Here is a 72,089-nt window from a genome sequence, read left to right as displayed (position 1 = left end):
GCGTTCCTGGTGAAATTAACACTGTCGCGAGCTCTGCCACTCCCACTGTCTTCAGCGAACACTCTGGACTCTGCATGTGCTGCTTCAAACAGTCTAGCAACATTAAGAGCTCTGTCCATAGTTAAATCTTCCTCCTGCAATAATTTGTCCCTTAGCCTCTTCATTGCACACTTTTCCACGATTTGATCCCTCAGCATGTCATTTTCCAGTGTTCCAAATTCACATGACTTCGTCAATTCCCTCAATGAGTTAACAAAGGCATCAATAGGCTCCTCCGTGCCTTGAGCTCGCTGCCTAAACTTGTGTCGTTCCAACACCACGTTCCGCCGTGGCGTGAAATATCTGTCAAGAGCAGCAACTGCTTCAGTATATGTACCTTTGGGTCCCGGGAGGTTGGCAAAGATCCTCTGAGTCGGTGCTCCAATGCAATGTAGTAGTGTAGCTCTCCTGACGGCATCATCAGCTCCATCATTGCCGCAGCCGCTGGCTATTTCAAAGATAGTGTACGAGTCCTTCCATAACTTGTATTCTGTGTACAGATCCGATGCTTCCAAGTTCAACGGAGGCGGCGGCGATAGCTGAACATAAGCGGACGCCATAATTCCTTTTTATCCTCGTCGCCAATGTAGTGTCGGTCAATGAAGATACAGTTCTTTGAAGATAGTTACTTTATTAAATCAACAGGTTGGTTTCAGTCCATCTTACAGCTCCCGGCTTTTTACCGGTCCTCCTCTCTCTACTTCCTGCTTCCCCATCTCACACCTCAACTCTCGCGATACATCCCACTCCACTACACATTGGAAGGCAACAGTGCCATGCTATTGTTTACCTCCCTATAAAACCCTGACTTTAGCCCAAATCTTTTATGTGAAACTGATGATTGAAGCGCAAATTCCAGACACAATTTGCTGCCTGGATGTTGTTTCCAGCATGTACAGTATTGGTAGCTTCCTATCCTATCCTTCCTGTCTTCCCTGTTTATGTATAGCCAATCCCCGCCACCCATCTCATGATCATTCCACAGTTCAGATGTATGATAAAGCAACGAAGTATGCAATTCTGTTTCTCCATGACACTGGGCAGTGTCTTATTGGTGCATATACTGCCTCCAAGGTGTCATTATTCTCAATAGTATAGTTCTTCAACAGTTCTCAATTAACTAGGTCATTATAGCTTGTAATAAATCAGATAATGGTTTCCTTCTTGGCTGTGGAAATTGCGAAACGCCAGTTGTTTTGACTCTCAGCCAATATATCTGTTAAGACTAATTGTTTGCCAATTTTGACAAATTCATATTTCAGGCCCCAGGCTATTACTGTAACATGTTTACATCTATTTAGTATGCAGCCATGGTCCTTGCTCATGGGGAAATAGAAATAAGATTGTCATTGCTGGAGGTAGCAGAAGTTCTACTGAGCTTAATTTATCAGCTCTTGGTCTGTCTGTTCAGGCTATCATGCACACTGCATGAATACAGAATGAAGCCTGCCATATTAGACTGATATGAGACATGTGTGCCCAAGTGCATGCATGCACTTATATTGTCAAGTTGCTTAAAAAAATCTTCATCCTTATATAATAACCAGTAAGACGCCTAAGGGCCTAAGGGTCTCGTTGACGGCAGACTGTTGGGCGAGTGCTGGTGCTTTGGCATGGGGCCCCGTGGGGGGTCAGATCAACATGGAATGAATTCTGTACTGGCCATATAAGGGCTTGACTGGCTTGACTTCAGTGTACAGGGTTTGATAAGGTCAGAACAGGTCAGCTCCATATATGGAGATATCCTCAGGGTTTGATGAGGTCAGTGTCCTGATCTTCATATATTGAGATCCAGGTGATGATAGTCACGCTCCACGTATGGAAATCCATGTGTTTTTCAACTTGGTTCATTTGAAAGTCTGAGTAGAGTCGCGGCAACCACAGTAGTTAATAGTTATCATGAGACTGTCACAATATGGTCATATATTGACATTCCCATATATGCGCTTAATATTGATCACATTAGGGATTTCCATATATGCGCATACCAGGGATTGTATAAGGGCATACGCTGGGAATGTCCATGTATGGACTTTTTTTTCCATTCACGTTTTAGGCCTATATGGATTTTATCACGTTTTCGGGCTGGGTGGGTAGGGCGTAAAATCTAATTAGTAAGGCCAGGCGGGGCCTCGGGCCACCCCAGTTAAGGCCCAGGTAGAGCCAGAACTTAATTTCCGGCCCTGTTGAGAGCTCTATTATTCACTGTCACTACTAGCCACTGGTCGGATTTCCATTACTGTGGTGTCCACTTGCTCATTATCGTTGTATGTCTCCAGTTTGACATCTGACCTCACTGATTCCATAAGGATATATCTGACCTGTTGTGACATCACAATAATGACTCACTGGCCAATATCTCTACTGCTGGGGCAGACCGGCGTGTGCACGCATCCACCTGGGTGATGGCAGACTGTTGGGCGAGTGCACAATGAAAAACAGGTATGGACAGGGTTCATGGCCATGGCCAGGGTTCATAGCCATATACAGTGTGTCTTGGAGACCGTAGAGGCGTAGACGTGACATCATAATATCACAATATGTGACCAAATATGGTGACATTCCTGGGCTTAATATTGATGACAGGGGGGGCATTTCCATGTATTGGGATTTTGAGTGACTCCATCTTTAACATACTGTATGTTAGTTAGAGGCCATTGTTTAAATGGCTAATGCCAACTTGCATTGCACGCTCGCACGCTCGCATGCACGCACGCACACACACACACACACACACACACACACACACACACACACACACACACACACACACACACACACACACACACACACACACACACACTCATAAATAAATCTCCATAATATTTGCATGCTCTGCTGATAGCTGAAGGTCATGAGGGCAGTGAACACTATATGCGCTATCTCAGAATACACGCCCCTGCCCTGTTCACCACAGTGCACGCACCTCATAGGTTCTGCTGCATAATTTAAGGTGAAACTAATTACTTTAAAACAAACTCACAGGAGGTTACCATTCAAATCATTTAAGGACTCTTAATGAGTTTCTAGGCATGCATTACAAAGCTATTTATCAGGTCGAGGAAACTTTGGCTCGGCAGCACTGCTTTGTTAGTGTCACCACTGATTTATGATGTCTTGCCCTCCTTTATCCGGCTGAGAGGAAAAGTTAAAAAGCATGCAGTGTTGAGGGGAGCGTATCTTGAGATACCAAGGACAAATGGCAGAATACACCTGAATATACAAATATTTTTGTAAACCGTTCAGTGCTTATATTAGATTAACATGTGACTGGAAATGTGGTTCTAGGCGCAGGCGCAGGTGTAAAGTGTGCACTGGGTTTGATTCCCGCTGGGGGCGTGTTCTCTCCTCCGCTGGGTAAACTATCCAACTCAATCAACTTACGCCCATCCGACAGGAGTTTTCATGCAATACAAGGACCAGTTTGGGAGCGTCTTAGCGAAGGGTAAATTGACACTGGGTAAAAAAAAAAGGGTTGAAAAATCGTGGGTTGAAAAAAGATAATGTGCGTGTCGGACCAATGCACCGTCAGACAAATGACAACCGCACCCTGCCGGGTTTGACCCCCTTTGCCTTTAGAGCTGCCTTTATCCTTTGTGGCATACATTTAACAAGATGCTCAATTGGTACCAAGGAGCCAAAAGTGTGTCAAGAATATATATATTACACCACCACAACCACCAGCTTGAGCCATTGATGCAAGGCAGGGTTGATCCATACATTCTTTCACCTTGTAGACACCAAATTCTGACCCTATCACCCGAATATCGCAGCAGACATCGAGACCTATCAGACTAAGCAATGTTTTTTCCAATGTTCCATTCTGATCAACCAAATTGTAGCCTCAGTGTGCTGTTCTTGGCCCACGTTCCTCTGTTTCAAAGAGGCTCTCCTCAGTTGTAATGAGTGGTTATTCCAGTTACTGTTGTCTTTCTATCAGCTTGTACCAGTCTGCCGATTCTCATCTGACCTCTGGCATCAACAAGGCATATAAATAACAAACAAAACCTGTGTGCAACGATCAATACATCATGTCATTCCTCTGAGCTGTATACTGAGCAGGGTTAGGTAAACAACAGCCAGGGGCAGCCATTCATTGAATGCTGATACATTATGAGATATTGTACAGTGTCAAACATATATGGACATTCCCCCAAGTACTGCCTGCCAGTGTTGCCAGGTCTGCTTATTATAAGCAACTTTGGGCTTGTTTTCCTATAAAGTCACTTGTAAATATTCATAGTTGCGGGTTGCTTATTTGTTTGGCTTGTTTCTGAAGTGTAGCTTATTTGGGCTTGCGAGTTGAGATTGAGACTATGGTACTGTCATGCACTAGGGGAGGCATTGCAAAAACAGGGAGTCCACACAAGAGTATAAACATTTTTAACATATACTTATTTTATTAAGTTAAAGTAATTAAAGAATGGTAAATTATCAGGGGTGAGATGTGAAGAGATAGTAGGTGAATATTTGGAAGAAATGTGCAACCATTATGTGACAATATATGCTCACAATTCAAGTATCCAAGTATCCAATATGCTAATTCTCCTTGCTCCTTGCCAGTGATAGTGGAAAAAAGACCTGCAACGAAGGAGGAAAGAGAGCAGCACTTGGCCATGTCTCCTTCCCTGTAGGAACCACATGTCCTTTGGGTCACCTTAGTTAATTTGAAAGCCTTATAGTCTTCAAAGGCACTTGCCTAACACTTGAGGTGGGCAGTAGTGTGAGAAATTACAGGGCTTCAATTAGTTTCTACCCCTTTTGCCTCTGAACCGTGACACCCAGAAAGAATCGATAACCTCTCAGTTATGGTGGCGAGTTCGCTAATGAGATGCATGAGAACACTCTCTGTGGCAGGCAGGCTCGCTCTCAGACACATATTAAAACATTCTCTAATCAACCAATGAAGGTTGTCAGGGGTTTTTGAAGGTTAGTTGCTTGGATATGTCAAAGGGCTATGTGTGTGACTGTGTATGTGCGTGTGTTTGCATGCGTGTGTTTGCATGCGTGTGTCTGTCTGTCTCTGGGTTGAATGAACATGCATGCAACAAAGACATGAAGGAGATCTAATACTCTAATGTTCCTGAACATTTATGTACGATGCAAATTTGTTTGTTGTCTCCACCAGCCGAAGGCTTGGGGAGAGTATGTTTTGCACTCTGTCCGTCCGTGTGTCTGTCCGTGTGTTTGTCCATCTGTCCGTCTGTTACCAGCTAATCTCCGGCGCCGTTAATCCGGTCGATGCCAAACTTTGCACACACACTCCCTGGATGCCAACGACAAACCTCTGCCCCCACATTTCCACCATGAGGCAGCTTTTCACATTTTTTACCTATACCGATCTGCGTGAAACATTGCATGCACACTCCCTAGAGGCCAAGGACAAACCTTTGACCTGCATTTTCCACATCTGCCTTTCATAGCACCACCAGGAGGCCGACTTTTGTAAAACTTTTTTTTTATATTACTCCTCCAGATTCTGTCCAAAAATCATGCAAATCGTTACACAGTATCTCTATAGTCATGTGCTCAAGACGGCTAACATTGGCTTTCAAAGTTTGCACGATTGGCCCGTTTTGAACAAAAAGCCTCAAATCATGAACGCAGCATGCAATTTACGTGAGAACTTTCACATACTTTCCGACTAGGCTGAGGAATATATCCCACCCTTTTCACATTGGCCTATTATCGCGCCACCAGGAGGCCACAACCTGACCTGGCCTAGTGGAGACCTGTGCCCCGAGGGGCACTTTTTCTAGTTAGTCCTTTGTTTTGTTTTGTTCTTTTGGTAATTTCTCCCCTTGTTAGTCCCTTTTAGGTAGACCTACATTTCCTCACAGACTTGTCTCTGTAATTTCTGTCCCTCTGAGTGGTAAACATTATTCTGTTGCATGTATGTTATCACAACTATAGTAAATGTAAAGAAATATGGGGAGGGGGGATGACAGCAATCCTGAAATCCAGAAAGCCTTGAAATCTGCCTAGACATCTATACATTAGAGAGAGAAAGACCTGAGCATTGCTGTCACAGAAGCAAGGCCTGAATGATCGGGTAACCACAGAATAAAATCAGCTACACCACTCACAACCGCTGATGACGGCGTGGCTGACTTTAAACATTGAGATATAACCTATTGTATCTGTGTTTGCAGAAACGTACAGCTGCAGCATGTCTTATAGCGACTGGCTGTTTAAAAAAATAAAAATTGAATGCTGATTTATTATAATTTCATTTCAACGCTAACCTCTAGTGAGTACAGTAATTGAAGCGTACAGTATTAGGGATGGAGCTTGAAACCCGATACCCGGAAAAACATGATAACAAGCTTATTGATGCCCTGTAACAATAAGCTTTAGTTTGGGCTTATCAAGCCTGTTATCGAGCGTAGTGGCCCATGACGTCATATTTAAACAATCAAGGCTCTTGTCTTGATTAAGTACCCTATTGACCTGAATATAAGACTATGTTCATGGCAATATCCTAAACAAAATGTGGTCGTATTATAAGCGGAGACTCTTTGACATTCAATGTTACAACGTGTACGTGTGTCTCCTGAGATGGGTTAACCAGTATGTCCACAGGGGTGCTGAGAAGGCGGACCGTGGGGCCTTGGGGCCTGGGCCGTGGCTCAGCGGTCCAGGCACCTTGGCTGGCAGTCCAAGTCTGGCAGTGTGCTGCGGGTTCGACTCCCGATCCCGACGGCCCCCCGGCCATAGCCCAAATGCCCCCAAATGTGATGAGGTCAGCACATTTGGGTACATGTTGGGCAAGTGGCTATAATGGCCTAATTTAGCCCAATAATTTTCGTGCAAAACTAATACTTGGAATATATTCACAATCATGAAAACCCTCTAGTTTGACACATTACATGCTTCTTAAAGCATAAATAGTTTTAAATGGTAGCCTACTCCAACTTTCAACCCCTGAATTTACCATGATCCAAAATGTACATAATTCTCAATTTTTAATATGTTATTTGGATGACCCTAAGGATCATTAAAACAATTACTATTGCAATTTATTTTGGTCCATGCCCCCTTTTTTTTTAACTTAGATTGACTGCCCCCCCCCCCCCCCCCATCCAGGCAGTATACAGTCAACTATAGTTTCCATGGTTTTGTGTGATTAACATGATAACATTTCACGACTCCAGGCAGCTGGAGCCCTCCTGATGTTTTAATTGAGTTTGCCTGCTGCAAACCCAGCAGGATGAAAGACTTATGAGAAATAATCCATATAATGACCACTTAAGCAGTCCAGAGAAGCCTCATGTGTGACGCCGCGACACATTAGCCAGCCAATGCATCCATCCATATACGTATCAGTGGTGTACTCACATGTTTTACTTAAGTCCGGAATTAAACATTTTCTTGAGTAAAAGTACAGTAACGGCATCAAAATTAACTTAAAGTACGAAATGTAGAAAGTACTCATTATGCATTTAAAGTTTTCAAAATGTATAATCATCCTTTGAAAATAGCAGCTATTTTACCAGTAAGACCTCACCCTAGAGGGCATCCACGTGGGTGACAGCAGACTGCTGGGCGAACGCTGGTGCTTTGGCATGGGGGGTCAGATCAACATATATGGAGCGTGTCTTGAGCGTGCAGTTCGGAGACACTTTCACGTGTCGCTGTGTTAACCGCAGGGACCTCAGCCACCGCTGTAAAGGTCTCATGTGCAGCCTGCCAAGGCGTATCAGGGAAATGGTGAAGAGAGGAGAGTCCGCACACAGGTTTGCTCCAAGGTGTCTCCTCTCTTCACTGTACTTACCTTAGTCCAGCACCAGACAGGAACTGGATGTGCTCTAGCCACCTACCTACTAGGTATCAGGGAAATGGTCAAGGCCATGAGGCCAGCCATCCGTAGGTAGGCCTACGTTCCGAACAGGAGTGTGCCGTTGACTCTGTCCGGACTCAGTTTACGCCTTGTAGGCGAGACATGAAAGACATGATGCCTATGCATGCATCTTGAAATGATGCAGGTCTCGGAGGTCCAGGATAGGACAGAGCCCTAAAAGTACAAGCGTAGGCTGAACCGCCTCGCCGGCAGGACCTGAGGCAGAACCCAACCATCGTGGTGGAGCCTACTTAAAAATGTACTTGAAGTAGTCCTAAAAAGTTAAGTAAAAGTAATCATTATGCAGAATGTTCCATTCCACGTTCTCAAATGTCTAAAAAAAATCTTTTGAATGGATCCGAGATGCAGTGTAGTAGAAGTAAAAGTATTGGAAATTACCTCTAAATGTTACTTAAATTCAGTACTTGAGTAAATGTACTTACTTTCCACCACTGAGTATACAGTATAATAAGTTTGTCTATAAAGAGCTGTCAAACAGAGTATGACGGGATGTCATTCAGACCCATACGTTGTCAATCAGAAAACGAGAGTGAAGGTGGGCTTCTGTCAGCACTGGGGAATGGAACAGTGATGAATAGGTATGGTTATAGAAGGAGGGAGGACTCTGTCAATAAAGTGCCAGCAGTGTGCCATATCTTATTAATAGTAGTTTCAGACACACGTGCACACCGCACACACACATATTGTGCAATATATGCACAATCTCTCGATATAGAATATAAAGGATCGTAAAACGGGAAAATGGCAGTGATCTAATTTACGAAAAATAGTATTTATTCGGTTAAATTATTTTATGAATGAATAATGAATGGATTCATGCGATGAACACTGAAGAAGGAGCAATCAAAAAGGTCCGCTTTTCCTTATTAACAGCTTTATTATTAATATTATTATTATTATTATTATTATCATTATTAACCTTTATTTAACCAGTAAAAAACACATTGAGCCTGAAATCTCTTTTACAAGTGTGAACTGGCCAAGAGAAGAGGCACAATTACATTGGTTACCCATAGAGGCCAGAGCCGATTTCAAGGTGCACGCGCCTCCTGACTTTTAAAGCCCTAAATGGACTCCACCATACATGTCCAGCTTAATACAAACATACATCCCCCCTTGACCTCTACGCTCCCAAGATGCTGGAAAACTCACAGTCACATACCACAATAAAACAACAGTTGGGGGCAGAGCATTCAAACATCGTGCCCCCTGTCTCTGGAATGCTCGTTAGAGATGCCAACTCACTAGACATTTTTAAATCTAGACTCAAAACCCATCTTTTTTCCCTGCACTATGGTTCCCCCTAGTTCACTGAAATCATTCACCTTGCTCTATATTAATGGATCTTCTGAATGCATTTTTTACACCCATTTGTGATAATCTATAGCTGTGTCCTATCGCATGATACTGTACGTATGTCAGCCATGTATTATGCTTTACCTCTTTGCTATTGTGTTTTTATTGCTGTTTTTTTGCTGTGTTATTGTTGTGAAGTGCACAGAGACCCCTTGGGGTGATGTTGCACTATATAAAAAAAGAAAAATTTCTAATAAACTAAAAAGCAAGAGAACCAACATTTGCTATACGTCAAAGCAGGAGCACTGTTTGGGAAGTCTGCCCATGGCAATCCTTTTAAAGCTCACTAAAGGAATCACATGCAGAAGCCAGTTTGAGTCTGGTTTGTAGGTCATTCCAACACCAGGGTCCAAAAAAAGCAAGGCTTTTTTTCCCCAGCCTCATATTTTATTGGGGGCACGACATAGCACAGCCAAGCGTTTGATCTGAGGTTGAGAGAGTTTTGGAAAAGTTCAAATTTAGAACAAATGTAAAGTGGATTAAACATAAGAAGTTACGGTCACTGCCGATGTTTATAGTTACCTTTTAAGCGTCAAAGCGTCGTAATTCTACCTCCTTATGATAAAAATCCGGCTGAAAATAGTCACATCGTTTCTTAGTGAGTCGACACATAAGCCACTTCCGCGATCCCATCAACAACAAAGAGCCTACCTATAGCCAGCCTAGCTAGATTGTCCCCTCGTTCACTTTGCATTGGACTCTGCAGTTTCCCAGAAGCCCTTGCAAGCCAGTTATAGTTCGATTTCCGGTTATGTCATCAGAACGTGTCAACCTCGTCACGATGTCCGGGACAAAGCCGGATTTTCATAAAAGTCATTGAAAAACGGCGAATTAAACATATAAAACAAATAGTAGGTTTAGCAGGGAAAGACAATGGAATAAGTGGGTTATGCAGTGAAGCTGTTAACCACTTGGATTATTATATCGTTGCTGTTGCGGTGGAAACCTCATATGTCCTAAACCTAAACTGTTACTTTTAAGAATTTAAATTAAAAAAATAGCAGATCTACAAGCTCATAATGCATCTGCTATTTTTTGCTACTTTTGTGTAACACTGTTGAAAAAGAGGGAAGTCTGGAGCACTCTGGTAGAGCTAATGCCCCCGTGACCCAACTACGGATAAGCGGTTGAAGATGGATGGACAGTCAAACTAGGAGTGAAACTAGAGGACAATGCATTCTAAGACCAATCGAAATGTGTATGCAAATACTCAGAGTAAACTCGGGTAAAGTAACCGAAAAAACAAGCATACTTTTTGCCTAATAAATGTAACCATTTAATGACTTTAAATCAACTATCTGTTGGAGTGAAAACCTTCTTCAACATTCGAACGGTGTTAATATGAAGAAGAAAAAAAAGTTTGTTTTCCCTTTTTCTGGCTTTTCATTCAAGCCAAGTTGAGGACCATTTTGTCAGCCTGAGTCACATATCATGGTAATTTGAAGGTCTTCTCTTCCACACTGTGAACCTTATCGCTTTGAGTTTGTGTTCATCAATCTCAGTGGTTTTCAACCCTTTTCATATCAAGGGCCATTATTTATACTGCATTTGAGCCACATACCACCATTTGATGAGATTTTGCAGAACTAAAGTTGGTACCATAGAATTGCATTTGACAGGCTAATCAACAAACGTTGATCAAAATTATTATTTCACATTCTCTAATTGTGTAGACTTCTTGTAAATTAACATAAGTAATGCAGATGTTTAACAATAATTGAACTCTTGACAGTGTAAAATGAAACCAAATGGACCAACTCTCCATTTAGCTGGGGATCACCTGGACCACTGGTGGTCCCCGGACCACTGGTTGAGAACCACTGATCTATCTGTATCTTGGCTACAGGCAAAGAATTAACTCTTGTATTTAATTATACAGAAATAAATGCTGTGTGTTAATTGGACAAGGGCATGATGGAGCTGCACAGTGTCACCACAACTATAGAAAAACCTTTAGTTCTAATCTGAATGACTGTAAAAAACACCACCCCCGCACCAACATCCATAGTATGCAAAACCTTGGCTGATTATGAATCATTTTTCTGTTCCTGAGATGTGAGCAATTATGTAATGTTGATGGTTGATTTGTAGTTTGACATTTACATGTACTGTATATTGACTTCATTTGACACCATGATGTCACTGATGGCAAAGGACTTGATTTAATTTCCCACATTATGCTTTCCACCTCCACCTCCGTTACTGAGATACATGACCTTAATGGTGAACTTGACGAATGCAGCCAGCCTCTGAACAGAATGTAATATATCAACAGGGATCATTGGGCTTACCAGGTGGCATATAGTGAAATGACACTGCAATGTAGTACAACGTACTACACACAATGCACTTACACAGAGTGCAAGCATGCACATACTGTATTACTGTACACACAATCACACATTTACACACAAGCCATTGGTCAAGCTGGATCCTGTTCACATACCTGATTGCATAGTTGCAGCATCATATTTGAGTGATCATTCACAAATCCCTCTGGAAGGGTGGGATGACATATAGCATGTCATGGATTGCATGATGAATATACCCTATAGATACAGAACAGAAACTGGAGTTGATTTTAAACACAGATAAGACAAAGGTCATGCTATTCTCCAGGGCTAGTGAGCTTTCCACAACATATCCCTATAGGGCTACACCTTGCAGGGAGAAGCGATAGCATTTAGTCTCTACCTAATACCTATACATACTGTATCTGGCTTTTCTAAATCAGATTGACCATTAGTTATGTTTTAAACTCTGCATCTCAAGCTTAGTCTCAAAACTCATTGCAAGCCAGGTGTCATCAGACCTCTTACCTCGGCTTGACTGATGATTTGTTGTACATGCATGCTTTGTCACTTAAATCTGCATAGTGCCTTAAGGCCTATTCATACTCCAGTTTTAGGTGATAAGGTGACCACCGAAAACTACAACATGACATCACAGTGCAGTGGTAAAACTACAACTTGACATGACGGTGCTGTGGTAAAACTGTAGTATGAATAGGCAAAGGATGACTTTGCCCATTTTCAACCTATCTTCATATAAATTGTCCTCACTAATACTCATGACATTATGGTCCCATTTTTGTCTACTCATTCTGTGTCTCAGAGGAGGGCTGTCGACAGTTCAGAAACCCACATACCAGTGACATCATCGATGGGGGGGATCCAAGTTACTGTACGTTCTATTCCTGGAAGGTTAGCATGTAATATAAAGCCACTGTTCTGGCTTCCATCATAATGTCATCAGCATTGATGAGGAGGACCAATTATATGAAGATAGGTTGAAAATGGGCAAAGTCGTCCTTTCTGAACTGATCTCTTATGAAGCTTTCGTCAAACTTCTGAAGGACTTGGAGCTTGAAAGTGTATAGAAGCTGCCATTGTTTTTAGCATCAGTATATTTGTGCCAGCCAAACCCTGTTATGAAAATCTACAATATTCACGTCTAAACAAGCAGATTGCTGAGGGGGAAGAAAGACAGCGTGCTTATTTTGTAACCTCTCAGATGGCAATCATGCTATTTGCTCACACAGCTCCAGAGCAGAGAGGAAGAATGGAATGAAATAGTGTAAAAGATTAAAAGATTGTTTGTATGGAATCTACACTACATCCCCTTTTCCTCAGTGTAGAAGATGTAAGGGATGGAAAGAAAACAGAGGGGGAGAATCAGCCATGCGTAGAATTGCTTCTTCAAAGGCAGAGCACCTCTTACATCTGAATAGCAAATGAAATGGACACATTTATACATACAGATGATGCTTAAGATCCACCTATTTGCTGGCTCTCATACTCAATGATGGACCATGCGGTAGCCTTAATGTATTTATTGTGTGTGTGCGTGTGCGTGCATGCGTGTGTGTGTGTGTGTGTGTGTGTGTTTGTGTGTGCAAGTGTGCGTGCGTTATTTCATAATGTTCCCTGATCTTTGGTCATTAAAAGCTTTACGTTGGACTGTTCTGCCTCTGACCTGCAATTGTGTTCTGTATACCTTCTATAAATCACATCCATGACACATGCACGCACGCACGCAAACATGCACGCAAACATGCACTCATGCACTCATGCACGCACGCACGCACGCATGCACGTACGTGTGCATGCACGACGACTGTATATGTAAAGGAGCTCTGCCTCTTGCATACTTTGTTCTGTCTATCAGTCCTGGTCAGAAGGACAGCAGAAGGACGTTGAGCACCAAATCCATTCAGTGGGAGATTGGTAATCAAAGCTTTAACATGAGAGGTCTGAGAGTCCAGGACTCTTAAGAGGTTTGTGTCAATACGGTTTCACTCCCTACACTGGCAAAATGTACAGAGGCCCAGAAAGGTATCTATGCAGAGGGATTTTAGCAGAAAATATAATAATAATAAGAAGAAGAAGAAGAAGAAGATTAATAATAATTGAAAATGAAATGTATCACAGATTTTCTAAATTCAGCACTTAAGTTAACTTAAAGGGAGGACATATAAATTGCTCTCTTGTCCAGATAGAATCCAAACATGCAATTGTAAAGCCAAATGCACAAAGATTTTGTATTATCCCACAAAAGTTGTGCAAATACTGTATCATACACAGGCCATATTTGCTACTTGGTTGCATAATCAAAAAGTATATTGAAAACCCTTAAAGACGGTTTTGTGCACACTGATGTGAACAACAGTGAATCATATCTTCGGGGCATCTGTTCTTGCTTTTTACCTGTTTGATTGTTGATCTTGAGGAATTTTGGTAATAGTTAGGTCTTGACCTTGACCATAAATGTGACCTTGACACCCTGCCATGCAACTAGTCTCACGTAGCCAGACAACTATTCCACAATCTCCGAATGCTATAGAGTCTGGAACTACACCTCCCAAAATCCGACCAAGGAAGCTGCCATTTCGGTTCACGGAAATATATTTTAAAATACCTTTTTTTTGCTCAGATGATTTTATTTGCGCAGCTGTAAAAACTAAACAGAAGTGGGAAGGAGGTTTCACTTCTGCTTTATTGCTTGCTCGTGATCAGGGCTTCCGTTGTCCAGACTGGGGCTTGATTTTTGGGGGGTGCATGAATAAGACAGACATTAAAAATCTATAGTCTTGGCTGCCACACGATGTCATCATATCTGAAAGACAGATGTTGGGGGCCCTCAAAAAGACAGCCAAACATAGTGAGAGTCCAGACAGGCCAGACCTTTTTTAATCCTTTGTGTCTGCAAATTAATGAAAAGACGAATACGTTGGAAAAACTAAATAGGCCTGTACATTCATAAACAAATACACAGTAATACAAAAGATGTTCCCGAAGAGTAGGCCCCTACCTCTGAGTGGTTAAAAAAAAAAAAAAAAATCAAGTGCCAGAAGGGCAGATAATCTTATTGTACATGCCTACTCTCTGCACAAAATCTAATTACTGGCATGACAAAAGCATCTTTCCATGGAAGAAGAATGGAGACAGCCAATACATTCACATGGTCTTTTTGTACAGTATACAGAAGTTAATTAAGGGTCAGATTGGGGGCAGACTCATCCAGCCTCTTTCTCCAGCTCCATTATCTGGTCTGTATTCAATTGGAACAATGACAGAAATGCTTCATGCCGAATTGAGGTTACAAAAAATGTATGCATGCACAGCTGCTGTAAGGTGAACTTACCAGTTCACGATCATGCCAGTGGTCTAGCATGTTTAGCCCATTTACTAAGATGAGATGGGCAGTATTTACATGAAATATGTATTTACATTACTTTTTAGTACCTTATAATGTATTGCATTTGACAGGCCTGCATTGTTTTGAAACAACTTGTAAGAATATAGTAAAAAGAATAGTAAATTAAACTAGAAAAGTCACAATTTGTGTGGTTGCCGCAATGGCTTATATAGGCCCCTCCGGCAAATTTTGCCAGCCAATTACACGGAGGGGACTGCAACAACTGCAACAACCGGTTACATTTTTTGCATTCGCGGTGCCCCCTATGGATACCAGTAAGATGCGCAAACGCGGGAAGCGAACGCAGCTGAGACCCTGCAGATCATGTCTGTCTGTCTGTCTGTGTGTCTGTCCTGCTGTTACTGTATATGTGGACCTGGCCCCTTTTGTGCCCATATTATGATTCCTGTTCACTGGACCCAGAACAAATATTTGTTTGAGAAAGTTCTCACACGTATATTTCTTCTGCAAAAATTTGTGATGAAGTGATGTTTTAAGATCAGCACTGGACTCATCAAAGTTTGTTTGGAAACTTTATACATTGTGAGATACTTGAATGTGTCCTTATATTATCACTTTACCCAAATACAGCTCAACGTATACTTATATTATCATCACTTTACCCAATGTGTTCTTATATTATCACCACTTTACCCAAATAGAGCTATAGTCCATGGTCTCAGAGGGCATACTATACTTTTTCATGATTTTGGAGGATTTGAAAAAAAAGGCAAAAAATAATGGAAAAGCGAAATGCTATAGTCCATGGTCTCGGAGAGCATACTATAGCATGTCGTTTTTCCCAATTTGAAATATTAAAGGCTTTCCGTGAAGAAGAAAAACGAAAATCACTCCAAGACCATGGGCTATATATAGCCCATCATCTCGGAGTGATTTACGTCTTTTTTTTAAATCATCAAAAATGATGAAAAACGGCATGCTATAGTATGCCGTCCGATATGGGCTATAGCCCATCGTCTCGGAGTGATTTAAGTCTTTTTTTCAAATCCTCAAAAATGATGAAAAACGGCGTGCTATAGTATGCCGTACGATATGGGCTATAGCCCATGGTCCAAAATGATAAAACGGCATACTATAGCACGCCGTTTTTCATCATTTTTGAGGATTTGAAAAAAAATGAAAAAAATGAAAAAAACGATGGGTTATAGCCCATGTTTTTTGAAATTTTGAAACAACCAAAAGTGTCAAATAATGGTTAGAAGCTATTTTTCAACAGCCAAAAGTGTCAAATAATGGTTATTAGCTGTTTTTCAACAACCAAAAGTGTCAAATAATGTTTAGAGAAAGTTTAAAAAATCAATGCAAATATATTACTTTACTGTTGAAATGTAAAATTTACATTTTCAACCAAAGGACATGTAAATGACAACACGTAAAAATTTCAAAAAACATGGGCTAAAACCCATAAAAACGGCGTGCTATAGTATGCCGTCCGATATGGGCTATAGCCCATCGTCTCGGAGTGATTTAAGTCTTTTTTTCGAATCCTCAAAAATGATGAAAAACGGCGTGCTATAGTATGCCGTACGATATGGGCTATAGCCCATGGTCCAAAATGATAAAACGGCATACTATAGCACGCCGTTTTTCATCATTTTTGAGGATTTGAAAAAAAATTAAAAAAATGAAAAAAACGATGGGTTATAGCCCATGTTTTTTGAAATTTTGAAACAACCAAAAGTGTCAAATAATGGTTAGAAGCTATTTTTCAACAACCAAAAGTGTCAAATAATGGTTAGAGAAAGTTTAAAAAATCAATGCAAATATATTACTTTACTGTTGAAATGTAAAATTTACATTTCAACCAAAGGACCTGTAAATGACAACACAAAAACTAAGGCACTGGTGTCGTACTTCTGGTTTACCGGAATGGGGTGCAACTCCCTGCAGTGCCCTGCTCAATTTGTTGTATTTACATGGTTCATTGGTCCATGGTCTCAGAGGTCATCGCTATATTCAAAAAAAATCAAAAAACGATGTTCTATAACCCATCGTTTTTCCGCAACCGTAGTCTGAAAACCCACCTTTTCAGACTCCATCATGGCCCATAGCACTTACCCCATCCCCTTAGATAGCAATTCTGTAGACTTAGATAGCATTTGATACAGACTTATAGCATGCTATGTAGACAGCATAAGTGCATTGTATGTGCTATTGTCATAGCACGTCATAGTACATATGTATAGCATAGTAGTATAGATGTATAGCTTATATGTATAGTTTCATTATAGATATTCCACTGTTACTTTCTTAGCTTACGCATGTTTCATGATAAATGTTTTTATGTGATGTATTCCCATGCTTTTGTTCTTGCTTAATGTAAGTCGCTCTGGATTAAGAGCGTCTGCTAAATGCCTAAATTGTAAATTGTAAATTGTATGCATGACGTTTTTTTTTAATCATTTTTGAGGATTTGAAAAAAAGACGAAAATCACTCCGAGGCCTTCATGGGCTGAAGGAAACTGACCCCATGTTTTGTGTATTGTGTATATTTTATTTGAATTATTTACATATATCTTGCAAGCATGACTGGGATGACCCCCATTGTAAATCCTCAAATGTTAAAGCACTATAATATTTCTAAATCTATGGAACATTTCAGAGATTCGTTTTCAGGCAAACATGCAGTCCACCGTAAGATGAACATATTTCTATAGGTGTATGTATGTATAGGACTAGTAGCGTGCCGAAGTTTTTGCTATTGCCATTGGCAAAATATATGCATTGGGCGTTTAAGTTAAAATGCTCAAAAACTACAAATCATTTCAAAGTAAAAGGTGACAATTTATTAAAATAATTATGAATGAATAAATAAAATAAAAATGCATTAAACATAAAATTGCTATAAAGAACAATCACATGTATCATTAATTTGCTGTATGTCCAAACCATTCTAGATCTGTCTGTCTGTCTGTCTGTCTGTCTGTCTGTCTATTTATCTATTCATGTATACTTCCTATACTTGTTTTACTTCCTATACTTTACAACAGAGTAGGCTATGTTTATATATCTCTTCTTTCAGGGTTCTTTAATCAATAAACCGTTTATAATTTATATTCATTGTCGTGTATTGGTTACTGAAGTCACATGACCAGGAAGCAAGCAGGTAACGACAGGTAACATAAATGTATAGGGACACCAAAGGTGATGTAACAGGATGTTATGATTGAGACCGGCAAGTCGACAGGAGCGGTCATGATAATAAAGAAACCAGAAAGACAATCTTATGTATATGATTCAATTCAGTATGGATATAAGAACACAACATTCATGATGTTAATTTAATTTAATATAACACGTTTGTGAGTGCATGCAGGCTGCCTACTTCCACTCGCCGGTGTGTGTGTGTGTGTGTGTGTGTGTGTGCGTGCTGCTTGTAAATCCACACACAGCTGCAGCGGATGAGATGAGTCCATTCACTCTGACGGAACCAACCAACCAATGACCGATGGACTTTCCAATGACGTGTTTCAACAGATCCGGATACTCTAGGTTTAAAATGGACGCATGCGGTGCAGTGGCAGTGTGTTTGGGGCGTAGCTGCTGCAAGGTAAGGTTTTTATCCACCATTAACTCTATTGTGTAAACATTAGAGTTGTTAGAAGGACTGTTGGTTGTTTATTGTGACACTAAATGGACAACATTATGAGCAATTAGTTGATCCTTTTTGAGAAGCAAACAAGCTAAACTAAACCAGTGGGAAGTTAATCACTACATTTTATTGAAGTTGGGCTACTGTGGAAAATATGTTGTAGGCTACTTTTATACTACACTACAATTATTTGGAAACTTTTAATTACTAGTTACTTTGTCGATTTGGATTATTAAAATAAACAGCCTAGCTACATTGCAGTTATTTACCACTATGGCTACAACCACATTTTGAAATTTGAAAGTAGCTTATCTACAAGCTCACAATGCATTGTGATGCAATGCATTGTGAGATTGTAGATCTGCTATTTTCAGATTTGTTTTCTTTTAAACATTTGAAATGGGACATATCTGCATAATGAGCTACATTTGGCATTTTGTTAGTGCATTTTGATGCCATACCCTTTTACTTTAGTACATCATGGTAACACAAGTTGTAACTGTGGCTCAGACACATTCATAAGGGCCACTTCACCCCTTTTGCAGCCAGATCTTATTTGAATGATTTTTGAGACAAACACTTTCCTGGGGTTTTTATGTGTTTTTAGTTATTTTAGTATTTCAAAGTGTCTATGGACTCCATGATGTCATGGACACCGAGCTCACTTCCTTCCTGAACTACAATTCCCACAATGCTTTGGTCCACTGCTCCTCCTTGTGGATAGGGGAGGGCTGTCTTGCTGAGACAACAGTCCAGGAAGTCTCTTTGAAATACTAAAATATCTAAACGCATAAAAACCCCAGGAAAGTGTTTTTTGTCTCCCAAACATCATTAAAATAAGATCTGGTTGCAAAAGAAAAATGCAAGAATTTCCTAAAGACTTATTTTCTACAATGTATAAAATCTGGATAAAGAGTAATGTTGGTGTGTTTGTGTCTTACAGGTTGATCATGTGACCTTGGTGTCATGCGGTGACCTTGGCTGCAGTCATCAGGAGATGGCTGGTATTGGTAATAGAGTGTCTACTCGGCTGGGCTGAAACGAATAACGGTGTCAACGAACGCTCCCTGAGATTACGAGGCGTACGGTGCTCGGGACGTATTGTGCCATACAACCTACGCGGCTCTATTAATACCGGCCATCTTCAACCGAGCGACGGAAGGCCCCACATGGTATGTACCTGGATTACATGTGGCTGTAGTAGAAACTAGGGCTGTCTTCATAAAATAAATGGTTGCACAAGGCAGATTATAGCTCTAGACTGTGTGTAATAAAGGTGACACAGCCCTGTCAGTGACTTTTATGACTTCCAAAATGTCATCCTGTAGGCCGACAACTAATTTTCTTTCCCCCTGCCATTTCAGAAAGTGAAGCTGACTGGAGGTGTGAACTCTATGCTGTTGCCACTGCTGGGTGAACTCTATGCTGTTGCCACTGCTGGCTGCTGTTAGCAGTGAAGGTTAGTTAACCGTCTGATTCCTGCTGCTTGTTTAAGTGGGCTACATGCTACCATACCGTAGGTTGTCTTTCGCGCCATGTATAGTTTCACTTAATTTGTGTGTATAATGCCAGTCCACATCACCGTTATGTGATGTTTGTTGAGGCATGTGATTTATTTATCGTTTAACATCATTTACGGGTAAAGTCTGTCCACATCCACATCACATATGTATGTTCTCTTGTGTCTCCTTTTTCTTCTCTATTCTTTGGATTTAATAAAGTTATTTATTTTTTGTTGTCATAGTTTTTAATCGCATTTTGCTTTATTTAGGTTATTTCTTCTTGCCTATCTATTGCCCTAGTGCTTCACTAGTGTTTTATGTGTGTACAAATGTGATGTGGAGGCATGTTATTTATGTCTTGCGTCATTATGGTAGCATGTAGCCCCTTAACACTGTGTTTACAGCTTACTATGCTGTAGGTCTGTGCAAACTAACAAGAGGAAGCAAATGATGGCCGCTGTGTCATTTGTTTCCTTGGTTGGTGTGTGTATTTTGTTTAGTGCTGATATTGAAGGTAAGTGAGCGTAGTTTATTATCCTTGACTGTTGGGCAGAAACCTTGTATCGCCATAGTTCAATCTTTAGTAAATAAATTTCCTTACTTGGTCATGCTACAGTGTCACACACAAGTAGCAAATGGCCAATCTCACGAGGCAAATGCATTATTAAATATTTAACATTATGTAGTATTCTGTTTTTCTAATATATTGAACCAGTGAAGTATCAGCAAGAGCTTGTGACTAAATAATAACATTGGAACACAGATTATTATATTAATAATATTGGATCACAGTAGTTTTTTAGTCCAGAAAAGTAACTGTTTTGGATGTACAAGGTTTCTACCCAACCTTCATCTTTTCTCTCTTCTATTCTTTGCTTTAATAAAGTTATTTTTTTGTGGTCAGAGTTTTTAATCGCATTTTGCTTTATTGTATTGTAATTTCTAATTTCTTTCTTTCCTATCTATGACACTAGTTCTTCACTAGTGTATTGTGTGAGTCGGGTCATGTCTCGTGTACAGTTTCTCACTTGAAGCTGTTTCATGTAATTTACCAGTAAAGCGTCAACACGTCAGTTCACATCAGATATGAACACAGGCCGATATGTGATGTGCATTCATGTGTTTTTTAAAGGTGATATTTCACAGCAATTGCGGATAGCTTGTTATTCACGTCTGTTGGCATTGCGCCATACGAATTGTGTTTATTGCTGTTGTATGTTGTGTACTAATGTTCGTAGTATTGCTGACAAATACTGGGGCGCAAAGAATGCTGCTACCTCGTATAATTTATGTCAATCGTCCACAAATGGCATAAATTGTACATTTTGCCCCATGTTTCCTACATGGGACAACTAGATAGACAAACTTGTGCCACGGAAACTTAAGGCCAACTGCTTGGGCAGAGACCAAGAAAATCTATTTTGTTCATGTTCATAAAGTGCTCAAAGTTCTTAAAGTGAAAAGTGCAGCAGCAAACATCTAGGTCATAAGACCATTGTTGGTGCTATATTATCAGATCTAATTTGTGAGTAAAGCTTCATTATGTAAGCCCACATCACCTATGACCACAGGCCCGGTATGTGATGTGTGTTTATGTCTTGTCTCATTTCACATTTGTGAGTAAGGCTTCATCATGTCCTCCTACATCACATAATGTACATAGGGTAGGGTTAGGGCTAGGTATGTGATGTTGGTTGATGTGATGTATGTCTTTTATAATGTGCGAGTGAAGCTTCATCGCGTCAGTTAACATCACATTATGTGGTGTGTATTGATGTGATTTATTTATGCTTCCATTTGCACAGCTAAAACTTCATCATCCATGCCAGTCAGTAGGCGAGGCATCGACGATGGGCCTATGACCCAAACGTTTTCTGCTGCACTTTTCACTTGTAGCACTTTGCAGCACTTTATGAGCATGAAAAAATAAATCTCTTAGTTTATGTCTGAGCAGTTTTCCTTAATGTATTTGTGGTGTGAGTCTTCTTTCAATTGTATAAAGACATAATCATGGCTATCATTCAAATTGAGTGTTTAGGCTATATTTTTATTATCTTGCCGCAGGAGGTCGGCAAGAGTAAGTTAAACATATTTAGCAAAATTTAAACTAATGACTGATTTTGGACCTGTAAATTATAAAACAAACTATGGCACTGGTGTGGTACTCCTGGTTTACCAGAATGGGGTTCAACTCCCTGCGGTGCCCTCAATTTGTTGTATTTACATGGTTCATTTTCTGCTCATTGTGCGCGCTATAGTATGCCGTACGATATGGGCTATAGCCCACGGTCCAAAATGATGAGAAACGAGGCTAACTTTTTTTTTCAAAATTTCAAAAAACATGGGCTATAACCCATCGTTTTTGTCATTTCGTCATTTTTTTCAAAAATGATGAAAAACAGCGCGCTATAGTATGCCGTACGATATGGGCTATAGCCCACGGTCCAAAATGATGAGAAACGAGGCTAACTTTTTTTTTCAAAATTTCCAAAAACATGGGCTATAACCCATCGTTTTTGTCATTTCGTCATTTTTTTCAAATCTTCAAAAATGATGAAAAACGGCGCGCTATAGTATGCCGTACGATATGGGCTATAGCCCACGGTCCAAAATGATGAGAAACGAGGCTAACTTTTTTTTTCAAAATTTCAAAAAACATGGGCTATAACCCATCGTTTTTGTCATTTCGTCATTTTTTTCAAAAATGATGAAAAACAGCGCGCTATAGTATGCCGTACGATATGGGCTATAGCCCACGGTCCAAAATGATGAGAAACGAGGCTAACTTTTTTTTTCAAAATTTCCAAAAACATGGGCTATAACCCATCGTTTTTGTCATTTCGTCATTTTTTTCAAATCTTCAAAAATGATGAAAAACGGCTCGCTATAGTATGCCGTACGATATGGGCTATAGCCCACGGTCCAAAATGATGAGAAACGAGGCTAACTTTTTTTTTCAAAATTTCCAAAAACATGGGCTATAACCCATCGTTTTTGTAATTTCGTCATTTTTTTCAAATCCTCAAAAATGATGAAAAACGGCGCGCTATAGTATGCCGTACGATATGGGCTATAGCCCACGGTCCAAAATGATGAGAAACGAGGCTAACTTTATTTTTCAAAAAACATGGGCTATAAACCATCGTTTTTGTCATTTTTTTCAAATCCTCAAAAATGATGAAAAACGGCGCGCTATAGTATGCCGTACGATATGGGCTATAGCCCATGGTCCAAAATGATGAGAAACGAGGCTAACTTTTTTTTTCAAAATTTCAAAAAACATGGGCTATAACCCATCGTTTTTGTCATTTTGTAATTTTTTTTCAAATCTTTAAAAATGATGAAAAACGGCGCGCTATAGTATGCCGTACGATATGGGCTATAGCCCACGGTCCAAAATGATGAGAAACGAGGCTAACTTTTTTTTTCAAAATTTCCAAAAACATGGGCTATAACCCATCGTTTTTGTAATTTCGTCATTTTTTTCAAATCCTCAAATGATGAAAAACGGCGCGCTATAGTATGCCGTACGATATGGGCTATAGCCCATGGTCCAAAATGATGAGAAACGAGGCTAACTTTTTTTTCAAAATTTAAAAAAACATGGGCTATAACCCATCGTTTTTGTCATTTCGTCATTTTTTTCAAATCTTCAAAAATGATGACAAACGGCGCGCTATAGTATGCCGTACGATATGGGCTATAGCCCACGGTCCAAAATGATGAGAAACGAGGCTAACTTTTTTTTTCAAAATTTCAAAAAACATGGGCTATAACCCATCGTTTTTGTCATTTCGTCATTTTTTTCAAATCTTCAAAAATGATGAAAAACGGCGCGCTATAGTATGCCGTACGATATGGGCTATAGCCCACGGTCCAAAATGATGAGAAACGAGGCTAACTTTTTTTTTCAAAATTTCAAAAAACATGGGCTATAACCCATCGTTTTTGTCATTTCGTCATTTTTTTCAAAAATGATGAAAAACGGCGCGCTATAGTATGCCGTACGATATGGGCTATAGCCCACGGTCCAAAATGATGAGAAACGAGGCTAACTTTTTTTTTCAAAATTTCCAAAAACATGGGCTATAACCCATCGTTTTTGTCATTTCGTCATTTTTTTCAAATCTTCAAAAATGATGAAAAACGGCTCGCTATAGTATGCCGTACGATATGGGCTATAGCCCACGGTCCAAAATGATGAGAAACGAGGCTAACTTTTTTTTTCAAAATTTCCAAAAACATGGGCTATAACCCATCGTTTTTGTAATTTCGTCATTTTTTTCAAATCCTCAAAAATGATGAAAAACGGCGCGCTATAGTATGCCGTACGATATGGGCTATAGCCCACGGTCCAAAATGATGAGAAACGAGGCTAACTTTATTTTTCAAAAAACATGGGCTATAAACCATCGTTTTTGTCATTTTTTTCAAATCCTCAAAAATGATGAAAAACGGCGCGCTATAGTATGCCGTACGATATGGGCTATAGCCCATGGTCCAAAATGATGAGAAACGAGGCTAACTTTTTTTTTCAAAATTTCAAAAAACATGGGCTATAACCCATCGTTTTTGTCATTTTGTAATTTTTTTCAAATCTTCAAAAATGATGAAAAACGGCGCGCTATAGTATGCCATACGATATGGGCTATAGCCCACGGTCCAAAATGATGAGAAACGAGGCTAACTTTTTTTTTCAAAATTTCAAAAAACATGGGCTATAACCCATCGTTTTTGTCATTTTGTAATTTTTTTCAAATCTTTAAAAATGATGAAAAACGGCGCGCTATAGTATGCCGTACGATATGGGCTATAGCCCACGGTCCAAAATGATGAGAAACGAGGCTAACTTTTTTTTTCAAAATTTCAAAAAACATGGGCTATAACCCATCGTTTTTGTCATTTTGTAATTTTTTTCAAATCTTCAAAAATGATGAAAAACGGCGCGCTATAGTATGCCGTACGATATGGGCTATAGCCCACGGTCCAAAATGATGAGAAACGAGGCTAACTTTATTTTTCAAAATTTCAAAAAACATGGGCTATAACCCATCGTTTTTGTCATTTCGTCATTTTTTTCAAATCTTCAAAAATGATGAAAAACGGCGCGCTATAGTATGCCGTACGATATGGGCTATAGCCCACGGTCCAAAATGATGAGAAACGAGGCTAACTTTTTTTTTCAAAATTTCAACAAACATGGGCTATAACCCATCGTTTTTGTAATTTCGTCATTTTTTTCAAATCCTCAAATGATGAAAAACGGCGCGCTATAGTATGCCGTACGATATGGGCTATAGCCCATGGTCCAAAATGATGAGAAACGAGGCTAACTTTTTTTTCAAAATTTAAAAAAACATGGGCTATAACCCATCGTTTTTGTCATTTCGTCATTTTTTTCAAATCTTCAAAAATGATGACAAACGGCGCGCTATAGTATGCCGTACGATATGGGCTATAGCCCACGGTCCAAAATGATGAGAAACGAGGCTAACTTTTTTTTTCAAAATTTCAAAAAACATGGGCTATAACCCATCGTTTTTGTCATTTCGTCATTTTTTTCAAATCTTCAAAAATGATGAAAAACGGCGCGCTATAGTATGCCGTACGATATGGGCTATAGCCCACGGTCCAAAATGATGAGAAACGAGGCTAACTTTTTTTTTCAAAATTTCAAAAAACATGGGCTATAACCCATCGTTTTTGTCATTTCGTCATTTTTTTCAAATCCTCAAAAATGATGAAAAACGGCGCGCTATAGTATGCCGTACGATATGGGCTATAGCCCATGGTCCAAAATGATGAGAAACGAGGCTAACTTTTTTTTCCAAAATTTCAAAAAACATGGGCTATAACCCATCGTTTTTGTCATTTCGTCATTTTTTCAAATCTTCAAAAATGATGAAAAACGGCGCGCTATAGTATGCCGTACGATATGGGCTATAGCCCACGGTCCAAAATGATGAGAAACGAGGCTAACATTTTTTTTCAAAATTTCAAAAAACATGGGCTATAACCCATCGTTTTTGTAATTTTGTAATTTTTTTCAAAAATGATGAAAAACGGCGCGCTATAGTATGCCGTACGATATGGGCTATAGCCCACGGTCCAAAATGATGAGAAACGAGGCTAACTTTTTTTTTCAAAATTTAAAAAAACATGGGCTATAACCCACCGTTTTTGTCATTTCGTCATTTTTTTCAAATCTTCAAAAATGATGAAAAACGGCGCGCTATAGTATGCCGTACGATATGGGCTATAGCCCACGGTCCAAAATGATGAGAAACGAGGCTAACTTTTTTTTTCAAAATTTCAAAAAACATGGGCTATAACCCATCGTTTTTGTCATTTCGTCATTTTTTTCAAATCTTCAAAAATGATGAAAAACGGCGCGCTATAGTATGCCGTACGATATGGGCTATAGCCCACGGTCCAAAATGATGAGAAACGAGGCTAACTTTTTTTTTCAAAATTTCAAAAAACATGGGCTATAACCCATCGTTTTTGTAATTTCGTCATTTTTTTCAAATCCTCAAAAATGATGAAAAACGGCGCGCTATAGTATGCCGTACGATATGGGCTATAGCCCACGGTCCAAAATGATGAGAAACGAGGCTAACTTTATTTTTCAAAATTTCAAAAAACATGGGCTATAACCCATCGTTTTTGTAATTTCGTCATTTTTTTCAAATCCTCAAAAATGATGAAAAACGGCGCGCTATAGTATGCCGTACGATATGGGCTATAGCCCATGGTCCAAAATGATGAGAAACGAGGCTAACTTTTTTTTCCAAAAATTCAAAAAACATGGGCTATAACCCATCGTTTTTGTCATTTCGTCATTTTTTTCAAATCTTCAAAAATGATGAAAAACGGCGCGCTATAGTATGCCATACGATATGGGCTATAGCCCACGGTCCAAAATGATGAGAAACGAGGCTAACTTTTTTTTTCAAAATTTCAAAAAACATGGGCTATAACCCATCGTTTTTGTAATTTCGTCATTTTTTTCAAATCCTCAAAAATGATGAAAAACGGCGCGCTATAGTATGCCGTACGATATGGGCTATAGCCCATGGTCCAAAATGATGAGAAACGAGGCTAACTTTTTTTTCCAAAATTTCAAAAAACATGGGCTATAACCCATCGTTTTTGTCATTTCGTCATTTTTTTCAAATCTTCAAAAATGATGAAAAACGGCGCGCTATAGTATGCCGTACGATATGGGCTATAGCCCACGGTCCAAAATGATGAGAAACGAGGCTAACTTTTTTTTTCAAAATTTCAAAAAACATGGGCTATAACCCATCGTTTTTGTAATTTCGTCATTTTTTTCAAATCCTCAAAAATGATGAAAAACGGCGCGCTATAGTATGCCGTACGATATGGGCTATAGCCCATGGTCCAAAATGATGAGAAACGAGGCTAACTTTTTTTTTCAAAATTTCAAAAAACATGGGCTATAACCCATCGTTTTTGTCATTTCGTCATTTTTTTCAAATCTTCAAAAATGATGAAAAACGGCGCGCTATAGTATGCCGTACGATATGGGCTATAGCCCACGGTCCAAAATGATGAGAAACGAGGCTAACTTTTTTTTTCTAAATTTCAAAAAACATGGGCTATAACCCATCGTTTTTGTCATTTCGTCATTTTTTTCAAATCTTCAAAAATGATGAAAAACGGCTCGCTATAGTATGCCGTACGATATGGGCTATAGCCCACGGTCCAAAATGATGAGAAACGAGGCTAACTTTTTTTTTCAAAATTTCCAAAAACATGGGCTATAACCCATCGTTTTTGTAATTTCGTCATTTTTTTCAAATCCTCAAAAATGATGAAAAACGGCACGCTATAGTATGCCGTACGATATGGGCTAAAGCCCACGGTCCAAAATGATGAGAAACGAGGCTAACTTTATTTTTCAAAATTTCAAAAAACATGGGCTATAACCCATCGTTTTTGTAATTTCGTCATTTTTTTCAAATCCTCAAAAATGATGAAAAACGGCGCGCTATAGTATGCCGTACGATATGGGCTATAGCCCATGGTCCAAAATGATGAGAAACGAGGCTAACTTTTTTTTCCAAAAATTCAAAAAACATGGGCTATAACCCATCGTTTTTGTCATTTCGTCATTTTTTTCAAATCTTCAAAAATGATGAAAAACGGCGCGCTATAGTATGCCATACGATATGGGCTATAGCCCACGGTCCAAAATGATGAGAAACGAGGCTAACTTTTTTTTTCAAAATTTCAAAAAACATGGGCTATAACCCATCGTTTTTGTAATTTCGTCATTTTTTTCAAATCCTCAAAAATGATGAAAAACGGCGCGCTATAGTATGCCGTACGATATGGGCTATAGCCCATGGTCCAAAATGATGAGAAACGAGGCTAACTTTTTTTTCCAAAATTTCAAAAAACATGGGCTATAACCCATCGTTTTTGTCATTTCGTCATTTTTTTCAAATCTTCAAAAATGATGAAAAACGGCGCGCTATAGTATGCCGTACGATATGGGCTATAGCCCACGGTCCAAAATGATGAGAAACGAGGCTAACTTTTTTTTTCAAAATTTCAAAAAACATGGGCTATAACCCATCGTTTTTGTAATTTCGTCATTTTTTTCAAATCCTCAAAAATGATGAAAAACGGCGCGCTATAGTATGCCGTACGATATGGGCTATAGCCCATGGTCCAAAATGATGAGAAACGAGGCTAACTTTTTTTTTCAAAATTTCAAAAAACATGGGCTATAACCCATCGTTTTTGTCATTTCGTCATTTTTTTCAAATCTTCAAAAATGATGAAAAACGGCGCGCTATAGTATGCCGTACGATATGGGCTATAGCCCACGGTCCAAAATGATGAGAAACGAGGCTAACTTTTTTTTTTTAAATTTCAAAAAACATGGGCTATAACCCATCGTTTTTGTCATTTCGTCATTTTTTTCAAATCTTCAAAAATGATGAAAAACGGCTCGCTATAGTATGCCGTACGATATGGGCTATAGCCCACGGTCCAAAATGATGAGAAACGAGGCTAACTTTTTTTTTCAAAATTTCCAAAAACATGGGCTATAACCCATCGTTTTTGTAATTTCGTCATTTTTTTCAAATCCTCAAAAATGATGAAAAACGGCACGCTATAGTATGCCGTACGATATGGGCTAAAGCCCACGGTCCAAAATGATGAGAAACGAGGCTAACTTTATTTTTCAAAATTTCAAAAAACATGGGCTATAACCCATCGTTTTTGTAATTTCGTCATTTTTTTCAAATCCTCAAAAATGATGAAAAACGGCGCGCTATAGTATGCCGTACGATATGGGCTATAGCCCATGGTCCAAAATGATGAGAAACGAGGCTAACTTATTTTTCCAAAAATTCAAAAAACATGGGCTATAACATATCGTTTTTGTCATTTCGTCATTTTTTTCAAATCTTCAAAAATGATGAAAAACGGCGCGCTATAGTATGCCGTACGATATGGGCTATAGCCCACGGTCCAAAATGATGAGAAACGAGGCTAACTTTTTTTTTCAAAATTTCAAAAAACATGGGCTATAACCCATCGTTTTTGTAATTTCGTCATTTTTTTCAAATCTTCAAAAATGATGAAAAACGGCGCGCTATAGTATGCCGTACGATATGGGCTTTAGCCCACGGTCCAAAATGATGAGAAACGAGGCTAACTTTTTTTTTCAAAATTTCAAAAAACATGGGCTATAACCCATCGTTTTTGTAATTTCGTCATTTTTTTCAAATCATCAAAAATGATGAAAAACGGCGCGCTATAGTATGCCGTACGATATGGGCTATAGCCCACGGTCCAAAATGATGAGAAACGAGGCTAACTTTTTTTTTCAAAATTTCAAAAAACATGGGCTATAACCCATCGTTTTTGTCATTTCGTCATTTTTTTCAAATCTTCAAAAATGATGAAAAACGGCGCGCTATAGTATGCCGTACGATATGGGCTATAGCCCACAATCCAAAATGATGAGAAACGAGGCTAACTTTTTTTTTCAAAATTTCAAAAAACATGGGCTATAACCCATCGTTTTTGTAATTTCGTCATTTTTTTCAAATCCTCAAAAATGATGAAAAACGGCGCGCTATAGTATGCCGTACTATATGGGCTATAGCCCATGGTCCAAAATGATGAGAAACGAGGCTAACCTTTTTTTTCAAAATTTCAAAAAACATGGGCTATAACCCATCGTTTTTGTCATTTCGTCATTTTTTTCAAATCTTCAAAAATGATGAAAAACGGCGCGCTATAGTATGCCGTACGATATGGGCTATAGCCCACTGTCCAAAATGATGAGAAACGAGGCTAACTTTTTTTTTCAAAATTTCAAAAAACATGGGCTATAACCCATCGTTTTTGTCATTTTTTTCAAATCCTCAAAAATGATGAAAAACGGCGCGCTATAGTATGCCGTACGATATGGGCTATAGCCCATGGTCCAAAATGATGAGAAACGAGGCTAACTTTTTTTTTCAAAATTTCAAAAAACATGGGCTATAAGTTTATAACCCATCGTTTTTGTCATTTCGTCATTTTTTTCAAATCTTCAAAAATGATGAAAAACGGCGCGCTATAGTATGCCGTACGATATGGGCTATAGCCCACGGTCCAAAATGATGAGAAACGAGGCTAACTTTTTTTTTCAAAATTTCAAAAAACATGGGCTATAACCCATCGTTTTTGTCATTTCGTCATTTTTTTCAAATCTTCAAAAATGATGAAAAACGGCGCGCTATAGTATGCCGTACGATATGGGCTATAGCCCACGGTCCAAAATGATGAGAAACGAGGCTAACTTTTTTTTTCAAAATTTCAAAAAACATGGGCTATAACCCATCGTTTTTGTAATTTCGTCATTTTTTTCAAATCATCAAAAATGATGAAAAACGGCGCGCTATAGTATGCCGTACGATATGGGCTATAGCCCACGGTCCAAAATGATGAGAAACGAGGCTAACTTTTTTTTTCAAAATTTCAAAAAACATGGGCTATAACCCATCGTTTTTGTCATTTCGTCATTTTTTTCAAATCTTCAAAAATGATGAAAAACGGCGCGCTATAGTATGCCGTACGATATGGGCTATAGCCCACAATCCAAAATGATGATAAACGAGGCTAACTTTTTTTTTCAAAATTTCAAAAAACATGGGCTATAACCCATCGTTTTTGTAATTTCGTCATTTTTTTCAAATCCTCAAAAATGATGAAAAACGGCGCGCTATAGTATGCCGTACTATATGGGCTATAGCCCATGGTCCAAAATGATGAGAAACGAGGCTAACCTTTTTTTTCAAAATTTCAAAAAACATGGGCTATAACCCATCGTTTTTGTCATTTCGTCATTTTTTTCAAATCTTCAAAAATGATGAAAAACGGCGCGCTATAGTATGCCGTACGATATGGGCTATAGCCCACTGTCCAAAATGATGAGAAACGAGGCTAACTTTTTTTTTCAAAATTTCAAAAAACATGGGCTATAACCCATCGTTTTTGTCATTTTTTTCAAATCCTCAAAAATGATGAAAAACGGCGCGCTATAGTATGCCGTACGATATGGGCTATAGCCCATGGTCCAAAATGATGAGAAACGAGGCTAACTTTTTTTTTCAAAATTTCAAAAAACATGGGCTATAAGTTTATAACCCATCGTTTTTGTCATTTCGTCATTTTTTTCAAATCTTCAAAAATGATGAAAAACGGCGCGCTATAGTATGCCGTACGATATGGGCTATAGCCCACGGTCCAAAATGATGAGAAACGAGGCTAACTTTTTTTTTCAAAATTTCAAAAAACATGGGCTATAACCCATCGTTTTTGTCATTTCGTCATTTTTTTCAAATCTTCAAAAATGATGAAAAACGGCGCGCTATAGTATGCCGTACGATATGGGCTATAGCCCACGGTCCAAAATGATGAGAAACGAGGCTAACTTTTTTTTTCAAAATTTCAAAAAACATGGGCTATAACCCATCGTTTTTGTAATTTCGTCATTTTTTTCAAATCCTCAAAAATGATGAAAAACGGCGCGCTATAGTATGCCGTACGATATGGGCTATAGCCCATGATCCAAAATGATGAGAAACGAGGCTAACTTTTTTTTTCAAAATTTCAAAAAACATGGGCTATAACCCATCGTTTTTGTCATTTCGTCATTTTTTTCAAATCTTCAAAAATGATGAAAAACGGCGCGCTATAGTATGCCGTACGATATGGGCTATAGCCCACGGTCCAAAATGATGAGAAACGAGGCTAACTTTTTTTTTCAAAATTTCAAAAAACATGGGCTATAACCCATCGTTTTTGTAATTTCGTCATTTTTTTCAAATCCTCAAAAATGATGAAAAACGGCGCGCTATAGTATGCCGTACGATATGGGCTATAGCCCATGGTCCAAAATGATGAGAAACGAGGCTAACTTTTTTTTCCAAAATTTCAAAAAACATGGGCTATAACCCATCGTTTTTGTCATTTCGTCATTTTTTTCAAATCTTCAAAAATGATGAAAAACGGCGCGCTATAGTATGCCGTACGATATGGGCTATAGCCCACGGTCCAAAATGATGAGAAACGAGGCTAACTTTTTTTTTCAAAATTTCAAAAAACATGGGCTATAACCCATCGTTTTTGTCATTTTGTCATTTTTTTCAAATCTTCAAAAATGATGAAAAACGGCGCGCTATAGTATGCCGTACGATATGGGCTATAGCCCACGGTCCAAAATGATGAGAAACGAGGCTAACTTTTTTTTTCAAAATTTCAAAAAACATGGGCTATAACCCATCGTTTTTGTAATTTCGTCATTTTTTTCAAATCCTCAAAAATGATGAAAAACGGCGCGCTATAGTATGCCGTACGATATGGGCTATAGCCCATGATCCAAAATGATGAGAAACGAGGCTAACTTTTTTTTTCAAAATTTCAAAAAACATGGGCTATAACCCATCTTTTTTGTCATTTCGTCATTTTTTTCAAATCTTCAAAAATGATGAAAAACGGCGCGCTATAGTATGCCGTACGATATGGGCTATAGCCCACGGTCCAAAATGATGAGAAACGAGGCTAACTTTTTTTTTCAAAATTTCAAAAAACATGGGCTATAACCCATCGTTTTTGTAATTTCGTCATTTTTTTCAAATCCTCAAAAATGATGAAAAACGGCGCGCTATAGTATGCCGTACGATATGGGCTATAGCCCATGGTCCAAAATGATGAGAAACGAGGCTAACTTTTTTTTCCAAAATTTCAAAAAACATGGGCTATAACCCATCGTTTTTGTCATTTCGTCATTTTTTTCAAATCTTCAAAAATGATGAAAAACGGCTCGCTATAGTATGCCGTACGATATGGGCTATAGCCCACGGTCCAAAATGATGAGAAACGAGGCCAACTTTTTTTTTCAAAATTTCAAAAAACATGGGCTATAACCCATCGTTTTTGTCATTTTGTCATTTTTTTCAAATCTTCAAAAATGATGAAAAACGGCGCGCTATAGTATGCCGTACGATATGGGCTATAGCCCACGGTCCAAAATGATGAGAAACGAGGCTAACTTTTTTTTTCAAAATTTCAAAAAACATGGGCTATAACCCATCGTTTTTGTCATTTCGTCATTTTTTTCAAATCTTCAAAAATGATGAAAAACGGCGCGCTATAGTATGCCGTACGATATGGGCTATAGCCCACGGTCCAAAATGATGAGAAACGAGGCTAACTTTTTTTTTCAAAATTTCAAAAAACATGGGCTATAACCCATCGTTTTTGTCATTTCGTCATTTTTTTCAAATCTTCAAAAATGATGAAAAACGGCGCGCTATAGTATGCCGTACGATATGGGCTATAGCCCACGGTCCAAAATGATGAGAAACGAGGCTAACTTTTTTTTTTTTAATTTCAAAAAACATGGGCTATAACCCATCGTTTTTGTAATTTCGTCATTTTTTTCAAATCCTCAAAAATGATGAAAAACGGCGCGCTATAGTATGCCGTACGATATGGGCTATAGCCCACGGTCCAAAATGATGAGAAACGAGGCTAACTTTTTTTTTCAAAATTTCAAAAAACATGGGCTATAACCCATCGTTTTTGTAATTTCGTCATTTTTTTCAAATCCTCAAAAATGATGAAAAACGGCGCGCTATAGTATGCCGTACGATATGGGCTATAGCCCATGGTCCAAAATGATGAGAAACGAGGCTAACTTTTTTTTCCAAAATTTCAAAAAACATGGGCTATAACCCATCGTTTTTGTCATTTCGTCATTTTTTTAAAATCTTCAAAAATGATGAAAAACGGCGCGCTATAGTATGCCGTACGATATGGGCTATAGCCCACGGTCCAAAATGATGAGAAACGAGGCTAACTTTCTTTTTCAAAATTTCAAAAAACATGGGCTATAACCCATCGTTTTTGTAATTTCGTCATTTTTTTCAAATCCTCAAAAATGATGAAAAACGGCGGGCTATAGTATGCCGTACGATATGGGCTATAGCCCATGGTCCAAAATGATGAGAAACGAGGCTAACTTTTTTTTCCAAAATTTCAAAAAACATGGGCTATAACCCATCGTTTTTGTCATTTCGTCATTTTTTTCAAATCTTCAAAAATGATGAAAAACGGCGCGCTATAGTATGCCGTACGATATGGGATATAGCCCACGGTCCAAAATGATGAGAAACGAGGCTAACTTTTTTTTTTTAAATTTCAAAAAACATGGGCTATAACCCATCGTTTTTGTAATTTCGTCATTTTTTTCAAATCCTCAAAAATGATGAAAAACGGCGCGCTAACGGTCCAAAATGATGAGAAACGAGGCTAACTTTTTTTTTCAAAATTTCAAAAAACATGGGCTATAACCCATCGTTTTTGTCATTTCGTCATTTTTTTCAAATCTTCAAAAATGATGAAAAACGGCGCGCTATAGTATGCCGTACGATATGGGCTATAGCCCACGGTCCAAAATGATGACAAACGAGGCTAACTTTTTTTTTCAAAATTTCAAAAAACATGGGCTATAACCCATCGTTTTTGTCATTTCGTCATTTTTTTCAAATCTTCAAAAATGATGAAAAACGGCGCGCTATAGTATGCCGTACGATATGGGCTATAGCCCACGGTCCAAAATGATGACAAACGAGGCTAACTTTTTTTTTCAAAATTTCAAAAAACATGGGCTATAACCCATCGTTTTTGTAATTTCGTCATTTTTTTCAAATCCTCAAAAATGATGAAAAACGGCGCGCTATAGTATGCCGTACGATATGGGCTATAGCCCATGGTCCAAAATGATGAGAAACGAGGCTAACTTTTTTTTTCAAAATTTCAAAAAACATGGGCTATAACCCATCGTTTTTTTCATTTTTTCATTTTTGTCAAATCATCAAAAATGATGAAAAATGGCGCGCTATAGTATGCCGTACGATATAGGCTATAGCCCATGGTCCAAAATGATGAGAAACGAGGATAACTTTTTTTTTCAAAATTTCTAAAAACATGGGCTATAACCCATCGTTTTTGTCATTTCGTCATTTTTTTCAAATCTTCAAAAATGATGAAAAACGGCTCGCTATAGTATGCCGTACGATATGGGCTATAGCCCACGGTCCAAAATGATGAGAAACGAGGCTAACTTTTTTTTTCAAAATTTCAAAAAACATGGGCTATAACCCATCGTTTTTTTCATTTCGTCATTTTTTTCAAATCTTCAAAAATGATGAAAAACGGCGCGCTATAGTATGCCGTACGATATGGGCTATAGCCCACGGTCCAAAATGATGAGAAACGAGGCTAACTTTTTTTTCCAAAATTTCAAAAAACATGGGCTATAACCCATCGTTTTTGTCATTTTGTCATTTTTTTTAAATCTTCAAAAATGATGAAAAACGGCGCGCTATAGTGTGCCGTACGATATGGGCTATAGCCCACGGTCCAAAATGATGAGAAACGAGGCTAACTTTTTTTTTCAAAATTTCAAAAAACATGGGCTATAACCCATCGTTTTTGTCATTTCGTCATTTTTTTCAAATCTTCAAAAATGATGAAAAACGGCGCGCTATAGTATGCCGTACGATATGGGCTATAGCCCACGGTCCAAAATGATGAGAAAAGAGGCTAACTTTTTTTTTCAAAATTTCAAAAAACATGGGCTATAACCCATCGTTTTTGTCATTTCGTCATTTTTTTCAAATCTTCAAAAATGATGAAAAACGGCTCGCTATAGTATGCCGTACGATATGGGCTATAGCCCACGGTCCAAAATGATGAGAAACGAGGCTAACTTTTTTTTCCAAAATTTCAAAAAACATGGGCTATAACCCATCGTTTTTGTCATTTCGTCATTTTTTTCAAATCTTCAAAAATGATGAAAAACGGCGCGCTATAGTATGCCGTACGATATGGGCTATAGCCCACGGTCCAAAATGATGAGAAACGAGGCTAACTTTTTTTTTCAAAATTTCAAAAAACATGGGCTATAACCCATCGTTTTTGTAATTTCGTCATTTTTTTCAAATCCTCAAAAATGATGAAAAACGGCGCGCTATAGTATGCCGTACGATATAGGCTATAGCCCATGGTCCAAAATGATGAGAAACGAGGATAACTTTTTTTTTCAAAATTTCAAAAAACATGGGCTATAACCCATCGTTTTTTCATTTTTTCATTTTTGTCAAATCATCAAAAATGATGAAAAACGGCGCGCTATAGTATGTCGTACGATATAGGCTATAGCCCATGGTCCAAAATGATGAGAAACGAGGCTAACTTTTTTTTTCAAAATTTCAGAAAACATGGGCTATAACCCATCGTTTTTTTCATTTTTGTCAAATCATCAAAAATGATAAAAAATGGCGCGCTATAGTATGCCGTACGATATAGGCTATAGCCCATGGTCCAAAATGATGAGAAACGAGGATAACTTTTTTTTTCAAAATTTCTAAAAACATGGGCTATAACCCATCGTTTTTTTCATTTCGTCATTTTTTTCAAATCTTCAAAAATGATGAAAAACGGCGCGCTATAGTATGCCGTACGATATGGGCTATAGCCCACGGTCCAAAATGATGAGAAACGAGGCTAACTTTTTTTTCAAAATTTCAAAAAACATGGGCTATAACCCATCGTTTTTGTCATTTTGTCATTTTTTTTAAATCTTCAAAAATGATGAAAAACGGCGCGCTATAGTGTGCCGTACGATATGGGCTATAGCCCACGGTCCAAAATGATGAGAAACGAGGCTAACTTTTTTTTTCAAAATTTCAAAAAACATGGGCTATAACCCATCGTTTTTGTCATTTCGTCATTTTTTAAAAATCTTCAAAAATGATGAAAAACGACGCGCTATAGTATGCCGTACGATATGGGCTATAGCCCACGGTCCAAAATGATGAGAAACGAGGCTAACTTTTTTTTTCAAAATTTCAAAAAACATGGGCTATAACCCATCGTTTTTTTCATTTCGTCATTTTTTTCAAATCTTCAAAAATGATGAAAAACGGCGCGCTATAGTATGCCGTACGATATGGGCTATAGCCCACGGTCCAAAATGATGAGAAACGAGGCTAACTTTTTTTTTCAAAATTTCAAAAAACATGGGCTATAACCCATCGTTTTTGTCATTTCGTCATTTTTTTCAAATCTTCAAAAATGATGAAAAACGGCGCGCTATAGTATGCCGTACGATATGGGCTATAGCCCACGGTCCAAAATGATGAGAAAAGAGGCTAACTTTTTTTTTCAAAATTTCAAAAAACATGGGCTATAACCCATCGTTTTTGTCATTTCGTCATTTTTTTCAAATCTTCAAAAATGATGAAAAACGGCTCGCTATAGTATGCCGTACGATATGGGCTATAGCCCACGGTCCAAAATGATGAGAAACGAGGCTAACTTTTTTTTCCAAAATTTCAAAAAACATGGGCTATAACCCATCGTTTTTGTCATTTCGTCATTTTTTTCAAATCTTCAAAAATGATGAAAAACGGCGCGCTATAGTATGCCGTACGATATGGGCTATAGCCCACGGTCCAAAATGATGAGAAACGAGGCTAACTTTTTTTTTCAAAATTTCAAAAAACATGGGCTATAACCCATCGTTTTTGTAATTTCGTAATTTTTTTCAAATCTTCAAAAATGATGAAAAACGGCGCGCTATAGTATGCCGTACGATATGGGCTATAGCCCACGGTCCAAAATGATGAGAAACGAGGCTAACTTTTTTTTTCAAAATTTCAAAAAACATGGGCTATAACCCATCGTTTTTGTCATTTCGTCATTTTTTTCAAATCCTCAAAAATGATGAAAAACGGCGCGCTATAGTATGCCGTACGATATGGGCTATAGCCCATGGTCCAAAATGATGAGAAACGAGGCTAACTTTTTTTTTCAAAATTTCAAAAAACATGGGCTATAACCCATCGTTTTTTTCATTTTTTCATTTTTGTCAAATCATCAAAAAGGATGAAAAATGGCGCGCTATAGTATGCCGTACGATATAGGCTATAGCCCATGGTCCAAAATGATGAGAAACGAGGATAACTTTTTTTTTCAAAATTTCTAAAAACATGGGCTATAACCCATCGTTTTTTCATTTTTTCATTTTTGTCAAATCATCAAAAATGATGAAAAACGGCGCGCTATAGTATGTCGTACGATATAGGCTATAGCCCATGGTCCAAAATGATGAGAAACGAGGCTAACTTTTTTTTTCAAAATTTCAGAAAACATGGGCTATAACCCATCGTTTTTTTCATTTTTGTCAAATCATCAAAAATGATAAAAAATGGCGCGCTATAGTATGCCGTACGATATAGGCTATAGCCCATGGTCCAAAATGATGAGAAACGAGGATAACTTTTTTTTTCAAAATTTCTAAAAACATGGGCTATAACCCATCGTTTTTTTCATTTCGTCATTTTTTTCAAATCTTCAAAAATGATGAAAAACGGCGCGCTATAGTATGCCGTACGATATGGGCTATAGCCCACGGTCCAAAATGATGAGAAACGAGGCTAACTTTTTTTTTCAAAATTTCAAAAAACATGGGCTATAACCCATCGTTTTTGTCATTTTGTCATTTTTTTTAAATCTTCAAAAATGATGAAAAACGGCGCGCTATAGTGTGCCGTACGATATGGGCTATAGCCCACGGTCCAAAATGATGAGAAACGAGGCTAACTTTTTTTTTCAAAATTTCAAAAAACATGGGCTATAACCCATCGTTTTTGTCATTTCGTCATTTTTTTAAAATCTTCAAAAATGATGAAAAACGACGCGCTATAGTATGCCGTACGATATGGGCTATAGCCCACGGTCCAAAATGATGAGAAACGAGGCTAACTTTTTTTTTCAAAATTTCAAAAAACATGGGCTATAACCCATCGTTTTTTTTCATTTCGTCATTTTTTTCAAATCTTCAAAAATGATGAAAAACGGCGCGCTATAGTATGCCGTACGATATGGGCTATAGCCCACGGTCCAAAATGATGAGAAACGAGGCTAACTTTTTTTTTCAAAATTTCAAAAAACATGGGCTATAACCCATCGTTTTTGTCATTTTGTCATTTTTTTTAAATCTTCAAAAATGATGAAAAACGGCGCGCTATAGTGTGCCGTACGATATGGGCTATAGCCCACGGTCCAAAATGATGAGAAACGAGGCTAACTTTTTTTTTCAAAATTTCAAAAAACATGGGCTATAACCCATCGTTTTTGTCATTTCGTCATTTTTTTAAAATCTTCAAAAATGATGAAAAACGACGCGCTATAGTATGCCGTACGATATGGGCTATAGCCCACGGTCCAAAATGATGAGAAACGAGGCTAACTTTTTTTTTCAAAATTTCAAAAAACATGGGCTATAACCCATCGTTTTTGTCATTTCGTCATTTTTTTCAAATCTTCAAAAATGATGAAAAATGGCGCGCTATAGTATGCCGTACGATATGGGCTATAGCCCACGGTCCAAAATGATGAGAAAAGAGGCTAACTTTTTTTTTCAAAATTTCAAAAAACATGGGCTATAACCCATCGTTTTTTTCATTTCGTCATTTTTTTCAAATCTTCAAAAATGATGAAAAACGGCGCGCTATAGTATGCCGTACGATATGGGCTATAGCCCACGGTCCAAAATGATGAGAAACGAGGCTAACTTTTTTTTTCAAAATTTCAAAAAACATGGGCTATAACCCATCGTTTTTTTCATTTTTTCATTTTTGTCAAATCATCAAAAAGGATGAAAAATGGCGCGCTATAGTATGCCGTACGATATAGGCTATAGCCCATGGTCCAAAATGATGAGAAACGAGGATAACTTTTTTTTTCAAAATTTCTAAAAACATGGGCTATAACCCATCGTTTTTTCATTTTTTCATTTTTGTCAAATCATCAAAAATGATGAAAAACGGCGCGCTATAGTATGTCGTACGATATAGGCTATAGCCCATGGTCCAAAATGATGAGAAACGAGGCTAACTTTTTTTTTCAAAATTTCAGAAAACATGGGCTATAACCCATCGTTTTTTTCATTTTTGTCAAATCATCAAAAATGATAAAAAATGGCGCGCTATAGTATGCCGTACGATATAGGCTATAGCCCATGGTCCAAAATGATGAGAAACGAGGATAACTTTTTTTTTCAAAATTTCTAAAAACATGGGCTATAACCCATCGTTTTTTTCATTTCGTCATTTTTTTCAAATCTTCAAAAATGATGAAAAACGGCGCGCTATAGTATGCCGTACGATATGGGCTATAGCCCACGGTCCAAAATGATGAGAAACGAGGCTAACTTTTTTTTTCAAAATTTCAAAAAACATGGGCTATAACCCATCGTTTTTTTCATTTTTTCATTTTTGTCAAATCATCAAAAAGGATGAAAAATGGCGCGCTATAGTATGCCGTACGATATAGGCTATAGCCCATGGTCCAAAATGATGAGAAACGAGGATAACTTTTTTTTTCAAAATTTCTAAAAACATGGGCTATAACCCATCGTTTTTTCATTTTTTCATTTTTGTCAAATCATCAAAAATGATGAAAAACGGCGCGCTATAGTATGTCGTACGATATAGGCTATAGCCCATGGTCCAAAATGATGAGAAACGAGGCTAACTTTTTTTTTCAAAATTTCAGAAAACATGGGCTATAACCCATCGTTTTTTTCATTTTTGTCAAATCATCAAAAATGATAAAAAATGGCGCGCTATAGTATGCCGTACGATATAGGCTATAGCCCATGGTCCAAAATGATGAGAAACGAGGATAACTTTTTTTTTCAAAATTTCTAAAAACATGGGCTATAACCCATCGTTTTTTTCATTTCGTCATTTTTTTCAAATCTTCAAAAATGATGAAAAACGGCGCGCTATAGTATGCCGTACGATATGGGCTATAGCCCACGGTCCAAAATGATGAGAAACGAGGCTAACTTTTTGTTTTCAAAATTTCAAAAAACATGGGCTATAACCCATCGTTTTTGTCATTTTGTCATTTTTTTTAAATCTTCAAAAATGATGAAAAACGGCGCGCTATAGTGTGCCGTACGATATGGGCTATAGCCCACGGTCCAAAATGATGAGAAACGAGGCTAACTTTTTTTTTCAAAATTTCAAAAAACATGGGCTATAACCCATCGTTTTTGTCATTTCGTCATTTTTTTAAAATCTTCAAAAATGATGAAAAACGACGCGCTATAGTATGCCGTACGATATGGGCTATAGCCCACGGTCCAAAATGATGAGAAACGAGGCTAACTTTTTTTTTCAAAATTTCAAAAAACATGGGCTATAACCCATCGTTTTTTTCATTTCGTCATTTTTTTCAAATCTTCAAAAATGATGAAAAACGGCGCGCTATAGTATGCCGTACGATATGGGCTATAGCCCACGGTCCAAAATGATGAGAAACGAGGCTAACTTTTTTTTTCAAAATTTCAAAAAACATGGGCTATAACCCATCGTTTTTGTCATTTCGTCATTTTTTTCAAATCTTCAAAAATGATGAAAAACGGCGCGCTATAGTATGCCGTACGATATGGGCTATAGCCCACGGTCCAAAATGATGAGAAAAGAGGCTAACTTTTTTTTTCAAAATTTCAAAAAACATGGGCTATAACCCATCGTTTTTGTCATTTCGTCATTTTTTTCAAATCTTCAAAAATGATGAAAAACGGCTCGCTATAGTATGCCGTACGATATGGGCTATAGCCCACGGTCCAAAATGATGAGAAACGAGGCTAACTTTTTTTTCCAAAATTTCAAAAAACATGGGCTATAACCCATCGTTTTTGTCATTTCGTCATTTTTTTCAAATCTTCAAAAATGATGAAAAACGGCGCGCTATAGTATGCCGTACGATATGGGCTATAGCCCACGGTCCAAAATGATGAGAAACGAGGCTAACTTTTTTTTTCAAAATTTCAAAAAACATGGGCTATAACCCATTGTTTTTGTCATTTCGTCATTTTTTTCAAATCTTCAAAAATGATGAAAAACGGCGCGCTATAGTATGCCGTACGATATGGGCTATAGCCCACGGTCCAAAATGATGAGAAACGAGGCTAACTTTTTTTTTCAAAATTTCAAAAAACATGGGCTATAACCCATCGTTTTTGTAATTTCGTCATTTTTTTCAAATCCTCAAAAATTATGAAAAACGGCGCGCTATAGTATGCCGTACGATATGGGCTATAGCCCACGGTCCAAAATGATGAGAAACGAGGCTAACTTTTTTTTTCAAAATTTCAGAAAACCTGGGCTATAACCCATCGTTTTTTTCATTTTTGTCAAATCATCAAAAATGATAAAAAATGGCGCGCTATAGTATGCCGTACGATATAGGCTATAGCCCATGGTCCAAAATGATGAGAAACGAGGATAACTTTTTTTTTCAAAATTTCTAAAAACATGGGCTATAACCCATCGTTTTTTTCATTTCGTCATTTTTTTCAAATCTTCAAAAATGATGAAAACGGCGCGCTATAGTATGCCGTACGATATGGGCTATAGCCCACGGTCCAAAATGATGAGAAACGAGGCTAACTTTTTTTTTCAAAATTTCAAAAAACATGGGCTATAACCCATCGTTTTTGTCATTTTGTCATTTTTTTTAAATCTTCAAAAATGATGAAAAACGGCGCGCTATAGTGTGCCGTACGATATGGGCTATAGCCCACGGTCCAAAATGATGAGAAACGAGGCTAACTTTTTTTTTCAAAATTTCAAAAAACATGGGCTATAACCCATCGTTTTTGTCATTTCGTCATTTTTTTAAAATCTTCAAAAATGATGAAAAACGACGCGCTATAGTATGCCGTACGATATGGGCTATAGCCCACGGTCCAAAATGATGAGAAACGAGGCTAACTTTTTTTTTCAAAATTTCAAAAAACATGGGCTATAACCCATCGTTTTTTTCATTTCGTCATTTTTTTCAAATCTTCAAAAATGATGAAAAACGGCGCGCTATAGTATGCCGTACGATATGGGCTATAGCCCACGGTCCAAAATGATGAGAAACGAGGCTAACTTTTTTTTTCAAAATTTCAAAAAACATGGGCTATAACCCATCGTTTTTGTCATTTCGTCATTTTTTTCAAATCTTCAAAAATGATGAAAAACGGCGCGCTATAGTATGCCGTACGATATGGGCTATAGCCCACGGTCCAAAATGATGAGAAAAGAGGCTAACTTTTTTTTTCAAAATTTCAAAAAACATGGGCTATAACCCATCGTTTTTGTCATTTCGTCATTTATTTCAAATCTTCAAAAATGATGAAAAACGGCTCGCTATAGTATGCCGTACGATATGGGCTATAGCCCACGGTCCAAAATGATGAGAAACGAGGCTAACTTTTTTTTCCAAAATTTCAAAAAACATGGGCTATAACCCATCGTTTTTGTCATTTCGTCATTTTTTTCAAATCTTCAAAAATGATGAAAAACGGCGCGCTATAGTATGCCGTACGATATGGGCTATAGCCCACGGTCCAAAATGATGAGAAACGAGGCTAACTTCTTTTTTTCAAAATTTCAAAAAACATGGGCTATAACCCATCGTTTTTGTCATTTCGTAATTTTTTTCAAATCTTCAAAAATGATGAAAAACGGCGCGCTATAGTATGCCGTACGATATGGGCTATAGCCCACGGTCCAAAATGATGAGAAACGAGGCTAACTTTTTTTTTCAAAATTTCAAAAAACATGGGCTATAACCCATTGTTTTTGTCATTTCGTCATTTTTTTCAAATCTTCAAAAATGATGAAAAACGGCGCGCTATAGTATGCCGTACGATATGGGCTATAGCCCACGGTCCAAAATGATGAGAAACGAGGCTAACTTTTTTTTTCAAAATTTCAAAAAACATGGGCTATAACCCATCGTTTTTGTAATTTCGTCATTTTTTTCAAATCCTCAAAAATTATGAAAAACGGCGCGCTATAGTATGCCGTACGATATGGGCTATAGCCCATGGTCCAAAATGATGAGAAACGAGGCTAACTTTTTTTTTCAAAATTTCAAAAAACATGGGCTATAACCCATCGTTTTTTTCATTTTTTCATTTTTGTCAAATCATCAAAAAGGATGAAAAATGGCGCGCTATAGTATGCCGTACGATATAGGCTATAGCCCATGGTCCAAAATGATGAGAAACGAGGATAACTTTTTTTTTCAAAATTTCTAAAAACATGGGCTATAACCCATCGTTTTTTCATTTTTTCATTTTTGTCAAATCATCAAAAATGATGAAAAACGGCGCGCTATAGTATGTCGTACGATATGGGCTATAGCCCATGGTCCAAAATGATGAGAAACGAGGCTAACTTTTTTTTTCAAAATTTCAGAAAACATGGGCTATAACCCATCGTTTTTTTCATTTTTGTCAAATCATCAAAAATGATAAAAAATGGCGCGCTATAGTATGCCGTACGATATAGGCTATAGCCCATGGTCCAAAATGATGAGAAACGAGGATAACTTTTTTTTTCAAAATTTCTAAAAACATGGGCTATAACCCATCGTTTTTTTCATTTCGTCATTTTTTTCAAATCTTCAAAAATGATGAAAAACGGCGCGCTATAGTATGCCGTACGATATGGGCTATAGCCCACGGTCCAAAATGATGAGAAACGAGGCTAACTTTTTTTTTCAAAATTTCAAAAAACATGGGCTATAACCCATCGTTTTTGTCATTTTGTCATTTTTTTTAAATCTTCAAAAATGATGAAAAACGGCGCGCTATAGTGTGCCGTACGATATGGGCTATAGCCCACGGTCCAAAATGATGAGAAACGAGGCTAACTTTTTTTTTCAAAATTTCAAAAAACATGGGCTATAACCCATCGTTTTTGTCATTTCGTCATTTTTTTAAAATCTTCAAAAATGATGAAAAACAACTCGCTATAGTATGCCGTACGATATGGGCTATAGCCCACGGTCCAAAATGATGAGAAACGAGGCTAACTTTTTTTTTCAAAATTTCAAAAAACATGGGCTATAACCCATCGTTTTTTTTCATTTCGTCATTTTTTTCAAATCTTCAAAAATGATGAAAAACGGCGCGCTATAGTATGCCGTACGATATGGGCTATAGCCCACGGTCCAAAATGATGAGAAACGAGGCTAACTTTTTTTTTCAAAATTTCAAAAAACATGGGCTATAACCCATCGTTTTTGTCATTTTGTCATTTTTTTTAAATCTTCAAAAATGATGAAAAACGGCGCGCTATAGTGTGCCGTACGATATGGGCTATAGCCCACGGTCCAAAATGATGAGAAACGAGGCTAACTTTTTTTTTCAAAATTTCAAAAAACATGGGCTATAACCCATCGTTTTTGTCATTTCGTCATTTTTTTAAAATCTTCAAAAATGATGAAAAACGACGCGCTATAGTATGCCGTACGATATGGGCTATAGCCCACGGTCCAAAATGATGAGAAACGAGGCTAACTTTTATTTTCAAAATTTCAAAAAACATGGGCTATAACCCATCGTTTTTGTCATTTCGTCATTTTTTTCAAATCTTCAAAAATGATGAAAAACGGCGCGCTATAGTATGCCGTACGATATGGGCTATAGCCCACGGTCCAAAATGATGAGAAAAGAGGCTAACTTTTTTTTTCAAAATTTCAAAAAACATGGGCTATAACCCATCGTTTTTTTCATTTCGTCATTTTTTTCAAATCTTCAAAAATGATGAAAAACGGCGCGCTATAGTATGCCGTACGATATGGGCTATAGCCCACGGTCCAAAATGATGAGAAACGAGGCTAACTTTTTTTTTCAAAATTTCAAAAAACATGGGCTATAACCCATCGTTTTTGTCATTTTGTCATTTTTTTTAAATCTTCAAAAATGATGAAAAACGGCGCGCTATAGTGTGCCGTACGATATGGGCTATAGCCCACGGTCCAAAATGATGAGAAACGAGGCTAACTTTTTTTTTCAAAATTTCAAAAAACATGGGCTATAACCCATCGTTTTTGTCATTTCGTCATTTTTTTAAAATCTTCAAAAATGATGAAAAACGACGCGCTATAGTATGCCGTACGATATGGGCTATAGCCCACGGTCCAAAATGATGAGAAACGAGGCTAACTTTTCTTTTCAAAATTTCAAAAAACATGGGCTATAACCCATCGTTTTTGTCATTTCGTCATTTTTTTCAAATCTTCAAAAATGATGAAAAACGGCGCGCTATAGTATGCCGTACGATATGGGCTATAGCCCACGGTCCAAAATGATGAGAAACGAGGCTAACTTTTTTTTTCAAAATTTCAAAAAACATGGGCTATAACCCATCGTTTTTGTCATTTCGTAATTTTTTTCAAATCTTCAAAAATGATGAAAAACGGCGCGCTATAGTATGCCGTACGATATGGGCTATAGCCCACGGTCCAAAATGATGAGAAACGAGGCTAACTTTTTTTTTCAAAATTTCAAAAAACATGGGCTATAACCCATCGTTTTTGTCATTTCGTCATTTTTTTCAAATCTTCAAAAATGATGAAAAACGGCGCGCTATAGTATGCCGTACGATATGGGCTATAGCCCACGGTCCAAAATGATGAGAAACGAGGCTAACTTTTTTTTTCAAAATTTCAAAAAACATGGGCTATAACCCATCGTTTTTGTAATTTCGTCATTTTTTTCAAATCCTCAAAAATTATGAAAAACGGCGCGCTATAGTATGCCGTACGATATGGGCTATAGCCCATGGTCCAAAATGATGAGAAACGAGGCTAACTTTTTTTTTCAAAATTTCAAAAAACATGGGCTATAACCCATCGTTTTTGTCATTTCGTCATTTTTTTAAAATCTTCAAAAATGATGAAAAACAACGCGCTATAGTATGCCGTACGATATGGGCTATAGCCCACGGTCCAAAATGATGAGAAACGAGGCTAACTTTTTTTTTCAAAATTTCAAAAAACATGGGCTATAACCCATCGTTTTTTTTCATTTCGTCATTTTTTTCAAATCTTCAAAAATGATGAAAAACGGCGCGCTATAGTATGCCGTACGATATGGGCTATAGCCCACGGTCCAAAATGATGAGAAACGAGGCTAACTTTTTTTTTCAAAATTTCAAAAAACATGGGCTATAACCCATCGTTTTTGTCATTTTGTCATTTTTTTTAAATCTTCAAAAATGATGAAAAACGGCGCGCTATAGTGTGCCGTACGATATGGGCTATAGCCCACGGTCCAAAATGATGAGAAACGAGGCTAACTTTTTTTTTCAAAATTTCAAAAAACATGGGCTATAACCCATCGTTTTTGTCATTTCGTCATTTTTTTAAAATCTTCAAAAATGATGAAAAACGACGCGCTATAGTATGCCGTACGATATGGGCTATAGCCCACGGTCCAAAATGATGAGAAACGAGGCTAACTTTTTTTTTCAAAATTTCAAAAAACATGGGCTATAACCCATCGTTTTTGTCATTTCGTCATTTTTTTCAAATCTTCAAAAATGATGAAAAACGGCGCGCTATAGTATGCCGTACGATATGGGCTATAGCCCACGGTCCAAAATGATGAGAAAAGAGGCTAACTTTTTTTTTCAAAATTTCAAAAAACATGGGCTATAACCCATCGTTTTTTTCATTTCGTCATTTTTTTCAAATCTTCAAAAATGATGAAAAACGGCGCGCTATAGTATGCCGTACGATATGGGCTATAGCCCACGGTCCAAAATGATGAGAAACGAGGCTAACTTTTTTTTTCAAAATTTCAAAAAACATGGGCTATAACCCATCGTTTTTGTCATTTTGTCATTTTTTTTAAATCTTCAAAAATGATGAAAAACGGCGCGCTATAGTGTGCCGTACGATATGGGCTATAGCCCACGGTCCAAAATGATGAGAAACGAGGCTAACTTTTTTTTTCAAAATTTCAAAAAACATGGGCTATAACCCATCGTTTTTGTCATTTCGTCATTTTTTTAAAATCTTCAAAAATGATGAAAAACGACGCGCTATAGTATGCCGTACGATATGGGCTATAGCCCACGGTCCAAAATGATGAGAAACGAGGCTAACTTTTTTTTTCAAAATTTCAAAAAACATGGGCTATAACCCATCGTTTTTGTCATTTCGTCATTTTTTTCAAATCTTCAAAAATGATGAAAAACGGCGCGCTATAGTATGCCGTACGATATGGGCTATAGCCCACGGTCCAAAATGATGAGAAACGAGGCTAACTTTTTTTTTCAAAATTTCAAAAAACATGGGCTATAACCCATCGTTTTTGTCATTTCGTAATTTTTTTCAAATCTTCAAAAATGATGAAAAACGGCGCGCTATAGTATGCCGTACGATATGGGCTATAGCCCACGGTCCAAAATGATGAGAAACGAGGCTAACTTTTTTTTTCAAAATTTCAAAAAACATGGGCTATAACCCATCGTTTTTGTCATTTCGTCATTTTTTTCAAATCTTCAAAAATGATGAAAAACGGCGCGCTATAGTATGCCGTACGATATGGGCTATAGCCCACGGTCCAAAATGATGAGAAACGAGGCTAACTTTTTTTTTCAAAATTTCAAAAAACATGGGCTATAACCCATCGTTTTTGTAATTTCGTCATTTTTTTCAAATCCTCAAAAATTATGAAAAACGGCGCGCTATAGTATGCCGTACGATATGGGCTATAGCCCATGGTCCAAAATGATGAGAAACGAGGCTAACTTTTTTTTTCAAAATTTCAAAAAACATGGGCTATAACCCATCGTTTTTTTCATTTTTTCATTTTTTTCAAATCTTCAAAAATGATGAAAACGGCGCGCTATAGTATGCCGTACGATATGGGCTATAGCCCACGGTCCAAAATGATGAGAAACGAGGCTAACTTTTTTTTTCAAAATTTCAAAAAACATGGGCTATAACCCATCGTTTTTGTCATTTTGTCATTTTTTTTAAATCTTCAAAAATGATGAAAAACGGCGCGCTATAGTGTGCCGTACGATATGGGCTATAGCCCACGGTCCAAAATGATGAGAAACGAGGCTAACTTTTTTTTTCAAAATTTCAAAAAACATGGGCTATAACCCATCGTTTTTGTCATTTCGTCATTTTTTTAAAATCTTCAAAAATGATGAAAAACGACGCGCTATAGTATGCCGTACGATATGGGCTATAGCCCACGGTCCAAAATGATGAGAAACGAGGCTAACTTTTTTTTTCAAAATTTCAAAAAACATGGGCTATAACCCATCGTTTTTTTCATTTCGTCATTTTTTTCAAATCTTCAAAAATGATGAAAAACGGCGCGCTATAGTATGCCGTACGATATGGGCTATAGCCCACGGTCCAAAATGATGAGAAACGAGGCTAACTTTTTTTTTCAAAATTTCAAAAAACATGGGCTATAACCCATCGTTTTTGTCATTTCGTCATTTTTTTCAAATCTTCAAAAATGATGAAAAACGGCGCGCTATAGTATGCCGTACGATATGGGCTATAGCCCACGGTCCAAAATGATGAGAAAAGAGGCTAACTTTTTTTTTCAAAATTTCAAAAAACATGGGCTATAACCCATCGTTTTTGTCATTTCGTCATTTTTTTCAAATCTTCAAAAATGATGAAAAACGGCTCGCTATAGTATGCCGTACGATATGGGCTATAGCCCACGGTCCAAAATGATGAGAAACGAGGCTAACTTTTTTTTCCAAAATTTCAAAAAACATGGGCTATAACCCATCGTTTTTGTCATTTCGTCATTTTTTTCAAATCTTCAAAAATGATGAAAAACGGCGCGCTATAGTATGCCGTACGATATGGGCTATAGCCCACGGTCCAAAATGATGAGAAACGAGGCTAACTTCTTTTTTTCAAAATTTCAAAAAACATGGGCTATAACCCATCGTTTTTGTCATTTCGTAATTTTTTTCAAATCTTCAAAAATGATGAAAAACGGCGCGCTATAGTATGCCGTACGATATGGGCTATAGCCCACGGTCCAAAATGATGAGAAACGAGGCTAACTTTTTTTTTCAAAATTTCAAAAAACATGGGCTATAACCCATTGTTTTTGTCATTTCGTCATTTTTTTCAAATCTTCAAAAATGATGAAAAACGGCGCGCTATAGTATGCCGTACGATATGGGCTATAGCCCACGGTCCAAAATGATGAGAAACGAGGCTAACTTTTTTTTTCAAAATTTCAAAAAACATGGGCTATAACCCATCGTTTTTGTAATTTCGTCATTTTTTTCAAATCCTCAAAAATTATGAAAAACGGCGCGCTATAGTATGCCGTACGATATGGGCTATAGCCCATGGTCCAAAATGATGAGAAACGAGGCTAACTTTTTTTTTCAAAATTTCAAAAAACATGGGCTATAACCCATCGTTTTTTTCATTTTTTCATTTTTGTCAAATCATCAAAAAGGATGAAAAATGGCGCGCTATAGTATGCCGTACGATATAGGCTATAGCCCATGGTCCAAAATGATGAGAAACGAGGATAACTTTTTTTTTCAAAATTTCTAAAAACATGGGCTATAACCCATCGTTTTTTCATTTTTTCATTTTTGTCAAATCATCAAAAATGATGAAAAACGGCGCGCTATAGTATGTCGTACGATATGGGCTATAGCCCATGGTCCAAAATGATGAGAAACGAGGCTAACTTTTTTTTTCAAAATTTCAGAAAACATGGGCTATAACCCATCGTTTTTTTCATTTTTGTCAAATCATCAAAAATGATAAAAAATGGCGCGCTATAGTATGCCGTACGATATAGGCTATAGCCCATGGTCCAAAATGATGAGAAACGAGGATAACTTTTTTTTTCAAAATTTCTAAAAACATGGGCTATAACCCATCGTTTTTTTCATTTCGTCATTTTTTTCAAATCTTCAAAAATGATGAAAAACGGCGCGCTATAGTATGCCGTACGATATGGGCTATAGCCCACGGTCCAAAATGATGAGAAACGAGGCTAACTTTTTTTTTCAAAATTTCAAAAAACATGGGCTATAACCCATCGTTTTTGTCATTTTGTCATTTTTTTTAAATCTTCAAAAATGATGAAAAACGGCGCGCTATAGTGTGCCGTACGATATGGGCTATAGCCCACGGTCCAAAATGATGAGAAACGAGGCTAACTTTTTTTTTCAAAATTTCAAAAAACATGGGCTATAACCCATCGTTTTTGTCATTTCGTCATTTTTTTAAAATCTTCAAAAATGATGAAAAACAACTCGCTATAGTATGCCGTACGATATGGGCTATAGCCCACGGTCCAAAATGATGAGAAACGAGGCTAACTTTTTTTTTCAAAATTTCAAAAAACATGGGCTATAACCCATCGTTTTTTTTCATTTCGTCATTTTTTTCAAATCTTCAAAAATGATGAAAAACGGCGCGCTATAGTATGCCGTACGATATGGGCTATAGCCCACGGTCCAAAATGATGAGAAACGAGGCTAACTTTTTTTTTCAAAATTTCAAAAAACATGGGCTATAACCCATCGTTTTTGTCATTTTGTCATTTTTTTTAAATCTTCAAAAATGATGAAAAACGGCGCGCTATAGTGTGCCGTACGATATGGGCTATAGCCCACGGTCCAAAATGATGAGAAACGAGGCTAACTTTTTTTTTCAAAATTTCAAAAAACATGGGCTATAACCCATCGTTTTTGTCATTTCGTCATTTTTTTAAAATCTTCAAAAATGATGAAAAACGACGCGCTATAGTATGCCGTACGATATGGGCTATAGCCCACGGTCCAAAATGATGAGAAACGAGGCTAACTTTTATTTTCAAAATTTCAAAAAACATGGGCTATAACCCATCGTTTTTGTCATTTCGTCATTTTTTTCAAATCTTCAAAAATGATGAAAAACGGCGCGCTATAGTATGCCGTACGATATGGGCTATAGCCCACGGTCCAAAATGATGAGAAAAGAGGCTAACTTTTTTTTTCAAAATTTCAAAAAACATGGGCTATAACCCATCGTTTTTTTCATTTCGTCATTTTTTTCAAATCTTCAAAAATGATGAAAAACGGCGCGCTATAGTATGCCGTACGATATGGGCTATAGCCCACGGTCCAAAATGATGAGAAACGAGGCTAACTTTTTTTTTCAAAATTTCAAAAAACATGGGCTATAACCCATCGTTTTTGTCATTTTGTCATTTTTTTTAAATCTTCAAAAATGATGAAAAACGGCGCGCTATAGTGTGCCGTACGATATGGGCTATAGCCCACGGTCCAAAATGATGAGAAACGAGGCTAACTTTTTTTTTCAAAATTTCAAAAAACATGGGCTATAACCCATCGTTTTTGTCATTTCGTCATTTTTTTAAAATCTTCAAAAATGATGAAAAACGACGCGCTATAGTATGCCGTACGATATGGGCTATAGCCCACGGTCCAAAATGATGAGAAACGAGGCTAACTTTTCTTTTCAAAATTTCAAAAAACATGGGCTATAACCCATCGTTTTTGTCATTTCGTCATTTTTTTCAAATCTTCAAAAATGATGAAAAACGGCGCGCTATAGTATGCCGTACGATATGGGCTATAGCCCACGGTCCAAAATGATGAGAAACGAGGCTAACTTTTTTTTTCAAAATTTCAAAAAACATGGGCTATAACCCATCGTTTTTGTCATTTCGTAATTTTTTTCAAATCTTCAAAAATGATGAAAAACGGCGCGCTATAGTATGCCGTACGATATGGGCTATAGCCCACGGTCCAAAATGATGAGAAACGAGGCTAACTTTTTTTTTCAAAATTTCAAAAAACATGGGCTATAACCCATCGTTTTTGTCATTTCGTCATTTTTTTCAAATCTTCAAAAATGATGAAAAACGGCGCGCTATAGTATGCCGTACGATATGGGCTATAGCCCACGGTCCAAAATGATGAGAAACGAGGCTAACTTTTTTTTTCAAAATTTCAAAAAACATGGGCTATAACCCATCGTTTTTGTAATTTCGTCATTTTTTTCAAATCCTCAAAAATTATGAAAAACGGCGCGCTATAGTATGCCGTACGATATGGGCTATAGCCCATGGTCCAAAATGATGAGAAACGAGGCTAACTTTTTTTTTCAAAATTTCAAAAAACATGGGCTATAACCCATCGTTTTTGTCATTTCGTCATTTTTTTAAAATCTTCAAAAATGATGAAAAACAACGCGCTATAGTATGCCGTACGATATGGGCTATAGCCCACGGTCCAAAATGATGAGAAACGAGGCTAACTTTTTTTTTCAAAATTTCAAAAAACATGGGCTATAACCCATCGTTTTTTTTCATTTCGTCATTTTTTTCAAATCTTCAAAAATGATGAAAAACGGCGCGCTATAGTATGCCGTACGATATGGGCTATAGCCCACGGTCCAAAATGATGAGAAACGAGGCTAACTTTTTTTTTCAAAATTTCAAAAAACATGGGCTATAACCCATCGTTTTTGTCATTTTGTCATTTTTTTTAAATCTTCAAAAATGATGAAAAACGGCGCGCTATAGTGTGCCGTACGATATGGGCTATAGCCCACGGTCCAAAATGATGAGAAACGAGGCTAACTTTTTTTTTCAAAATTTCAAAAAACATGGGCTATAACCCATCGTTTTTGTCATTTCGTCATTTTTTTAAAATCTTCAAAAATGATGAAAAACGACGCGCTATAGTATGCCGTACGATATGGGCTATAGCCCACGGTCCAAAATGATGAGAAACGAGGCTAACTTTTTTTTTCAAAATTTCAAAAAACATGGGCTATAACCCATCGTTTTTGTCATTTCGTCATTTTTTTCAAATCTTCAAAAATGATGAAAAACGGCGCGCTATAGTATGCCGTACGATATGGGCTATAGCCCACGGTCCAAAATGATGAGAAAAGAGGCTAACTTTTTTTTTCAAAATTTCAAAAAACATGGGCTATAACCCATCGTTTTTTTCATTTCGTCATTTTTTTCAAATCTTCAAAAATGATGAAAAACGGCGCGCTATAGTATGCCGTACGATATGGGCTATAGCCCACGGTCCAAAATGATGAGAAACGAGGCTAACTTTTTTTTTCAAAATTTCAAAAAACATGGGCTATAACCCATCGTTTTTGTCATTTTGTCATTTTTTTTAAATCTTCAAAAATGATGAAAAACGGCGCGCTATAGTGTGCCGTACGATATGGGCTATAGCCCACGGTCCAAAATGATGAGAAACGAGGCTAACTTTTTTTTTCAAAATTTCAAAAAACATGGGCTATAACCCATCGTTTTTGTCATTTCGTCATTTTTTTAAAATCTTCAAAAATGATGAAAAACGACGCGCTATAGTATGCCGTACGATATGGGCTATAGCCCACGGTCCAAAATGATGAGAAACGAGGCTAACTTTTTTTTTCAAAATTTCAAAAAACATGGGCTATAACCCATCGTTTTTGTCATTTCGTCATTTTTTTCAAATCTTCAAAAATGATGAAAAACGGCGCGCTATAGTATGCCGTACGATATGGGCTATAGCCCACGGTCCAAAATGATGAGAAACGAGGCTAACTTTTTTTTTCAAAATTTCAAAAAACATGGGCTATAACCCATCGTTTTTGTCATTTCGTAATTTTTTTCAAATCTTCAAAAATGATGAAAAACGGCGCGCTATAGTATGCCGTACGATATGGGCTATAGCCCACGGTCCAAAATGATGAGAAACGAGGCTAACTTTTTTTTTCAAAATTTCAAAAAACATGGGCTATAACCCATCGTTTTTGTCATTTCGTCATTTTTTTCAAATCTTCAAAAATGATGAAAAACGGCGCGCTATAGTATGCCGTACGATATGGGCTATAGCCCACGGTCCAAAATGATGAGAAACGAGGCTAACTTTTTTTTTCAAAATTTCAAAAAACATGGGCTATAACCCATCGTTTTTGTAATTTCGTCATTTTTTTCAAATCCTCAAAAATTATGAAAAACGGCGCGCTATAGTATGCCGTACGATATGGGCTATAGCCCATGGTCCAAAATGATGAGAAACGAGGCTAACTTTTTTTTTCAAAATTTCAAAAAACATGGGCTATAACCCATCGTTTTTTTCATTTTTTCATTTTTGTCAAATCATCAAAAAGGATGAAAAATGGCGCGCTATAGTATGCCGTACGATATAGGCTATAGCCCATGGTCCAAAATGATGAGAAACGAGGATAACTTTTTTTTTCAAAATTTCTAAAAACATGGGCTATAACCCATCGTTTTTTCATTTTTTCATTTTTGTCAAATCATCAAAAATGATGAAAAACGGCGCGCTATAGTATGTCGTACGATATAGGCTATAGCCCATGGTCCAAAATGATGAGAAACGAGGCTAACTTTTTTTTTCAAAATTTCAGAAAACATGGGCTATAACCCATCGTTTTTTTCATTTTTGTCAAATCATCAAAAATGATAAAAAATGGCGCGCTATAGTATGCCGTACGATATAGGCTATAGCCCATGGTCCAAAATGATGAGAAACGAGGATAACTTTTTTTTTCAAAATTTCTAAAAACATGGGCTATAACCCATCGTTTTTTTCATTTCGTCATTTTTTTCAAATCTTCAAAAATGATGAAAAACGGCGCGCTATAGTATGCCGTACGATATGGGCTATAGCCCACGGTCCAAAATGATGAGAAACGAGGCTAACTTTTTTTTTCAAAATTTCAAAAAACATGGGCTATAACCCATCGTTTTTGTCATTTTGTCATTTTTTTTTAATCTTCAAAAATGATGAAAAACGGCGCGCTATAGTGTGCCGTACGATATGGGCTATAGCCCACGGTCCAAAATGATGAGAAACGAGGCTAACTTTTTTTTTCAAAATTTCAAAAAACATGGGCTATAACCCATCGTTTTTGTCATTTCGTCATTTTTTTAAAATCTTCAAAAATGATGAAAAACAACGCGCTATAGTATGCCGTACGATATGGGCTATAGCCCACGGTCCAAAATGATGAGAAACGAGGCTAACTTTTTTTTTCAAAATTTCAAAAAACATGGGCTATAACCCATCGTTTTTTTTCATTTCGTCATTTTTTTCAAATCTTCAAAAATGATGAAAAACGGCGCGCTATAGTATGCCGTACGATATGGGCTATAGCCCACGGTCCAAAATGATGAGAAACGAGGCTAACTTTTTTTTTCAAAATTTCAAAAAACATGGGCTATAACCCATCGTTTTTGTCATTTTGTCATTTTTTTTAAATCTTCAAAAATGATGAAAAACGGCGCGCTATAGTGTGCCGTACGATATGGGCTATAGCCCACGGTCCAAAATGATGAGAAACGAGGCTAACTTTTTTTTTCAAAATTTCAAAAAACATGGGCTATAACCCATCGTTTTTGTCATTTCGTCATTTTTTTAAAATCTTCAAAAATGATGAAAAACGACGCGCTATAGTATGCCGTACGATATGGGCTATAGCCCACGGTCCAAAATGATGAGAAACGAGGCTAACTTTTTTTTTCAAAATTTCAAAAAACATGGGCTATAACCCATCGTTTTTGTCATTTCGTCATTTTTTTCAAATCTTCAAAAATGATGAAAAACGGCGCGCTATAGTATGCCGTACGATATGGGCTATAGCCCACGGTCCAAAATGATGAGAAAAGAGGCTAACTTTTTTTTTCAAAATTTCAAAAAACATGGGCTATAACCCATCGTTTTTTTCATTTCGTCATTTTTTTCAAATCTTCAAAAATGATGAAAAACGGCGCGCTATAGTATGCCGTACGATATGGGCTATAGCCCACGGTCCAAAATGATGAGAAACGAGGCTAACTTTTTTTTTCAAAATTTCAAAAAACATGGGCTATAACCCATCGTTTTTGTCATTTTGTCATTTTTTTTAAATCTTCAAAAATGATGAAAAACGGCGCGCTATAGTGTGCCGTACGATATGGGCTATAGCCCACGGTCCAAAATGATGAGAAACGAGGCTAACTTTTTTTTTCAAAATTTCAAAAAACATGGGCTATAACCCATCGTTTTTGTCATTTCGTCATTTTTTTAAAATCTTCAAAAATGATGAAAAACGACGCGCTATAGTATGCCGTACGATATGGGCTATAGCCCACGGTCCAAAATGATGAGAAACGAGGCTAACTTTTTTTTTCAAAATTTCAAAAAACATGGGCTATAACCCATCGTTTTTGTCATTTCGTCATTTTTTTCAAATCTTCAAAAATGATGAAAAACGGCGCGCTATAGTATGCCGTACGATATGGGCTATAGCCCACGGTCCAAAATGATGAGAAAAGAGGCTAACTTTTTTTTTCAAAATTTCAAAAAACATGGGCTATAACCCATCGTTTTTGTTATTTCGTCATTTTTTTCAAATCTTCAAAAATGATGAAAAACGGCGCGCTATAGTATGCCGTACGATATGGGCTATAGCCCACGGTCCAAAATGATGAGAAACGAGGCTAACTTTTTTTTTCAAAATTTCAAAAAACATGGGCTATAACCCATCGTTTTTGTCATTTCGTCATTTTTTTCAAATCTTCAAAAATGATGAAAAACGGCGCGCTATAGTATGCCGTTCGATATGGGCTATAGCCCACGGTCCAAAATGATGAGAAACGAGGCTAACTTTTTTTTTCAAAATTTCAAAAAACATGGGCTATAACCCATCGTTTTTGTAATTTCGTCATTTTTTTCAAATCCTCAAAAATGATGAAAAACGGTGCGCTATAGTATGCCGTATGATATGGGCTATAGCCCACGGTCCAAAATGATGAGAAACGAGGCTAACTTTTTTTTCCAAAATTTCAAAAAACATGGGCTATAACCCATCGTTTTTGTCATTTCGTCATTTTTTTCAAATCTTCAAAAATGATGAAAAACGGCGCGCTATAGTATGCCGTACGATATGGGCTATAGCCCACGGTCCAAAATGATGAGAAACGAGGCTAACTTTTTTTTTTCAAAATTTCAAAAAACATGGGCTATAACCCATCGTTTTTGTCATTTCGTCATTTTTTTCAAATCTTCAAAAATGATGAAAAACGGCTCGCTATAGTATGCCGTACGATATGGGCTATAGCCCACGGTCCAAAATGATGAGAAACGAGGCTAACTTTTTTTTTCAAAATTTCAAAAAACATGGGCTATAACCCATCGTTTTTGTCATTTCGTCATTTTTTTCAAATCTTCAAAAATGATGAAAAACGGCGCGCTATAGTATGCCGTACGATATGGGCTATAGCCCACGGTCCAAAATGATGAGAAACGAGGCTAACTTTTTTTTTCAAAATTTCAAAAAACATGGGCTATAACCCATCGTTTTTGTCATTTCGTCATTTTTTTCAAATCTTCAAAAATGATGAAAAACGGCGCGCTATAGTATGCCGTACGATATGGGCTATAGCCCACGGTCCAAAATGATGAGAAACGAGGCTAACTTTTTTTTCCAAAATTTCAAAAAACATGGGCTATAACCCATCGTTTTTGTAATTTCGTCATTTTTTTCAAATCCTCAAAAAGGATGAAAAACGGCGCGCTATAGTATGCCGTACGATATGGGCTATAGCCCACGGTCCAAAATGATGAGAAAAGAGGCTAACTTTTTTTTTCAAAATTTCAAAAAACATGGGCTATAACCCATCGTTTTTTTCATTTCGTCATTTTTTTCAAATCTTCAAAAATGATGAAAAACGGCGCGCTATAGTATGCCGTACGATATGGGCTATAGCCCACGGTCCAAAATGATGAGAAACGAGGCTAACTTTTTTTTTCAAAATTTCAAAAAACATGGGCTATAACCCATCGTTTTTGTCATTTTGTCATTTTTTTTAAATCTTCAAAAATGATGAAAAACGGCGCGCTATAGTGTGCCGTACGATATGGGCTATAGCCCACGGTCCAAAATGATGAGAAACGAGGCTAACTTTTATTTTCAAAATTTCAAAAAACATGGGCTATAACCCATCGTTTTTGTCATTTCGTCATTTTTTTAAAATCTTCAAAAATGATGAAAAACGACGCGCTATAGTATGCCGTACGATATGGGCTATAGCCCACGGTCCAAAATGATGAGAAACGAGGCTAACTTTTTTTTTCAAAATTTCAAAAAACATGGGCTATAACCCATCGTTTTTGTCATTTCGTCATTTTTTTCAAATCTTCAAAAATGATGAAAAACGGCGCGCTATAGTATGCCGTACGATATGGGCTATAGCCCACGGTCCAAAATGATGAGAAACGAGGCTAACTTTTTTTTTCAAAATTTCAAAAAACATGGGCTATAACCCATCGTTTTTGTCATTTCGTAATTTTTTTCAAATCTTCAAAAATGATGAAAAACGGCGCGCTATAGTATGCCGTACGATATGGGCTATAGCCCACGGTCCAAAATGATGAGAAACGAGGCTAACTTTTTTTTTCAAAATTTCAAAAAACATGGGCTATAACCCATCGTTTTTGTCATTTCGTCATTTTTTTTAAATCTTCAAAAATGATGAAAAACGGCGCGCTATAGTATGCCGTACGATATGGGCTATAGCCCACGGTCCAAAATGATGAGAAACGAGGCTAACTTTTTTTTTCAAAATTTCAAAAAACATGGGCTATAACCCATCGTTTTTGTAATTTCGTCATTTTTTTCAAATCCTCAAAAATTATGAAAAACGGCGCGCTATAGTATGCCGTACGATATGGGCTATAGCCCATGGTCCAAAATGATGAGAAACGAGGCTAACTTTTTTTTTCAAAATTTCAAAAAACATGGGCTATAACCCATCGTTTTTTTCATTTTTTCATTTTTGTCAAATCATCAAAAAGGATGAAAAATGGCGCGCTATAGTATGCCGTACGATATAGGCTATAGCCCATGGTCCAAAATGATGAGAAACGAGGATAACTTTTTTTTTCAAAATTTCTAAAAACATGGGCTATAACCCATCGTTTTTTCATTTTTTCATTTTTGTCAAATCATCAAAAATGATGAAAAACGGCGCGCTATAGTATGTCGTACGATATAGGCTATAGCCCATGGTCCAAAATGATGAGAAACGAGGCTAACTTTTTTTTTCAAAATTTCAGAAAACATGGGCTATAACCCATCGTTTTTTTCATTTTTGTCAAATCATCAAAAATGATAAAAAATGGCGCGCTATAGTATGCCGTACGATATAGGCTATAGCCCATGGTCCAAAATGATGAGAAACGAGGATAACTTTTTTTTTCAAAATTTCTAAAAACATGGGCTATAACCCATCGTTTTTTTCATTTCGTCATTTTTTTCAAATCTTCAAAAATGATGAAAAACGGCGCGCTATAGTATGCCGTACGATATGGGCTATAGCCCACGGTCCAAAATGATGAGAAACGAGGCTAACTTTTTTTTTCAAAATTTCAAAAAACATGGGCTATAACCCATCGTTTTTGTCATTTTGTCATTTTTTTTAAATCTTCAAAAATGATGAAAAACGGCGCGCTATAGTGTGCCGTACGATATGGGCTATAGCCCACGGTCCAAAATGATGAGAAACGAGGCTAACTTTTTTTTTCAAAATTTCAAAAAACATGGGCTATAACCCATCGTTTTTGTCATTTCGTCATTTTTTTAAAATCTTCAAAAATGATGAAAAACAACGCGCTATAGTATGCCGTACGATATGGGCTATAGCCCACGGTCCAAAATGATGAGAAACGAGGCTAACTTTTTTTTTCAAAATTTCAAAAAACATGGGCTATAACCCATCGTTTTTTTTCATTTCGTCATTTTTTTCAAATCTTCAAAAATGATGAAAAACGGCGCGCTATAGTATGCCGTACGATATGGGCTATAGCCCACGGTCCAAAATGATGAGAAACGAGGCTAACTTTTTTTTTCAAAATTTCAAAAAACATGGGCTATAACCCATCGTTTTTGTCATTTTGTCATTTTTTTTAAATCTTCAAAAATGATGAAAAACGGCGCGCTATAGTGTGCCGTACGATATGGGCTATAGCCCACGGTCCAAAATGATGAGAAACGAGGCTAACTTTTTTTTTCAAAATTTCAAAAAACATGGGCTATAACCCATCGTTTTTGTCATTTCGTCATTTTTTTAAAATCTTCAAAAATGATGAAAAACGACGCGCTATAGTATGCCGTACGATATGGGCTATAGCCCACGGTCCAAAATGATGAGAAACGAGGCTAACTTTTTTTTTCAAAATTTCAAAAAACATGGGCTTTAACCCATCGTTTTTGTCATTTCGTCATTTTTTTCAAATCTTCAAAAATAATGAAAAACGGCGCGCTATAGTATGCCGTACGATATGGGCTATAGCCCACGGTCCAAAATGATGAGAAAAGAGGCTAACTTTTTTTTTCAAAATTTCAAAAAACATGGGCTATAACCCATCGTTTTTTTCATTTCGTCATTTTTTTCAAATCTTCAAAAATGATGAAAAACGGCGCGCTATAGTATGCCGTACGATATGGGCTATAGCCCACGGTCCAAAATGATGAGAAACGAGGCTAACTTTTTTTTTCAAAATTTCAAAAAACATGGGCTATAACCCATCGTTTTTGTCATTTTGTCATTTTTTTTAAATCTTCAAAAATGATGAAAAACGGCACGCTATAGTGTGCCGTACGATATGGGCTATAGCCCACGGTCCAAAATGATGAGAAACGAGGCTAACTTTTTTTTTCAAAATTTCAAAAAACATGGGCTATAACCCATCGTTTTTGTCATTTCGTCATTTTTTTAAAATCTTCAAAAATGATGAAAAACGACGCGCTATAGTATGCCGTACGATATGGGCTATAGCCCACGGTCCAAAATGATGAGAAACGAGGCTAACTTTTTTTTTCAAAATTTCAAAAAACATGGGCTATAACCCATCGTTTTTGTTATTTCGTCATTTTTTTCAAATCTTCAAAAATGATGAAAAACGGCGCGCTATAGTATGCCGTACGATATGGGCTATAGCCCACGGTCCAAAATGATGAGAAACGAGGCTAACTTTTTTTTTCAAAATTTCAAAAAACATGGGCTATAACCCATCGTTTTTGTCATTTCGTCATTTTTTTCAAATCTTCAAAAATGATGAAAAACGGCGCGCTATAGTATGCCGTACGATATGGGCTATAGCCCACGGTCCGAAATGATGAGAAACGAGGCTAACTTTTTTTTTCAAAATTTCAAAAAACATGGGCTATAACCCATCGTTTTTGTAATTTCGTCATTTTTTTCAAATCCTCAAAAATGATGAAAAACGGCGCGCTATAGTATGCCGTACGATATGGGCTATAGCCCATGGTCCAAAATGATGAGAAACGAGGCTTAACTTTTTTTTTCAAAATTTCAAAAAACATGGGCTATAACCCATCGTTTTTTTCATTTTTTCATTTTTGTCAAATCATCAAAAAGGATGAAAAATGGCGCGCTATAGTATGCCGTACGATATAGGCTATAGCCCATGGTCCAAAATGATGAGAAACGAGGATAACTTTTTTTTTCAAAATTTCTAAAAACATGGGCTATAACCCATCGTTTTTTCATTTTTTCATTTTTGTCAAATCATCAAAAATGATGAAAAACGGCGCGCTATAGTATGTCGTACGATATAGGCTATAGCCCATGGTCCAAAATGATGAGAAACGAGGCTAACTTTTTTTTTCAAAATTTCAGAAAACATGGGCTATAACCCATCGTTTTTTTCATTTTTTCATTTTTGTCAAATCATCAAAAATGATAAAAAATGGCGCGCTATAGTATGCCGTACGATATAGGCTATAGCCCATGGTCCAAAATGATGAGAAACGAGGATAACTTTTTTTTTCAAAATTTCTTAAAACATGGGCTATAACCCATCGTTTTTTCATTTTTTCATTTTTGTCAAATCATCAAAAATGATGAAAAACGGCGCGCTATAGTATGTCGTACGATATAGGCTATAGCCCATGGTCCAAAATGATGAGAAACGAGGATAACTTTTTTTTTCAAAATTTCAAAATCTTTGATTTTTTTTGAAAAATTGCGAAATTGCGGAAAATTGCGGAAAAAAGGTTTTATTATCGTTTTTTCCGCAATTTTCTGCAATTTCGCAAATTTTCGCACATTTTCTGCAATTTCAAAATTCCGCAATTTCCGCAATTTTTCAAAAAAATGAAAAAACATGGGCTATAACCCATCCTTTTTTTTTCTAACACTCCGCAATTTGCTAATGTTTCCCATCCTTTCCGGTAAATACAACACATTGAGCAGGGCACTGCAGGGAGTTGAACCCTGTTCCGGTAAACCAGAAGTCCGACACCAGTGCCTTAGTTTTTGTGTTGTTCATTTACAGGTCCAGGTGTGCATACGCATGTGCGCCTGTGCGTGTGTAGGTGCACGCTTCAATATAACCCATCGTTTTTTTCATTTCGTCATTTTTTTCAAATCTTCAAAAATGATGAAAAACGGCGCGCTATAGTATGCCGTACGATATGGGCTATAGCCCACGGTCCAAAATGATGAGAAACGAGGCTAACTGTTTTTTTCAAAATTTCAAAAAACATGGGCTATAACCCATCGTTTTTGTCATTTCGTCATTTTTTTCAAATCTTCAAAAATGATGAAAAACGGCGCGCTATAGTATGCCGTACGATATGGGCTATAGCCCATGGCCCAAAATGATGAGAAACGAGGCTAACTTTTTTTTTCAAAATTTCAAAAAACATGGGCTATAACCCATCGTTTTTGTCATTTCGTCATTTTTTTAAAATCTTCAAAAATGATGAAAAACGGCGCGCTATAGTATGCCGTACGATATGGGCTATAGCCCACGGTCCAAAATGATGAGAAACGAGGCTAACTTTTTTTTTCAAAATTTCAAAAAACATGGGCTATAACCCATCGTTTTTGTAATTTCGTCATTTTTTTCAAATCCTCAAAAATGATGAAAAACGGCGCGCTATAGTATGCCGTATGATATGGGCTATAGCCCACGGTCCAAAATGATGAGAAACGAGGCTAACTTTTTTTTCCAAAATTTCAAAAAACATGGGCTATAACCCATCGTTTTTGTCATTTCGTCATTTTTTTCAAATCTTCAAAAATGATGAAAAACGGCGCGCTATAGTATGCCGTACGATATGGGCTATAGCCCACGGTCCAAAATGATGAGAAACGAGGCTAACTTTTTTTTTCAAAATTTCAAAAAACATGGGCTATAACCCATCGTTTTTGTCATTTCGTCATTTTTTTCAAATCTTCAAAAATGATGAAAAACGGCTCGCTATAGTATGCCGTACGATATGGGCTATAGCCCACGGTCCAAAATGATGAGAAACGAGGCTAACTTTTTTTTTCAAAATTTCAAAAAACATGGGCTATAACCCATCGTTTTTGTAATTTCGTCATTTTTTTCAAATCTTCAAAAATGATGAAAAACGGCGCGCTATAGTATGCCGTACGATATGGGCTATAGCCCACGGTCCAAAATGATGAGAAACGAGGCTAACTTTTTTTTTCAAAATTTCAAAAAACATGGGCTATAACCCATCGTTTTTGTCATTTCGTCATTTTTTTCAAATCTTCAAAAATGATGAAAAACGGCGCGCTATAGTATGCCGTACGATATGGGCTATAGCCCACGGTCCAAAATGATGAGAAACGAGGCTAACTTTTTTTTCCAAAATTTCAAAAAACATGGGCTATAACCCATCGTTTTTGTAATTTCGTCATTTTTTTCAAATCCTCAAAAAGGATGAAAAACGGCGCGCTATAGTATGCCGTACGATATGGGCTATAGCCCATGGTCCAAAATGATGAGAAACGAGGCTAACTTTTTTTTTCAAAATTTCAAAAAACATGGGCTATAACCCATCGTTTTTGTCATTTCGTCATTTTTTTCAAATCTTCAAAAATGATGAAAAACGGCGCGCTATAGTATGCCGTACGATATGGGCTATAGCCCACGGTCCAAAATGATGAGAAACGAGGCTAACTTTTTTTTCCAAAATTTCAAAAAACATGGGCTATAACCCATCGTTTTTGTAATTTCGTCATTTTTTTCAAATCCTCAAAAAGGATGAAAAACGGCGCGCTATAGTATGCCGTACGATATGGGCTATAGCCCATGGTCCAAAATGATGAGAAACGAGGCTAACTTTTTTTTTCAAAATTTCAAAAAACATGGGCTATAACCCATCGTTTTTGTCATTTCGTCATTTTTTTCAAATCTTCAAAAATGATGAAAAACGGCGCGCTATAGTATGCCGTACGATATGGGCTATAGCCCACGGTCCAAAATGATGAGAAACGAGGCTAACTTTTTTTTTCAAAATTTCAAAAAACATGGGCTATAACCCATCGTTTTTGTAATTTCGTCATTTTTTTCAAATCTTCAAAAATGATGAAAAACGGCGCGCTATAGTATGCCGTATGATATGGGCTATAGCCCACGGTCCAAAATGATGAGAAACGAGGCTAACTTTTTTTTTCAAAATTTCAAAAAACATGGGCTATAACCCATCGTTTTTGTCATTTCGTCATTTTTTTCAAATCTTCAAAAATGATGAAAAACGGCGCGCTATAGTATGCCGTACGATATGGGCTATAGCCCACGGTCCAAAATGATGAGAAACGAGGCTAACTTTTTTTTTCAAAATTTCAAAAAAACATGGGCTATAACCCATCGTTTTTGTCATTTCGTCATTTTTTTCAAATTCTCAAAAATGATGAAAAACGGCTCGCTATAGTATGCCGTACGATATGGGCTATAGCCCATGGTCCAAAATGATGAGAAACGAGGCTAACTTTTTTTTTTCAAAATTTCAAAAAACATGGGCTATAACCCATCGTTTTTGTCATTTTGTCATTTTTTTCAAATCTTCAAAAATGATGAAAAACGGCGCGCTAGAAACAGCTCCTAAAACATTATTTGACACTTTTGGTTGTTGAAAAACAGCTTCTAACCATTATTTGACACTTTGGTTGTTGAGAAACAGCTCCTAAAACATTATTTTACACTTTTGGTTATTGAGAAACAGCTCCTAAAACATTATTTGACACTTTTGGTTGTTGAAAAACAGCTTCTAACCATTATTTGACACTTTGGTTGTTGAGAAACAGCTCCTAAAACATTATTTTACACTTTTGGTTATTGAGAAACAGCTCCTAAAACATTATTTGACACTTTTGGTTGTTGAAAAACAGCTTCTAACCATTATTTGACACTTTGGTTGTTGAGAAACAGCTCCTAAAACATTATTTTACACTTTTGGTTATTGAGAAACAGCTCCTAAAACATTATTTGACACTTTTGGTTGTTGAAAAACAGCTTCTAACCATTATTTGACACTTTGGTTGTTGAGAAACAGCTCCTAAAACAATATTTTACACTTTTGGTTATTGAGAAACAGCTCCTAAAACATTATTTGACACTTTTGGTTGTTGAAAAACAGCTTCTAACCATTATTTGACACTTTGGTTGTTGAGAAACAGCTCCTAAAACATTATTTTACACTTTTGGTTATTGAGAAACAGCTCCTAAAACATTATTTGACACTTTTGGTTGTTGAAAAACAGCTTCTAACCATTATTTGACACTTTGGTTGTTGAGAAACAGCTCCTAAAACATTATTTTACACTTTTGGTTATTGAGAAACAGCTCCTAAAACATTATTTGACACTTTTGGTTGTTGAAAAACAGCTTCTAACCATTATTTGACACTTTGGTTGTTGAGAAACAGCTCCTAAAACATTATTTGACACTTTTGGTTGTTGAAAAACAGCTTCTAACCATTATTTGACACTTTGGTTGTTGAGAAACAGCTCCTAAAACATTATTTTACACTTTTGGTTATTGAGAAACAGCTCCTAAAACATTATTTGACACTTTTGGTTGTTGAAAAACAGCTTCTAACCATTATTTGACACTTTGGTTGTTGAGAAACAGCTCCTAAAACATTATTTTACACTTTTGGTTATTGAGAAACAGCTCCTAAAACATTATTTGACACTTTTGGTTGTTGAAAAACAGCTTCTAACCATTATTTGACACTTTGGTTGTTGAGAAACAGCTCCTAAAACATTATTTGACACTTTTGGTTGTTGAAAAACAGCTTCTAACCATTATTTGACACTTTGGTTGTTGAGAAACAGCTCCTAAAACATTATTTTACACTTTTGGTTATAAAGAAACAGCTCCTAAAACATTATTTGACACTTTTGGTTGTTGAAAAACAGCTTCTAACCATTATTTGACACTTTGGTTGTTGAGAAACAGCTCCTAAAACATTATTTTACACTTTTGGTTATTGAGAAACAGCTCCTAAAACATTATTTGACACTTTTGGTTGTTGAAAAACAGCTTCTAACCATTATTTGACACTTTGGTTGTTGAGAAACAGCTCCTAAAACATTATTTTACACTTTTGGTTGTTGAAAAACAGCTTCTAACCATTATTTGACACTTTGGTTGTTGAGAAACAGCTCCTAAAACATTATTTTACACTTTTGGTTAATGAGAAACAGCTCCTAAAACATTATTTGACACTTTTGGTTGTTGAAAAACAGCTTCTAACCATTATTTGACACTTTGGTTGTTGAGAAACAGCTCCTAAAACATTATTTTACACTTTTGGTTATTGAGAAACAGCTCCTAAAACATTATTTGACACTTTTGGTTGTTGAAAAACAGCTTCTAACCATTATTTGACACTTTGGTTGTTGAGAAACAGCTCCTAAAACATTATTTTACACTTTTGGTTGTTGAGAAACAGCTGCTAAAACATTATTTGACACTTTTGGTTGTTGAAAAACAGCTTCTAACCATTATTTGACACTTTGGTTGTTGAGAAACAGCTCCTAAAACATTATTTTACACTTTTGGTTGTTGAGAAACAGCTCCTAAAACATTATTTGACACTTTTGGTTGTTGAAAAACAGCTTCTAACCATTATTTGACACTTTGGTTGTTGAGAAACAGCTCCTAAAACATTCTTTTACACTTTTGGTTATTGAGAAACAGCTCCTAAAACATTATTTGACACTTTTGGTTGTTGAAAAACAGCTTCTAACCATTATTTGACACTTTGGTTGTTGAGAAACAGCTCCTAAAACATTATTTTACACTTTTGGTTATTGAGAAACAGCTCCTAAAACATTATTTGACACTTTTGGTTGTTGAAAAACAGCTTCTAACCATTATTTGACACTTTGGTTGTTGAGAAACAGCTCCTAAAACATTATTTTACACTTTTGGTTATTGAGAAACAGCTCCTAAAACATTATTTGACACTTTTGGTTGTTGAAAAACAGCATCTAACCATTATTTGACACTTTGGTTGTTGAGAAACAGCTCCTAAAACATTATTTTACACTTTTGGTTGTTGAGAAACAGCTCCTAAAACATTATTTGACACTTTTGGTTGTTGAAAAACAGCTTCTAACCATTATTTGACACTTTGGTTGTTGAGAAACAGCTCCTAAAACATTATTTTACACTTTTGGTTGTTGAGAAACAGCTCCCAAAACATTATTTGACACTTTTGGTTGTTGAAAAACAGCTTCTAACCATTATTTGACACTTTGGTTGTTGAGAAACAGCTCCTAAAACATTATTTTACACTTTTGGTTATTGAGAAACAGCTCCCAAAACATTATTTGACACTTTTGGTTGTTGAAAAACAGCTTCTAACCATTATTTGACACTTTGGTTGTTGAGAAACAGCTCCTAAAACATTATTTTACACTTTTGGTTGTTGAGAAACAGCTCCTAAAACATTATTTGACACTTTTGGTTGTTGAAAAACAGCTTCTAACCATTATTTGACACTTTGGTTGTTGGGAAACAGCTCCTAAAACATTATTTTACACTTTTGGTTATTGAGAAACAGCTCCTAAAACATTATTTGACACTTTTGGTTGTTGAAAAACAGCTTCTAACCATTATTTGACACTTTGGTTGTTGAGAAACAGCTCCTAAAACATTATTTTACACTTTTGGTTATTGAGAAACAGCTCCTAAAACATTATTTGACACTTTTGGTTGTTGAAAAACAGCTTCTAACCATTATTTGACACTTTGGTTGTTGAGAAACAGCTCCTAAAACATTCTTTTACACTTTTGGTTATTGAGAAACAGCTCCTAAAACATTATTTGACACTTTTGGTTGTTGAAAAACAGCTTCTAACCATTATTTGACACTTTGGTTGTTGAGAAACAGCTCCTAAAACATTATTTTACACTTTTGGTTATTGAGAAACAGCTCCTAAAACATTATTTGACACTTTTGGTTGTTGAAAAACAGCTTCTAACCATTATTTGACACTTTGGTTGTTGAGAAACAGCTCCTAAAACATTATTTTACACTTTTGGTTATTGAGAAACAGCTCCTAAAACATTATTTGACACTTTTGGTTGTTGAAAAACAGCTTCTAACCATTATTTGACACTTTGGTTGTTGAGAAACAGCTCCTAAAACATTATTTTACACTTTTGGTTATTGAGAAACAGCTCCTAAAACATTATTTGACACTTTTGGTTGTTGAAAAACAGCTTCTAACCATTATTTGACACTTTGGTTGTTGAGAAACAGCTCCTAAAACATTATTTTACACTTTTGGTTATTGAGAAACAGCTCCTAAAACATTATTTGACACTTTTGGTTGTTGAAAAACAGCTTCTAACCATTATTTGACACTTTGGTTGTTGAGAAACAGCTCCTAAAACATTATTTTACACTTTTGGTTATTGAGAAACAGCTCCTAAAACATTATTTGACACTTTTGGTTGTTGAAAAACAGCTTCTAACCATTATTTGACACTTTGGTTGTTGAGAAACAGCTCCTAAAACATTATTTTACACTTTTGGTTATTGAGAAACAGCTCCTAAAACATTATTTGACACTTTTGGTTGTTGAAAAACAGCTTCTAACCATTATTTGACACTTTGGTTGTTGAGAAACAGCTCCTAAAACATTATTTTACACTTTTGGTTATTGAGAAACAGCTCCTAAAACATTATTTGACACTTTTGGTTGTTGAAAAACAGCTTCTAACCATTATTTGACACTTTGGTTGTTGAGAAACAGCTCCTAAAACATTATTTTACACTTTTGGTTATTGAGAAACAGCTCCTAAAACATTATTTGACACTTTTGGTTGTTGAAAAACAGCTTCTAACCATTATTTGACACTTTGGTTGTTGAGAAACAGCTCCTAAAACATTATTTTACACTTTTGGTTATTGAGAAACAGCTCCTAAAACATTATTTGACACTTTTGGTTGTTGAAAAACAGCTTCTAACCATTATTTGACACTTTGGTTGTTGAGAAACAGCTCCTAAAACATTATTTTACACTTTTGGTTATTGAGAAACAGCTCCTAAAACATTATTTGACACTTTTGGTTGTTGAAAAACAGCTTCTAACCATTATTTGACACTTTGGTTGTTGAGAAACAGCTCCTAAAACATTATTTTACACTTTTGGTTATTGAGAAACAGCTCCTAAAACATTATTTGACACTTTTGGTTGTTGAAAAACAGCTTCTAACCATTATTTGACACTTTGGTTGTTGAGAAACAGCTCCTAAAACATTCTTTTACACTTTTGGTTATTGAGAAACAGCTCCTAAAACATTATTTGACACTTTTGGTTGTTGAAAAACAGCTTCTAACCATTATTTGACACTTTGGTTGTTGAGAAACAGCTCCTAAAACATTATTTTACACTTTTGGTTATTGAGAAACAGCTCCTAAAACATTATTTGACACTTTTGGTTGTTGAAAAACAGCTTCTAACCATTATTTGACACTTTGGTTGTTGAGAAACAGCTCCTAAAACATTATTTTACACTTTTGGTTATTGAGAAACAGCTCCTAAAACATTATTTGACACTTTTGGTTGTTGAAAAACAGCATCTAACCATTATTTGACACTTTGGTTGTTGAGAAACAGCTCCTAAAACATTATTTTACACTTTTGGTTGTTGAGAAACAGCTCCTAAAACATTATTTGACACTTTTGGTTGTTGAAAAACAGCTTCTAACCATTATTTGACACTTTGGTTGTTGAGAAACAGCTCCTAAAACATTATTTTACACTTTTGGTTGTTGAGAAACAGCTCCCAAAACATTATTTGACACTTTTGGTTGTTGAAAAACAGCTTCTAACCATTATTTGACACTTTGGTTGTTGAGAAACAGCTCCTAAAACATTATTTTACACTTTTGGTTATTGAGAAACAGCTCCCAAAACATTATTTGACACTTTTGGTTGTTGAAAAACAGCTTCTAACCATTATTTGACACTTTGGTTGTTGAGAAACAGCTCCTAAAACATTATTTTACACTTTTGGTTGTTGAGAAACAGCTCCTAAAACATTATTTGACACTTTTGGTTGTTGAAAAACAGCTTCTAACCATTATTTGACACTTTGGTTGTTGAGAAACAGCTCCTAAAACATTATTTTACACTTTTGGTTATTGAGAAACAGCTCCTAAAACATTATTTGACACTTTTGGTTGTTGAAAAACAGCTTCTAACCATTATTTGACACTTTGGTTGTT

This window comes from Protomyctophum bolini, assembly GCF_963924005.1.
Source record: "Protomyctophum bolini genome assembly, chromosome: 1".
Lineage (NCBI taxonomy): Eukaryota > Metazoa > Chordata > Actinopteri > Myctophiformes > Myctophidae > Protomyctophum > Protomyctophum bolini.
This window is presented reverse-complemented; position numbering follows the sequence as displayed.